The sequence below is a fragment of the Triticum urartu genome, chromosome 1 (genome assembly GCF_003073215.2).
Source record: "Triticum urartu cultivar G1812 chromosome 1, Tu2.1, whole genome shotgun sequence".
Classification (NCBI taxonomy): domain Eukaryota; kingdom Viridiplantae; phylum Streptophyta; class Magnoliopsida; order Poales; family Poaceae; genus Triticum; species Triticum urartu.
The window spans coordinates 80,959,584-81,031,672 of NC_053022.1; the positions used below are offsets into that span (position 1 = coordinate 80,959,584).

The window sequence follows — 72,089 nt, forward strand, 5'->3', positions numbered from 1 at the left end:
GAGGCGGTCGCCTCCGCCGCCGGCCACCGCGCGTCGCCGGCCCCGCCGCCGAGCCGCCTCCTCCTGCCGCGTGCGTCGCCGCCTTCGCCCGGCCGCCGCCCGGGATCTCCGCCGTCTGCGTTGTCGCGTGCTCCGCCGCCGAGTGCCGTCCCCGCCACCCAGCGCCGCCCGCGCCGCGCCGCTCCAGTCGCCGGCCACCGCCGCTCGCGCCGCGCCGCTCCAGTCGCCGGCCACCGCCGCCCTCACCGGAGCCCGCCGGCCGGATCCGGTGGATCGAGATGAGATCCACCGGGAGCTCAGCCAAACACGGCCCCGTCCAGATCCGAACCTCCTCGTCCCCGTATCCCTCCATCCCGATTTCCCGGAGAGGTCTATTTTTTCTTCTAAGTCCCAGATCTGCATATTTTTTCACATTTTTCATCGCATCATAACTCTGCATCCGTAGCTCGGATTCGTGCGTGTAGCATATCATAATGTTCGTCTCGACGAGTACATCATTTCATCTCATTGCATCATTTTCATTTGATCTCATCTTGTTGCCCGAAATGCTGTTGGAAGAGGGCTATGTGATGAATTTGTCAGATCTGTTTCAGCAAATGGCATTTTGTCATTTTTGCCATGTTTAATGTGTGCATGCTATGATCCTAAGCTCTACAAGAGTTTTGTTATATGCCATGCCATCTTTACAGAGGTGATTGCCATGTATTTTTGTGATATTTGTGGTGACTAGCACAAGCTTGCAAAGTAGCGTAATCGGTAATGCTGATTTCAGGGACTTAGAATTTCACCAAGTCCTTGTTCTGTTTTTGTTGTTATGCCATATGTTCATGTTGTTTCCTAGTGATCCATGCCTCTTTTGAGGATGATCATTAACGATGTTTTGTTAATATTGTGGTGCTCTATCCATCCATGTCTTTGTTTGCAATTATGGAGCACCTTAGCTTGAGTCAATCGAGCTCTACTTTTGCTATAAAATAATCCTGGCAGATTGTTGACATGTTTAGCGATTTTGCCGAGGATGTTGCTATTGATCCGTGCATGCTATGTTGTTGTTCTTGCCATGTCTAGCTTCTATGCCATGTATTATTGATGGGTGTATGCTTAGTTTGTCATGCCATGCTCTATAGTGAGTGCATCGAGCTCGTAAACATGCCTACTTGTCAAATCTGTTTGCATGCTCCAGTTTTTCACGAAGTCTGAATCTGTTTATGTTTTTGCCATGTTCACATGCTTGCAATTGTATTTTCTGATCCCTTTTGGCTCATGATCACTAAGGGACTTTTGTTAAGTGCTTTCAGTAGTTTCATGCCATGCCTTGCTTTGTCATGTTAAGTTCCTGTAGCATGTAGTTTTCATGCTTTAAAGTTTGCTTCCTGATGATAAATTCCAGACTTGTGTTAATTTCACTAAGTCTGAAACCTGTTATCATTTTCTCTTTTGCCATGCTTGTTTGAACCTGTTAATGGATGAATTAGCCGTAGCTCAGTGTTCAACTTTTGTCAAGCTTCATGAGTGGGTCCCTGCCATGTATCTTGTTGTCATGTTTGAGTGTTGTAGCATATTTATCTTGATGCATTTAGTTGGTCACTTGCTGATTATCGCAGACCGTTGCCATATTCGTTTTGATTGTCATTTCCAAACCGTGCATCCGATTCCGGTGATCTTTATATCGATTTCAACCGAAATCACCTCACCTTTCCAGTGGCACTCTTGGATTTCCAAGTTGAGGCCAGGTTCAATCATTCCTTGTCAAATCTTGCATATGCATCACATACCGCATCCCGCATATCATACCATGTTTGCATCATGTTGTTTGAGCATTGCACGTGGTTGATTGCGTTCCTTTTTGCTTGTTGTTCTTGTTTGGGTAGAGACGGGAGACGAGTTCTTGAACGAGGAGCCCGTTGAGTTCGCTTACGAGGATCAAGTCAACTCTGAGAATTTTGCAGGCAAGATGACCATACCCTCGAAATCACTTCTATCTTTGCTTGCTAGATGCTCGCTCTTTTGCTATGCCTATGCTGCGATACCTACCACTTGCTTATCATGCCTCTCATATTGTTAAGCCAAGCCTCTAACCCCCCTTGTCCTAGCAAACCGTTGTTTGGCTATGTTACCGCTTTGCTCAGCCCCTCTTATAGCGTTGTTAGTTGCAGGTGAAGTTTGGAGCTTGTTCCATGTTTGATACATGGATATTATTGTTGGGATATCACAATATCTCTTATTTAATTAATGCATCTATATACTTGGTAAAGGGTGGAAGGCTCGGCCTTTTGCCTGGTGTTTTGTTCCACTCTTGCCGCCCTAGTTTCCGTCATATCGGTGTTATGTTCCCGGATTTTGCGTTCCTTACACGGTTGGGTTATAATGGGAACCACTTGACAGTTCGCCTTGAATAAAACTCCTCCAGCAAGGCCCAACATTGGTTTTACCATTCGCCACCTAGCCTCTTTTTCCCTTGGGTTAGGCCAGCCCAAGGGTCATCTTTATTTTAACCCCCTCCCCCCCGGGACAGTGCTTGTCTAAGTGTTGGTCCAACCCAGAGCACCGTGCGGGTCTGTCCCTTGGCAACTTGGGTTACGTTGGCTCCCATACGCTTAGCTTATCCGGTGTGCCCTGAGAACGAGATATGTGCAGCTCCTATCGGGATTTGTCGGCACAGCGGGTGGTCTTGCTGGACTTGTTTTACCATTGTCGAGGATGTCTTATAACCGGGATGCCGAGCCTGATCGGATTGTCTTGGGAGAAGGAATATCCTTCGTTGACCGTGAGAGCTTGTGATGGGCTAAGTTGGGACACCCCTGCGGGGATTTGAACTTTCGAAAGCCGTGCCCACAGTTATGGGCAGATGGGAATTTGTTAATGTCCGGTTGTAGAAAACATGAAGTTGATCTTAATTAAAATACATCAACCGCGTGTGTAACCGTGATGGTCTCTTCTCGGCTGAGTCCGGGAAGTGAACACGGTGTTGGAGTAATGCTTGACGTAGGTTGTTCTAGGATCACTTCTTGATCATAGTTGTTCGACCGCGCTTGTGCCTTCTCTTCTCGCTCTCATTTGCGTATGTTAGCCACCATATATGCTAGTCGCTTGCTGCAGCTCCACCTCATACCTTTTACCCTACCTATAAGCTTAAATAGTCTTGATCGCGAGGGTGTGAGATTGCTGAGTCCCCGTGACTCACAAATACTTCCAAAACCAGCTTGCAGGTGCCGATGATATCGTGCAGGTGACGCAACCAAGATCAAGGAGGAGTTCGATGAAGATCTTGTCCTTTGTGTTGTCTCGTTCTAGTTGATCAGTAGTGGAGCCCAGTTGGGGTCGATCAGGGATCTATGTAGCATTTGGGGTAGTCTTCTTTCATTTTGGTTCCGTAGTCGGACCTTGATTGTATCTGGATGATGTAATGCTTTATTCATGTATTGTGTGAAGTGGCGATTGTAAGCCAACTATGTATCTCTTTCCCTTATGTATTACATGGGTTGTGTGAAGATTACCTCACTTACGACATTGCTTTCAATGCGGTTATGCCTCTAAGTCGTGCTTCAACACGTGGGAGATATAGCCGCATCGAGGGCGTTACAAGTTGGTATCAGAGCCTTCCCCGACCTTAGGAGCCCCCTACTTGATCGAATCGCTGGCGTTGTTGAGTCTAGAAAAATGTTTTGAGTCTTTTAGGATTATATATATCAGAGAGTTAGGAATTCTTTTTACTCCTCAGTCCCTTCGTCGCTCTGGTGAGGCATCTTGACGTAGAGTTTTGACTCTTCTCTTCTCAGATTTCACTAAAAAAATTTAGGATCACGCGGGTATCTTGGAATCGTTCCGATGGTTTTGTGACGAGAACATTGTTCTTGGTGCCTCCTGACATTTAGGGGTTGTGGCAGTGTCCCGGGGAGTTGAGCTCCGAGGTGTTGTCATCACAATTTTATCGTTGCAGTTCTGGAATACCTGAGTTTAGTTTCGCCGACATCGAAAATCTCTTTTATGCGGTTGTTGGTGAGATAACCTCGACGCCACCCAGTACTGGGGCGGGAGTTCGGGAGTATTGCCATAACTTGTATAACGGATGCTTTTCGAAGGTTGAGGTAAACGATTTTCGAAGGTTTCTTGGTTATGTGATGAAGGATGGATACAGCTGGATGTAGGATTTGCTAGTTTGGGTGAGATATTATGCTTCCCCTGTATCCCCAACACCTGATTGCATAACCGGAAAATTTCGGGAGTTTATAAGTGGGAATTCAAGTAGCTCCTAGGATTTCTTTCCGATAGATGTATGATTTGAAATTGGGGTTCGACGTCTAGTGGTCCGCCTATCCACGGTTGGTTTTACAGTGGTCTCGTTGTGTCTTAAAGAGTCCTTTGCTATGCTGACTCGGGGACGCTTCGTATGTCATGTGCACTGCCTTGTACATGATGGTGCTGTACGATCGAGCCCGTGTAGGCCCCATCACGAAATCTCTATCATATGTTTGTTCCGGCTTATTCTGCAAGCCAATCCTTTGTTTTGTTTCAGTTGTGGTATTCGAGTTGCTTTGAAGTCAAATGTTGATTACATACCTTTCCTAAATGGTGTTCTCATATTCCTATGTGAATACTAATCCTTCTTGATCATCGAGGTTGTCATGTTAATTCTTTTTCAACCAGCGTGTTTCTCCTCAAGCGGATCCGATCACTTCAACATTTGCAAGATCAAGTATCAGTTCTCCTCAACGGTGTTTGTTTCATCCGTCTCCAAGTTGCCTTTGTTTTTCCCCCCCCCCCCCCCCTTTTTTTTTCAAGGACTCAGATTTCTTGATCAAGTGTCCATCTTATTCATGTGAAGTCTCTTCTTTCTTTTCTTTCAATGTTCTTACCCGGTGTTTCTCATGAAGATTCTAACGGAGCCTCAAGTTCATCATTATTCGTTCTCTTTCTTCTTCGGTGGTTTCAAGTCAAACTTTGTTGATCATATCCTTTTCCTTGTTTCAAATGTTTTCTCGTGCCGGTGCACCTCTTAATCATCCACTTCTCGCTATTCAATTGTTCCAGAGTGCTCTAGATATCTCAGAGATTCATGTTTTCACTCTGCTTTCGTTCAAACTCTTTCGAGTATGTTACCTCATTCAAGTCATTTAACTGAACCGGCGCAATCTATCTTTTAAATCTTTTCAACGGTGTTTCTTTTGAGTGGGCCCTAACCCATAGGTCTTTTCCCAGGATCTTACCTGACTCTTCTTATTTTTACCGGAGCTATCTCAAATTCTTCAAAGTTTGACGTAAGAATGAGTTATCATAAGTCAATTGCCTTCTCCAAGATCTTTCAAATTCTTTTCATCATTGGTTCAACCTTTATAATTTTATTCTGGAGTATCTCAACAATTCATGGTGGTGTTTCTCATCGTCATCCTCGACATTTGAAGACCGAAGAAGAATTTTCCTCCATATCTTGCTCCATTCTCTTCAAGATTCTAAGTTCTAGCTTGATGACATCCTCTCATAATTGTTTTGGTTGCGAGAATTCTTTTCACCTATCCGGAGCATTTCATGAGATGTTTCCATTTCTTTACTCCAAAGCCCATCATCTCAGATTTATTCATTCCAGCTTTCAGCTCTCATTCTCTAAATCTTACCGGTGCATCTTTCAAATATTCTCGTATCAGCTCAGAAAGTCTTCGTTCCCATGTATCTAATTTATCTCTAGTATTTGTTCATTCGTTCTCTAATTCTCCCTGGCGTTTCCTTATCTTTTCTTTGTTCATTTTCAATTCTTACGGTGGTTCTTCCAGGATTCTCTTCCTTAGTTACCGTATCAAGTCACTCGTTCTTTCCAATCATACCGGTGGTTCGTTGAAGACATTCTCAAGTTTATGTTATATCTCTCTTAATCTTTTCTACGAGAATAAGTAATATGTCAAATCTGTTGATTGTCATCAATTTAAATTTGTGAAAGGATACGCATAACGTAATTCTTATTCTTGCTTCATCCAAGTGATTAATTCCTTATTCCGGAGGCTCATCAAATTCTCGGTTTCAATTGTTTCATCTTCTTTTTTCCCGGAGTTCCAACCTCTCTCAATTATATCACCACGGAGATCCATCTAAATCATTACAAAGATTCACCTTGTGTTTTCAACTTCCCTTTCCTCTCGTTATCCTTTTGTTACCGGAGTTCTCACGAAGGTTCTACATGATGGTTCATCAAAGAAATAATTCCTTCTCCAAGTGTTCATTGAGATTCTTTTCAAAGGGGCTCAAGCTTTCTTCATCTTGCATTTTAAAGTGCAATTCTTTCAACCGTATCATCGGAGGTGGTATTATGTCATTCTTGATAATTTGAGTTCATGTTTCATGATTCACATGTTGTTAAGAATGAGGTATTTTAAATCCATCAACCTCTCCGTTGGAGTTGTCTGGGGTTATATTTCACCTAAAGCTTTCCCTAAGGATTAATGCTATTAATGGTGGTAATATATGATCCAAGTTCTTCATCTATCCTCCCGGTGAAATAGCTTTCTCGTCTCCTTGTTCATACCAATCAAATTCTTTTGCCGTTAGTGGCAGGTTGTCACCTCATAATTTGAGATGTATTCCATAAGACCATATCAAGCTTATCCTTTTTTGTTGTTGGTTTTCCAACAATTCCGTTCGACCTTTCTCTTCAAGATGCTTTTGCAATGTAAGGTAGAAGATGTTGTTTTCTTCTCCGTTCTTTTGTTCCAACGATCCAACTTCTATTCTTTCTCCCGGAGGTCTAGTGATGTTGCTCTTTTCACTCCTCATCTCGGTTTGTCAAGACCATATTCTTTCCTTTGCTAATCCTTTTTCCAACCGGAGTGTCGTGTTTTCATTCATGTATCTTCTCATCTTATCAAGTTCTTATTCAATTCCTTTTCTTTTCAACCGAAGTGTTACCCGAATCGGTTCTTTCTTTTCCTCTTTTCTAACGGAGTGTTTTCAACTTCGTTCATCTCCGTTGTATTCTTTTCTCGAAATGGCTTAACCTTTTCAAGGTTCGTGGTTTCACTCATTTGTCAAAGAAGCAACTTAGTTTTACCGCTTATCTTCCTCCTCCGTTTTCCCTCTGGTGCCATTCTAGATCTCGGGACGAGATCCTCCCGTAGTGGTGGACTGTTGTAACGCCCCGAGACCGTTGTGCCAGGTGTCTTCTAGTTATTCGTTGTTGTTGCCTTGTCATTGCTTGCGTTTCATGCATCTCATATCATGTCATCATGTGCATTGCATTTGCATACGTGTTCGTCTCATGCATCCGAGCATTTTCCCCGTTGTCCGTTTTGCAATCCGGCGCTCCTATGTCACCCGGTGCCCCTTTCTACCTCTTTTCGTGTGCGGGTGTTAAACGTTTTCAGATTGGACCGAGACTTTCCATGCGGCCTTGGTTTACTACCGGTAGACCGCCTGTCAAGTTTCGTGCCATTTGGACTTCGTTTGATACTCCAACGGTTAACCGAGGGACGGAAAAGGCCTCGTGTGTGTTGCAGCCCAACACCCCTCCAAAGTGGCCCAAAACCTACCTAAACCTCCTCCATCATCTCGGTCGTTCGATCACGATCGCGTGGCCGAAAACCGCACCTCATTTGGACTCTCCTAGCTCCTTCTACCTATAAATATATGATCCCCTCCAAAATTTTCGCGCAGATCAAACCCTACCCTAACTCCCTCAGCGCCGCCGGACATGTCCGTCTCGCCGGCGGACGCGTCCACCGGCCACCTCACTCTGGCCAATAGGAATCCGCCACGTCACCACGCCGCCGCTCTCCACCAACCAGGCCACGCCACCTCGCCGCGCTTCTCTCTCCTCCCCGCCGCGGACCCATGGAAGCCCAGATCTGGCCCGCCCGGGCCCGGATCCCCCGCCGCCTATGCCCGTGAGCCCCGAGTGCGCCGCCCGCGCCTGGCCACGCCCGAGGCGGTCGCCTCCGCCGCCGGCCGCCGCATGTCACCGGCACCGCCGCCGAGCCGCCTCCTCCTGCCGCGTGCGTCGCCGCCTTCGCCCGGCCGCCGCCCGGGATCTCCGCCACCTGCGCCGCCGCGTGCTCCGCCGCCGAGCACCGTCGCCGCCACCCAGCGTTGCCCGCGCCGCGCCGCTCCGGTCGCCGGCCACCGCCGCCCTTGCCGTAGCCCGCCGGCCGGATCCGGTGGATCGGGATGAGATCCACCGAGAGCTCAGCCAAACACGGCTCCGTCCAGATCCGGACCTCCTCGTCCCCGTATCCCTCCGTCCCGATTTCCCGGAGAGGTCTATTTTTTCTTCTAAGTCCCAGATCTGCATATTTTTTCACATTTTTCATCGCATCATAACTCTGCATCCGTAGCTCGGATTCGTGCGTGTAGCATATCAAAATGTTCGTTTCGACGAGTACATCATTTCATCTCATTGCATCATTTTCATTTGAGCTCATCTTGTTGCCCGAAATGCTGTTGGAAGAGGGCTATGTGATGAATTTGTCAGATCTGTTTCAGCAAATGGTATTTTGTCATTTTTGCCATGTTTAATGTGTGCATGCTATGATCCTGAGCTCTACAAGTGTTTTGTTATATGACATGCCATCTTTACAGAGGTGCTTGCCATGTATTTTTGCGATATTTTTGGTGACTAGCACAAGCTTGCAAAGTAGCGTAATCGGTAATGCTGATTTCAGGGACTTAGAATTTCACTAAGTCCTTGTTCTGTTTTTGTTGTTATGCCATATGTTCATGTTGTTTCCTAGTGATCCGTGCCTCTTTTGAGGATGATCATTAAGGATGTTTTGTTAATATTGTGATGCTCTATCCATCCATGTCTTTGTTTGCAATTATGGAGCACCCTAGCTTGAGTCAATCGAGCTCTACTTTTGCTATAAAATAATCCTGGCAGATTGTTGACATGTTTAGCGATTTTGCCGAGGATGTTGCTATTGATCCGTGCATGCTATGTTGTTGTTCTTGCCATGTCTAGTTTCTATGACATGTATTCTTGATGGGTGTATGCTTAGTTTGTCATGCCATGTTCTGTAGTGAGTGCATCGAGCTCGTAAACATGCCTACTTTTCAAATCTGTTTGCATGCTCCAGTTTTTCACCAAGTCTGAATCTGTTTATGTTTTTGCCATGTTCACATGCTTGCAATTGTATTTTCTATTCCCTTTTGGCTCATGGTCACTAAGGAACTTTTGTTAAGTGCTTTGAGTAGCTTCATGACATGCCTTGCTTTGCCATGTTAAGTTCCTGTAGCATGTAGTTTTCATGCTCTAAAGTTTGCTTCATGATGATAAATTCCAGACTTGTGTTAATTTCACTAAGTCTGAAACCTGTTTTCATTTTCTCTTTTGCGATGCTTGTTTGTAATACGACTCACTATAGGGCGAATTCGAGCTCGGTACCCGGGGATCCTCTAGAGTCGACCTGCAGGCATGCAAGCTTCATGAGTGGGTCCCTGCCATGTATCTTGTTGTCATGTTTGAGTGTTGTAGCATATTTATCTTGATGCATTTAGTTGGTCACTTGCTGATTATCGTAGACCGCTGCCATATTCGTTTTGATTGTCATTCCCAAACCGTGCATCCGATTCCGGTGATCTTTATATCGATTTCAACCGAAATCACCTCACCTTTCCAGTGGCACTCTTGGATTTCCAAGTTGAGGCCAGGTTCAATCATTCCTTGTCAAATCTTGCATATGCATCACATACCGCATCCCGCATATCATACCATGTTTGCATCATGTTGTTTGAGCATTGCACGTGGTTGATTGCGTTCCTTTTTGTTTGTTGTTCTTGTTTGGGTAGAGATGGGAGATGAGTTCGTGAACGAGGAGCCCGTTGAGTTCGCTTATGAGGATCAAGTCAACTCTGAGAATTTTGCAGGCAAGATGACCATACCCTCGAAATCACTTCTATCTTTGCTTGCTAGATGCTCGCTCTTTTGCTATGCCTATGCTGCGATACCTACCATTTGCTTATCATGCCTCCCATATTGTTAAGCCAAGCCTCTAACCCCCCTTGTCCTAGCAAACCGTTGTTTGGCTATGTTACCGCTTTGCTCAGCCCCTCTTATAGTGTTGTTAGTTGCAGGTGAAGTTTGGAGCTTGTTCCATGTTTGGTACATGGATATTATTGTTTGGATATCACAATATCTCTTATTTAATTAATGCATCTATATACTTGGTAAAGGGTGGAAGGCTCGGCCTTATGCCTGGTGTTTTGTTCCACTCTTGCCGCCCTAGTTTCCGTCATATCGGTGTTATGTTCCCGGATTTTGCGTTCCTTACACGGTTGGGTTATAATGGGAACCACTTGACAGTTCGCCTTGAATAAAACTCCTCCAGCAAGGCCCAACATTGGTTTTACCATTCGCCACCTAGCCTCTTTTTCCCTTGGGTTAGGCCAGCCCAAGGGTCATCTTTATTTTAACCCCCTCCCCCCCGGGACAGTGCTTGTCTAAGTGTTGGTCCAACCCAGAGCACCGTGCGGGTCTGTCCCTTGGCAACTTGGGTTACGTTGGCTCCCATACGCTTAGCTTATCCGGTGTGCCCTGAGAACGAGATATGTGCAGCTCCTATCGGGATTTGTCGGCACAGCGGGTGGTCTTGCTGGACTTGTTTTACCATTTTCGAGGATGTCTTGTAACCGGGATGCCGAGCCTGATTGGATTGTCTTAGGAGAAGGAATATCCTTCGTTGACCGTGAGAGCTTGTGATGGGCTAAGTTGGGACACCCCTGCAGGGATTTGAACTTTCAAAAGTCGTGCCCGCGGTTATGGGCAGATGGGAATTTGTTAATGTCCGGTTGTAGAAAACCTGAAGTTGATCTTAATTAAAATACATCAACCGCGTGTGTAACCATGATGGTCTCTTCTCGGCGGAGTCCGGGAAGTGAACACGGTGTTGTAGTAATGCTTGATGTAGGTTGTTCTAGGATCACTTCTTGATCATAGTTGTTCGACCGCGCTTTTGCCTTCTATTCTCGCTCTCATTTGCGTGTGTTAGCCACCATATATGCTAGTCGTTTGCTGCAGCTCCACCTCATACCTTTTACCCTACCTATAAGCTTAAATAGTCTTGATCGCGAGGGTGTGAGATTGCTGAGTCCCTGTGACTCACAGATACTTCCAAAACTAGCTTGCAGGTGCCGATGATATCGTGCAGGTGACGCAACCAAGCTCAAGGAGGAGCTCAATAAAGATCTTGTCCTTTATGTTGTCTCGTTCTAGTTGATCAGTGGTGGAGCCCAGTTGGGGTCGATCGGGGATCTGTGTGGCATTTGGGGTAGTCTTCTTTCATTTTGGTTCCGTAGTCGGACCTTGATTGTATCTGGATGATGTAATGCTTTATTCATGTATTGTGTGAAGTGGCGATTGTAAGCCAACTATGTATCTCTTTCCCTTATGTATTACATGGGTTCTGTGAAGATTACCTCACTTGCGACATTGCTTTCAATGCGGTTATGCCTCTAAGTCGTGCTTCGACACGTGAGAGATATAGCCGCATCGAGGGCATTACACCTAGGGCAGGCCACGCGCCCCTTCCCCTCTGGTCCGAATTGGACTAGGAGAGGGGGGGCACCCCCCCTTTCCTTCTCCCTTTCCCCTCCTAGTAGGAGTAGGAACGAGGGGAGTCCTACTCATACTAGGAGGAGGACTCCTCCTCCTGGCGCGCCATAGAGGGCCGGCCGGCCACCCCCTTGCTCCTTTATATACGGGGGCAGGGGGCACCTCTAGACACACAAGTTGATCATTGATCCCTTAGCCGTGTGCGGTGCCCCCCTCCACCATAATCCACCTCAATCATATCGTAGCGGTGCTTAGGCGAAGCCCTGCGTCTGTAGCATCATCATCACCGTCATCATGCTGTCGTGCTGACGGAACTCTCCCTCGAAGCTCTGCTGGATCAGAGTTCGTGGGACGTCATCGAGCTGAACGTGTGCTGAACTCGGAGGTGCTGTGCGTTTGGTACTTGAATCGGTCGGATCGTGAAGACGTACGACTACATCAATCGCGTTGTGCTAACGCTTCTGCTTTCGATCTACGAGGGTACGTGGACACACTCTCCCCTCTCGTTGCTATGCATCACCATGATCCTGCGTGTGCGTAGGAAATTTTTTGAAATTACTACGTTCCCCAACAGCAAGACCCGGCCAAAGGCCGGCTCGTGGAGAGGCCTTCTGGGCCGGCTTGTGGAGACGACCCAAATGGAGGATTCCCAAACTTGGGAGGCAAGACAAGTAAGAGTTAGAGTAGGATATGGTTGACAGTTCAACCCGGAATCATCTGTAAACCTAGGGGACTCGACCTATTATATAAAGGGAGCCCCTAGGACGAAAGACTAAGTTGTAATATCTCGAGAGCTAGTTAGTAAATCTGCATCCTTGTAATCGAGATCATCGTCAATATCAATCAAGCAGGAAGTAGGTCTTTACCTCCATCGTGACTCCGTGAGGGGCCGAACATGGATAAACTTGTGTCCATCATTTTCAATCAACCATGTTCAAGCGACCACCTAGTTGCGATGGCCTCCATACTTAGTCCTTTCCCGAGGACATCTGCTGTTGTAAAACCGCGACACTGCCCAAGTTCAAATTTGGACATTTAAGCCGATTGGCATCCCGCAACCCTAGCCACATCCACCTCCTCCCTCTCCGCCCCGCAGCCCGATCCCATCCACCTCTCTCCCGCTCCGTCGCTCTTCCTACGCCCTCTGGCTTCGCCATGGTTCGGCAAAATATAACGACATATGCTATGCTCACGCCGGAGCGCTGGCTCTAGATTGAACAGGAGATCCAGGCGTGGCATGCCGCGCGCGCCACCCGCATCACTGTCGTCCTGCCTCCGGATTTTCCGAAGTCGAAATTGGAGTCGAAGGAGGAGGAGCAGGTGGATGAGGAGGAGGAAGAGGAGCAGCAGCCGGCTCCGATGGAGGTGACGAAACCGGAGGAGGATGAGGCGGAGAAGCCGAAGGAGGGTCTGGCGCCGGCTCCGGGCTTCAATATGGAGAACGCGAAGGCGGAGTTCACGGTCGCCCAAGCAGCCGAGATGGAGGAGCAGCAGGCCTTCCTGGAGTCCATCCAGGATAAGGCCTATGTGGAGGCCAACCGACAGCGCATCCGGCAAGAACTAGCGGTGACTGACGCGCTCTTCGACGTGGTGGAAGCGGAGGCCGACACGGAGCAGATGGAGGAGCCGCATGAGCCAGAGTTGCGGCTGCCGTCCATGTACCCGAAGCCAGGCACCGAGATAGTGGACATCTCCGACGAGGATTAGGATAGTTGATCAACGTATTATGCAGGGAGGAAGCTAGAAAAAATGGGCAGTGATGTCAATCACTGCCCACGGTAAGCCTATTATAGTGGTGCAACAACATAGACAATGGTCGAGAGCAATATAAAGAGCAAACATATGCAATGAGCTCGTGATATTATTATTACATAAAAAAAACCATACCGAGTATTTGGCCGAGCGAAGTCATAGAACAACACTTGTTTACATATTCCATAAATAATAAGCAAAACGATGACTTTGGAATGTTTCATTTGCAACTTTCTGAAAAAGATAAACAAAAGAATATATATTAATTCACAACAATGGTAAGAAAGAAATAATGTAGACAATAAGTATCATTAAGCAAAAAAACTAAAGTGATATGAGACTCACATTTTATAACTTCCCTTCTTGATCTTTCATCTTCTTAAATAGATCAATAACATAATCATTCGTTATATTGTAGAAAATATATCTTTCTCCACATAGCAAATCAGGATCACTCATGAACTCGTCACCCATTTTGTTTCGCAAAATACTCTTGACGATATTCATTGCTGAAAAGCATCTCTTCACTGACGATGTAGCAACTCGCAAAATTAGCACCAACTTGAGAAGTTGATACACCAAAGGAAAAGCAAGATGCTTTTTAGTTTCCACCAACACTTTAGCAAGATTAGCAATGCCATCCAAATTGTCAAATCTCTGGCCCGCTCGGACATTGTCAAGAAAATACGAAGTTCATGACCGAGATCCATCAATTATGTTGAATTGAAATCATCAGGATAAAACTCAGCTAGCTTACCTGGGATGGGAAGAACTTGTAGAGTTCTACGATCTAGAGAGCGAGAGAGACACAGTGCAGATTACCTGGGATGGGGAGAACTTATAAATTAAAGATTATGCAGTGGCGGATCGGTCGGCCGATGTCAACATTCATCAGATGAACCAGCGTCGAGTTCTCCGTGTTCGCTATCGATTCGCTTTGTAGCTAAACATGCATAGAATCCAAACAAAAGCATGTAGAGGATAAAATCCACGTAATACCAAGGACGGAGCTCCCATGTAGCTATTGAAATTAAGTTTTGTAGTATGAGGTATCTAAATGCAGATAAGCAAATTTGAGACGTGATCAATCAATCATTGTCCACGGACCTTTGAAGGGTCAATCGTAGATGCTCTTACTGTGGATATGGCACGCGAGGACAAAAGGGCATTCGATGAAAATGGAAACGTGACCGCTACACGTCATAGGAGTATCGTTTTCACAGTGCAAGGCCGCGAAGTGAAAAGAATTAGGGTGAGGCGCGGGCCCCACCGCCAAGGAGGCAACCGAGCACATGCCGCCTTCGTTTCCTCCCCAAGCCGCAAAGCCCAGTTCGCGGGGCACGCACGCTCTCCTCCCACTCATTGTCGCCGCTCACCAGGCGCGCCCTCTCCCGGGACGCAGCCCCGCGGGAGCACGGCGCCGTCCGCCCGCGCGCGCCACCTCCCCGGCATTGCGAGGGAACCGCCCAGGTGCGAGCAGATCGTCCTCTCCCCGGTCGCGTCAGCCGCTCTCTCCTTCCCTCGCCCGCTTCTCACGCCCCTCCCTTGTCCCCGCAGGAGCACGCACGCCGCGGCCCCGTCTCGGTCCGCCCCGCCCCCTTGGTCCCTGCTTCAGCGCCGGTTGGACCCCGCGAGCAAGCCGCGAGTGCCAGGGTTAGTTCATCTGTCTCCACGCTCGCCTCGTCCCGTTTGGGTTCACTTTTTGCTCCGCGAGCAGCATTTGGATTTGCTCCTCATGTGCGGCGCGTCGATTTGCCGATGCATTTAGCGGGTTTCCTGCTGTGGGGTTTAAGATAAAATTGAATCTCGATTCTGAGTTCGCGACTTCATGGGGGGACGAGGAGATATCTGGACGCGTGCACGTAGATAGGATCACGGGAGCGAAGTACAGTGAGTGATTGACAAAAAACTACCAGTTTGGGGGTTTGCGTCTCACAGAACTACCACTTTTTTAAAAGTGGCCGAAAACTATCAAAAAAACGTAAAAACGTGACTAAAAACTACCAGGTTGACTGAATGGTGGTTTTGACCGTTTTAACCACGATTCTGACATGAGTGGCCCACGTGCCAGGCTAGCGGCCCGCCTAACGGCTAACGGCGCGCACGCGGGGCCGTTAGAGCCGCTCGTCGGTCGCACCTGATCGGGACCAGGTCATAACCTGGCCGACCGGGCCGCTCGTCCCCACCAGCTCTCTCACTCTCCCCCGAGCTCACTCAACTCCTCTCTGCTCTCCTCTGCTTCTGTTTCTTCTTCTCGTGCTCCGGCGACGCCGTGACCATGCCGTCGTGGCCGAATAGCAACAAGACGTCGGATGACGATGACGAGTACATGACCGAGTTCAGCAGCATGCAGATGGAGTACTTTGTAAGTCATCTCAGTCTATCCTCTCCCTCTCCTGTCTGTTCTGTTCTAGGGTTAGGGTAGGGTTAGGGTTTGAAGATATTTGAGATTTTTCCATTTAAGTTGATATATGTGAGTTGTTCTTGATATAGATATGCTTTTGCTTTTGCAGCAAACTCCTGACACTGTGATAGACCCTAGTTTCTGTGGGCTTGTGACTGAATCTGACAGAAGGTGCATCCTGCACAGGCAGAGGGCGGGCACGTTTGTGGCATTTGAAGGCACTGACACTGGCAGGAGATTCATAGGATGTGCTACTGAGGTAATGAACCAAGTTGGTGTGGATTTGATTAGTTTGAATTTCTGCTGTGTAGTGGAAACAGAGTGTTTAGTTGTTGTTATTCTGAATTTTCCTTAAGTCTGAAAACATTGGTATGTCTGAATACTTTACTTGTAGTAAAGAGCACTGGAAACATGTCTGAATACTGTACTTGTAGTATAGAACTAACTAGCTAGTGTAGCTTATATCATTATTGTTTATGATTTGTTATTCTGAATTTGCTTGTTCACTGTAAAATTAAATTGATTTTCAGGATGGTGTGAACTGTGGTGTTCTGGAGTGGGTAGATGCCCCCTGGCCTGTAATTCTGCAAAGGCGCTTAAGCAAGCTCTGGGATATGTATCATGAGCAGAACCTTGGTAGAGCCCAGGATAATGAGGCTCATGGGATAGAGGTTGCAAAACTGCAGAAGGAGCTTGATTCTCTGGCCAATCAGTATAGCCAGCTGGTGGATGATGTGTCCAAGTTGTTTGATTATCAGGATGGAATCAAATCTCATGACATGGATTGCACAAGCCAGGCAATCAATGAACTGGAGGAGAAGAAGAAGCAACTTGAGGAGCAGGCAAAGATTGAGCTTCAAATGGAGAAGCTTAAGCTCAAGAAAGAACAAAGGTGCATCCTTCAGAGTCAAGCTGATATAATCCAAAACACAAGGAAGGCCATGAAGGAGCTAGAGGTGGAGAAAGATCTCCTTAAAGAAGAGAAGAAGAAGCTGGAGAATGTCATTGCTGAGCTCCTTAAGGTTGGTCATGGGTGCAAGGAAAAGCTGGACAAGATAAAGGAAGTTGTGATGGAGGAGTGAAGTGGCAACTCTCTGGATGGTAAGTATATATGAGGCCTATATATATAATTGGCCTAGGAATGATCAGTCTGATGCAAATATGCCCTGATCTACTTATGAACTACCTTTGAACTACCTAAGAACTGTAATGGGTTCAGATCATTTTGGTTGGTGTGGGGGTGGTGTTTGCCCTGATCTGTACTGCCCAAATATTATCCTGATGCTGAGAACTGGTGCTAAGTTAAGTTAAGAACTAAATTATCTAAGTCTGATGTAGTTTATTTGTGTGTGTTGTATCATAAGTTCTTGCTGAGATATGTTTACTTCATAAATTGCTTCATCACAGGTTCAGACAAATTCAGAGAAGTTTGGAAGACATCTAGTCTTCCATAGATAGCATTTAGTCTTACATAGATAGGACATGGACACTGAAATTGTTCAAAGACACTTAAACTGACAGAACTGAATCTCACTGAGATTGCAAACACCCTGATAAACTGACAGAACTAAACTGACATAACTGAATCTCACATAGATCTGGCGATAACTGAATCTGAAACTTACTGTTTCAGATTGTTAGGCCCCTGCCCTGCTATGCGACCTGACCGTCGCACCTCTTGCTTGACTTGAGTGGTAGGTGGCAGCTCTGGCACCTCCTCTTCGTCTCCATCGATGACGATGATGGGAGGAGGACGTCGGCGAGCCAGCAGTGCTGGTGGGGCGATGATCTGCAGGTCTTCGTCGGCATTGCCCATAGTAGTTGGAGTTGCAGCTTGTGCTGGAGGGATATAGCGGTGGGCTGCCCACCGTTCCCTCTGCCCAGCATCGCCGGAGTCCGCCTCCTTCATTGCCCACAGCAACATTTCGATGGGCATGATACCCTTACCTGGGGTTGCATAGCGCTGGTCCATGCACTGCTTCTCCTCAGTCATCGCCTTCTTCCTCACCTCTTCTGATGCATCCACGAGCCCCTTTGCGCTGCTGTATCTCATGGCAATCTTCATGTAGTCGAGGAAGAGTTCTTCGTCGCCGTGAGCCGACCCAAAAAGCATGGCAACCCAGCCCTTGCCGGTGGGGAAGGGGTTCAGCCATGGGTCTGGCGTAGAGGAAGAACCAGCCATGGATGTAGGTGGAGTGAGGTTTCCGAGAGAGAGGTAGAGTGAGCAGAGATAGAGTGAGCTATTGGGCTACTTAAATGTTGGAGTGGAGGAAGTGCGGTGGAGTGTGACAGTGGGGAAGTGGTAGATTGAGTGATGAGAAATGGTGGTAGTTGTGTTGCAATTAAAGTCTTTGTTGAAACCCAGCAACTTGGAACTTGTGTGCTCAAACAGTGGAGTAGTTGATGGTCAAACAGTGGAGTATTTCAAAAATTAGAGTGACCAAAAAATCACATTTCAGCAAAGCCCAAGTATAGAAACATTCAGATAAATGCAGATAGATGGATTCAGGCATAAGTTCAGACTTAAAAATATTGTGCCATGGATACATTTCTTAGAAAATAAGCATAGTCTTTATCATAGATTTTCCAACAACCCAAACATAGATAGTTCAGAAAATAAGCATAGTCTTTAACATGAGTACTCTCTTTAACATAGATTCAGGCAGCCACATTGCATCGTCTTCATCAAGGTTGGTGCATCTCCTGAACTGCATCCTTCACTGCAATCATGAAGTTCAGAAAGTTCAGAAGAAGACAAGATTCAAAGCAAGACTAAGAACAAGATTCAGGGCAATATTGAGCACACGACAAGCAGATTCAGAAACACCACAATTTAGTCAGAAACTACCGCGTAGAACTAATCCCAATCCTGTCTTCCTTCTGCTGCAGCCAGGATCTGAGTCCATCTCTTCCTTGTTGCTTGGAATCGATGGAAAGAAGCCCTGTCTCTGGCCCACCAGATGATTAGTTCATCTGTGATGTTGGTTCCTTCTGGGAACACCTCCTTGAACTGCTTCACGTCATTCTGGTTGCGTTCCGCCATAATCATGGCAGCAATCCTCTGGCGTCGCTCCTGTGCCTGTGCTCGACGGTTGGCCCTCCTTTTAGCCCTCCTTTCAGCCCTCCTTTCAGCCCTAGCAACCTCGTCTTGTTCATCAACTACCTCTCCTAACTGTGGATCCATCAGTGGCGGCTAGGTTTTGGTCAAGGGGAATGAGGCGCAAGGATCCAGTGGTTTCTGGTGGCCTCTCTTATGTACATAGTGTGGCAGGCTTGGTGGGTTAGTTAGGTCCAACACGGAAGCCCACCATCAGGCCCATGGTACACCACAAATTTGATACAAGTATAGTGAGGTTTGGTCAGGTTCACCCAAATTCAGACATACTCATGCAGAAAAGTATAGACGGTTCAAAACAAAGAAAAACAGGTTCTAAACTAATTCAAACAGGTTCAAAGAGAGAAGTTCTACCTTTTTATAGTGTCAGTTACCACTGGCATAGAAATAACCCCTCAATTTGCTGCTTGCAAACCTCTTCCTTTTGTTACCAGCCAAAACCTCTGAAGTTGCAGCAACAGATCTTGGTGCACTGAATTCCTTGCCTCTTCCTCCACCTGTAGGCCTACCCCTTTTTGCAGCAGGAGCTGGTGCTGATGCAGCAGCAGCTGGTGCTCTTGCACTAGGGGCTGGTGCTCTTGGAGTTTGTATTGGAGCAGATGGAGCAGGTGCATAGACTGCCCTGTTTTCCTACATTAAAGGTCCAACTTAACTTAGATTAGACTATGTAAAAGGAAACATTGCTCTGATGCTTGATAATTACCTGGTGTTTGTTTTTCCTCATTTGCAGTTTAGGCCTAAGAGTCTTATTGCAACTTGTATACTTGTGTCCTTCCAACCCACAATTTCCACAGGTAATTGTTCCCATCCTACTGGTGTCTCTTGGGGCAGGAACTTCAAACTCTCCTTTCCTCCTTGCAGTCTGTTTTCTGCCTGCCTTTTCTTTGAACACAGGAGGTTCAATGTCTGGAGTGTTTGTGTGAGGCCAGAAATCTGGACCAGGAACATGGTATATAATTTCTTTGTATGTCTCCAAATAAAGTGGCTTCTTGAAAAAGTCATTGACATAGTCCTCAGGATGCAGCTTTTGCTTTGTCAGTACAGATATGCCATGACTGCAAGGTACACCAGTCATGCTCCATCTCTTGCAGTCACATGTATACCCTTCCATGTCCACACAATACTGTTTTTCTTTGCTAGTAACTTGCCAAATTGTTGGACCTGCTCTGTCAGCCTGACAATACTTGGCATACTGCTTGTTCTCTTCTAAAATCTCTGAGTAGGTTGGTGTGATTGTCCACCTGCTAATCTGTAACTTCTTCCTAATTTGTTGCCTCTTGATCATTTGCTTGGTCCTAATCCCTTCAAACATTGTCCTTATTGGTTTGGCCCTAACATCCAGTATCATCTTGTTGAAGACTTCACTTAGATTGTTCACAACTAAATCTGTTTTGCAAGTATGATCCATAGCAAACCTAGCCCAAGTAGAGACCTCAATTTTTTTGAGCCATTTCCAAGCATCCTCAGACTGTGCTTTCAGCTCTGCCATGCCTAGTTCATGCCCATGTTTAGTGTAGGAGTAGCTAGCCTTGTCAATACACTTCTTTAGTTCCTGGCCTCTAAATCCAGCAGATTGAAAATTTGCATATATGTGCCTAAGGCAATACCTTTGAGGTGAATCAGGGAATACCTCATTTATTGCCTTAAGCAAGCCCTGCACATTCACAAATTATTAATACAACTGAAAAAAGTAATAACATAAATTGCTCAATGAAATTCTTCCCAACCTTTTGCCTATCAGACATGATAGTGTATGTTCCAAATTTGTTGCCACTGCCAATGCAACATCTCAATTGAGTTAAAAACCAATTCCAATTTTCACCATCTTCCTTGTCAACCACACCAAAAGCTATAGGATAAATATTGTTGTTTCCATCCCTTCCTGTGTCTGCAAGAATTTGTTGTCCAGTGATTAACTTGATGAAGCATCCATCAAGACCTATAAATGGTCTACAGCCATTAAGGAAACCTTCCTTTGAAGCTGCTAAACAATAGAACATATACTTGAATCTAGGAGTAGGTGCTGGGTTCTCTAGATCTTCAAATGTTGTTACTATACACCTGCTACCTGGGTTTGTGTCAAGAACTGCTTGAAGATAATCCCTGAGCCTCAAGTACTGCTTCTTCTGGTCACCTTGAACTACATCAACAGCCTTCCTCCTTGCCCTATATGCCACACTTCTTGATACATCCACTGAAAACTTAGTCTTGGTCTTCTTAATTAATGCATCCACATGAGATCTAATGTCTTCTCTCAATGCTGCCTCCACTGACCTTGACATCCACTTAGTAGTAACCTTCATGGACTCTGCACATGCTCCACAAGTGTGCAACATATCACACTTCTTGATGCATAATGTTTTTTCATGAGCTAACTTAGAGGCACATATATAAAAATCACATCCCTGGGTGGCTCTCTCTGAGCACCAAACAATAATCCTATCTGGGGCATTTTTGTGGTATTGAAAATTTCTCAAAGTCCTAATGTGAAAATCCCTAAGTGCATCTCTGAACTCATACACAGTGGTGAAGCACAAGCCCTTACAAAACTGTTCTACTGGTCCTTGAAGTTTGTGATCATACCATATCCTGTCTTTCAACTTCTTATTCCTTCTCTTCCTACCACTTGGTAGTTTATAGGATCCTTCAGGCTCATCTTCTTCATCACTGATGCCATAGTCACCAGGGAAACATTTTTCATCTGCTTCAGGGAACCAATCTGCTTTCTCCATTTTCTCAATCTCATGGTGGGATCTACTAGTTGGACCAGGTTTTCTCACTACCTTCAGTTTCTGTACCACTGCTGTATCTTGTTTTGCAGCTTCATCTTAAAAGGAATACTCTGACTGAAAATCCACATTGTTCCCATCTGAACTTGAATTTGCAGCTTCATCATCAGAAACAAATTCAGACACATCAGTATCACCTTCAAAATGGTTAAGGTTAGCCTCTCTCTGCACCATGCTTTTCTTCAGCTCTTTCTTTCTGTCCATGCTTATATCCACCACCTTAGTGCAACTTTGTTGAGTGTTAATGCAATGTTCAGCAAAATAACTATCTCTGTTCTCGTCTGCATTACATTCCTCAAGAGCTCCCACTACTCTTATGTTCAGAAACTTTTCATTATGAGAGTGTGCCAACATCTGCTGCACATCATCTTCACAACATATTTTATCTAAACCTTCTAATCCTTTCTCCTCATCAAATACATAGTGCATATAATCATCAGCCACAAAGCCCTCACTCCCAATAAGAGAAAGCATTGTCAAATATGATATGTCTAACTGGTATAAATTTTGAACCACAGATTCTCTGGCATTGAAATGGAACCAAATTGACCACTTTGGGTCATCAATTCTGAAAATTATAAAATGAAATACCTTTATTAACTGAATACAGGATTACTGAACCTAAGTAGGCACAATATTGAGTTTCTGTCAAACTGCTTTTTTCAGTTTCTTACACAACAAAGTATGCGCAATACTAACAATTTCCAAGATGACCATAACTGAATCTAACCATGCAAAAAACTAGCTTAAATTACCGATTCTCTGAATCTCTGAATCTCACAACCATGCAAAAAACTAGGCCGTACCTGCCGCCGCCAGCAGAACGAGGAAGCTTCCGCTGACCTTGAGCTCTGCTTCTTGTCGTCGACGGTGGTCGCGCCAGCGCCGACCAATCCAACCTCTGCTGCACGCCGGCAGCGGAAGGATTAGATTCGGACTGAGAAGGCTGCTGTGCCGCGCTGCCGCCTGGAGGTATGCCTGAATCGCCGCCGGAGTTTGCATCCACAGCCGCCATGGCTGCCAACGGCTAGAACTAGGAGCTCGGGGGAGAGTGAGAGAGCTGGTGGGGACGAGCGGCCCGGTCGGCCAGGTTATGACCTGGTCCCGACCAGGTGCGGCCGACGAGCGGCTCTAACGGCCCCCCGCGCGCGCCGTTAGCCGTTAGGCGGGCCGCCAGCCTGGCACGTGGGCCACTCACGTCAGAATCGCGGTTAAAATGGTCTAAACCACCATTCAGTCAACCTGGTAGTTTTTAGTCACGTTTTTACGTTTTTTTGGTAGTTTTCGGTCACTTTTAAAAAAGTGGTAGTTCTGTGGGACGCGAACCCCTAAAGTGCTAGTTTTTTGTCAATCACTCAAGTACAGTAGATACTCTAGTTCTTCATATTTTGCTTAATTAGATCAGTAAGCGTGGTAAGAATCGAGCCAGAACAGAAACGCCAGCGATTTCTTTTGCAATTAGCCGCCTGAAGTCCGTATCCTTGGCAGAATTGGTCCACTCCAATCTCTGTTCTCCCAGGAACAGAGAGCCCGAACAGAGGCTTCAGAGATTCGTGTGATGGGGAACGTGATTTGATGGATTCTTGTCATTTATTCCGCAGCGGTGTAGGTACCACGACTATTTTTTGAGCTTGCTTATGTGTGGCCACTTGCTGAATCTTGTGGGGAAGGGAAGGGGATGGATGTGTGTGGGCGTGGTCTTTCTTGTGCCCTGGGGTCCGTTGCTTTTCCTCCTTCGTGCAGGAGGTGGCCTCCCTGATGAATCCCTGCCTGCATTTATGATTCTTCATGGTATTTTTTGTTTGTGTCATCTGATTTGATGTAAAGCTGCATTCCTAGCATGCAGCATTACAAGACTTCTTATCATATACGAAAACAGTGGGGTGACTTGTGAATTTTGTGATGGATGGATGTTTCATGGGCATCCTGTGTCCGACTCACCTGCTCTTCTTCGGCTTTAGGGAGGGGTTCCCGTAACTGCTGCTGCTGTTACTGCTTTCTCCTTTGGGTTTTCTGGGTTTGTTATGATAGTGTGTTGTTCCTTTTTGGAGACTACCGTAACACATCACAACTGGCATTATCCCGAGTCTCTTGGCTAGATGGTAGGGAGAATGCTTGTATGTCGAGCTTCTTCAGTTGTACTGTGTGATGTTGACTGAACCAGAATGGGCTTGCTAGCTTATTACTCATTCTTATACCTTGAGCTAAGAATTACCTACTTCAAGCTGACTGCTGTTTCTTCTTTTTCTTCAGGAGTTCAGGGTGTACTTCTGAGTGGAGCGTGTTACTTCTGATTGAGTTGAGTTTCGTCCGCTGTATTACTGCTGTAACTTCACAGCAGCAAAGAAACAGCGTCATGGTTGAGAAGGTATCCAGTTTAAGTCCCTGTTTGAGCAGTTTGCTTCTAGAACTTTTGATTGATCATTTACATGCAAGTATGATTAAACTTTATCAGGTTCTGTAATGACAAATTAACTTGTTACAGGGATATGTACTGAGTAATGACTATGCTTCAGTTCTTGGTCATATGTATTCTGCTTAGAAGGCTATCACTCGCAAGGTAAACATAGAGTTACTGTTTCTATCGTGTGCAAAATACATCCAGCTCCTATACTGTCATTCATTCCCTATGTGTGTTGACTGGCAAACTTTCTAGAGTCTCCGTATCTTTAAGTTTGGTCCTTATATTTAAAAGTTCTAAAATCAGAGAACTACAGAGATAAGCAAAAAGAAACTCCCCCAATAGGGATGATTGATAGTCATTACTGGTTCGTCCTCATGCTTTGTTGGAAGCACAGACAAGTTTTGAACATCTCTATTAATCAATCTTCGGATCTGTTGTACAGCATAAACAAGCCATTAGACTTGAAGCCTTGAACATCTAGTTACAATCTAATGTGAAAGATCTGTTTGTCACAAAACTGAATTTGCCCATTTGTGGAGTTAAAGTAGTGCATTGTAGGTTTGGGATATACTCCGTCCCAAAATAAGTGTCTCAACTTTAGTACAAAGTTGAGACATTTATTTTGGGACGGAGGGAGTAGCATTTTTGTTCAAATGCCTTTAAGGAATTAGATGTCAAATCATTATTTTAAGCCCTTAATTGTGAGTAAAGTTAAACACGGTTAGCTGGCTTGAGTGAGTGTTGAGTCTTTTTTTGTTTATTCTATCTATATGAAATCAAATAGAGTTTCATATTTTCTTATTTCTGCTTTAATATGGGCCGATTATAAACTGATATAGATGTCGTTCTTGATCAAACTCATGCTGCTGTGTAGTGTCTTTTCTTTTTAACTATGTTAAAAAAGAAGTATTCATTGTACTTCTGGCCTTAGCATTCATTTTGGGGGTTTTACTATTTATTCTCAGATGTTATGGCTTTTGTTTATGACTTTTTATTTACTGTCACGCTAAGCAAGGTTGCTGTTTGTTCCTACAGCTTCCTTTGATCTCATTACTTAGAATCACCACCTCCTCTTCTGTATCCCGACGCAGGGTTGACCGTGGGTGTCTAATACAAGGTAGTATGCTCCCTGGACTTCCTCACTTCTGTTCTTTTTGTTTGCATTGTACCAAACTGTAAACTGTACTTAAAAAATCCTTTTCTTTTTCTCATTGCTAGATGGCTGCTCCGCCAAATGCATTTTCGAGCGAGTTACAGAAGTGGATCTACAACCGTTCTGTAGGCTCTATATTTTTCATCACTATCGGACCAAAAGCATCTGCAATTAATGCACTTATAGCTCTTATGAACAAAGTAGAGACTGTTCCTGCAGAAAAAAGAGCTGCGGAGTTAGACCTCCGAGGACAAAATTGCACAGGCGTTGTAGTGGAGGAGGCAGATGATCATCTTAAGATCTTAACATGTGCCCATCTTATGCAACACGTATTCAAGAGTTCAGAACCCCTTTCGCTTAAAGATGCTTGTTCGCTTTTTTCTGTAAGAGTGTTGTGTGATCATTACGAGCAGAGCTTCCGCGGGCAAAGCAGGATAAGAGCAAGAGTTTATGCACCAGCTTCCATGATTGGCATCGATTGCGAGAAAGACCTGCTTCTTCTTCATGTATACCGACCAGATATTAAGAATTTGGGCAGAAGATGTACCAACAGTCATCAGGGCTTGATTCTTAGTCCAACTCCTCCAGAAGCTTTCGACAAGTGCGCAATGATTTCATGGCCTCCTGGCCTACCTCGAACAGCTGTTGAAGGATCAATTTCTCACCCTTCAAGAACAGTCCGTGACTTGGAACTTGTGAACACTGTTGGATACACAATGAACCTCACTCAAGTAGTAATAGCAAGTGAAAAAGGAAGCTCAGGTGCTCCGTTGTTAGATGGTAATGGGAGAATAATTGGATTGTTGCATGGCGGTTTTGGAGGGCAGTTTACATACTTTATCTCCCATGCTGATATCGGATGTTTTCTGAGGCGACATCACGTGGTACATGGTATGTTATCACATATGTTTTTTTACTTGTTTGTGTTGTTACTATTTGTAAATATGCCTTACGAAAGCATAAATAACATGCAGGGATATGAGGTGTTATTTGATCATCCTACAGCCCTTGTTCCCACCCGATCTCTTGTTGTTATCCCATCCACAATTGCTGCTCGAACTGCTGTTAAACAACAGAGTCAGGTTCATTAGTGCTGCTCTGTTACCGGTAAGGAACCAACCATAGCATGATGTTGCTAGAGTTTGTTTGTTCTTGATGTTAATATCTGGTGTGGAACAGTAAGAATGGATTGATTGTATGGTTTTCTGCTTCAGATTACTTTCTGTTATTGTAGTTGTGAAAACTGATAGTAATTCAAAATTTGCCTCAAAATGCCATTCAGAATACTGTGATTTATTCTGCGCAAAATGCCATTCATAATTTACTTCTGGTCCGGGGAAGGGGAACCTTGGCGCAGTGGTAAAGCTGCTGCCTTGTGACCATGAGGTCACAGGTTCAAGTCCTGAAAACAGCCTCTTACAGAAATGTAGGGAAAGGCTGCGTACAATAGACCCAAAGTGGTCAGACCCTTCCCCGGACCCTGCGCAAGCGGGAGCTACATGCACCGGGCTGCCCTTTTTTTTTACTTCCTGTCTATGCAAGCCTCAAAATGTGATATGGAATACCATAGTTTACTCTCTTGTCCCCTCACCTTAGAGTTTAGTTTCCTTTTCGTGGTCTGTGCTAGTAAATGGTGATTCCTATCCTGGTTAAAGTAATACGGAGTGCTCTGTGATCAGTTATTCTAACTAGATGCTGGGGCGCGTCCAGTTGTTTTTATGACCTAAGTTGATCTGTGTAAATAATAAATCTATGAACAGCAAAATCAGCTGCAACCACTTGTAAAATATAACGGGAGTATGGGATACAGCCAGAGTTATTCCTTTCCTTCTTTTAAGCTTCCTCCTGACCAGAGCAGCACAGAAACCCAACACACCATACAAGTGGCCCTAGATATGACCAAATTGCCTACGCGTGGTGACATAGCTCAGCGTACGCAACGTGGTGCCCAGTAGGTGCACAATCAACACCACTTGGACAGCCCAGTTAACGCCCTTGTTCGGTCCTTAATTGTTTTAATTTGCTCTTTTTGTACGTTGTGAGTTGGTGGACTTGTGAAGAACAATTTACAAGAATGTGGTAACCGTCTGAAGTATTGTACTGTACATCCTAAGGATGTGAATGATACCTTTTGTTGTGGACGAACTGTATGAACACTTGGCTGCAGATGGTTTATCCATTCACTTATTTAGTTAGAAATTTGATAGGAATGGGAAAACAGTGTAAGATACTAAGATCAAAGGTTAATTGTCAATTTTCTTTGTCCATCGACGTAATCTGCTGTTGATTTAAATTTCAGTTGAATTCCAGTCTGTCATTTAACCTTGTTTTATTGTAGTTTATGTGACAGCAATGTCGATTCAACTGCTGCGTTACGAAGTGCTGATTACAAATGGAGAGACTACGCGACAACTCTGTACTGAAATCGGCAAACACTTGTTGTTCCATCTCTTAGGCTTTATCACAGTTCCCCCGCCCAAAAGAAGTCTTCATCAGAGTTGAGAATTTTTGAGGTCTACCAGCTGAAAACAATCTGTGAGCATACACTATGTGATGTTGCTCTCTGGTCTAAAATGTAAACTCAGTACTGCCTCTCTGTTCCCAGCAAACTTGGGCATCAATGTTATTTCGCTTCAGATCTGATTTCCTGCAGAGTGCAGTTCTTTTTGCTGATTTTCATCCGAATAACATATGTGTTGGTACTGACTTGCTTCTTGGAATGAACTAGTATCTTCATAAGATTGTTGAGTTCGTTCGAAGATTGTTGCACACAAATTAGTGCCAGCAGCAGGGAGCTGATGCTGAATACCAAGTGTGCTGTTCAAGCTGATCCGCCACGTAGGCCATGTTCAACAAGAATGTATACCTGCAGCTTTCTGAACCATATTTTTTGGCAGAACACGTATATTGTTGTACGGAGTATCTTGAAAAACTGCAACCGCTGAGTGAGGCGTACTGGAGCTTGGGCTTCAGAGCTGTGTTTTCTTTATTTTATTTTTTCAAAATTCCCGTTTTGAAGTGTCAAAATATAAAATCCATATGTATATATGGATGTATTCTATGTGTGCATAGATTTATTTTCATGATGGAATGATTTAAGATGTGAGCTAAAAATAATTGTGTGGATTTTAGTCTCTATAAACAGTGATGTGCTGAAGTGACACGAATTTAATTTTTTAGCTTACATCTTAAATAATTTCATCTTAAAAATTATACACATGTAGAATACTTCCTCTGTTCCCAAATATAAGTCTTTTTAAATATTTCAAATGGAATACAACATACGGATGTATGTAGAATATTTTAGAGTGTAGATTCACTCATTTTGCTCCGTATATAGTCACTTGTTGGAATCTCTAAAAAGACTTGTACTATGTATTTGGAAACGGAGAGAGTACATTAGTATGTTGGTGCAACTGTCTTTGGGATTTTTAAAAATTAAAAAAATATCTTTTGTTTTTTTTTCCAAAAAACAAGTTCTATGGAGCCAGAGCTCCAAACAAACTTTTCAGCAATAGTGTCTTATACTCGCTCCGTTTCAAATTACTCGTTGCAGAAATGGATGTATCTAGAACTAAAATACATCTAGATACATCCATACATGCGACAAATAATTTAGAACGGAAGGAGTATTAGGGAAGCGCTAGGGATAGGAAGTGTTTCCCTTACCTACACGGCTACAATATCAGCAAGATGGTGAGAACAGACGAGGGGCTTCACAATGAGCGTAGACGTGCAGATGTATTCACATGCAAGGAGGGACGTTGCTGCATGGCATTCGGCTGTGCACCATAGTTTAATGATGGATTAGTCTAAGGCGTCGGATCATACAGGATATGGGTGGCGGCCAGTATAGCATCTCTGATGGAAATAATTACACAGTCGACAGTATATCTTTGTACATAGGCTGTTGAAGACTAGCCAGATTTGTTTGTACTCCCTCCGTTCCTAAATACTCTCTCTGTTCCTAAATATTTGTCTTTCTAAAGATTTCAACAAATGACTACATATGGAGCAAAATGAGTGAATCCACATTCTAAAATATGTTTATATACATCCGTATGTGATAGTCCATTTGAAATCTCTAAAAAAACAAATATTTAGGAACGGAGGGAGTATAAGTTTTTTAGAGATTCTAAGAAGTGACTACATGCGGAGTAAAATGAGTGAATCTACACTTTAAAATATGTCTACATACATCCGTATGTTGTTGTCCATTTAAAATGTCTAAAAAGACTTACATTTAGGAACGGAGGGAGTAGATGTGAGTGATGTATGCAGCAAAGGATAATTTCATCCAAATGTATCACAATTATATTTATTAATCCAAAATGGAATTAATTATAGTGCACATAAATCACTCTTCTTTTTTGTTTAAACATGTTATGGTCAGAACATCATGGATGATATTTTCGTCTTGACTCCAAAAGTCCAAACCACATTTATCGCGATCATCTTTAGTAATCCAAAATAACTAGTATTATGTTACACATAAATCATTTTCTTTACACTATCAAAACACGACACGCGCAGGCAACGGAGGAGGAACGCACATGTACCACTTCTCCTCTCAAGTTCCAATAGCATATGAAAGAGAAACCCTTATAAAGTTGTCTCAACTCTTCTCCATAGCTGGTATTGTATTAAATTTGCCACCGTGTCATGACACCTAGGCCCATATATAATTCAACAAAGGACACCGACCCCGCAAGTGGTGAAGGTAAGTGGGAAAATAGCAGAAAGGGGAGTAAGGGGATGAGATGCTGAGCATAAAGTGGAAGAAACATCTGGGCGGCGGCATGCGTAACATGCTCTAGAACCAATAGTGCATGCACGTTCATTAGATTTTGGAAAAACAATACTGGTAGATTTAGACCTGGTTGAAAACTAACCACATTTTGAACAGTTTGATTCTGGTAAATATGAAATATGAATCTGCCCTGCTATAGGAAATAATATAATTTGAAGAACATTGTTGTCTCCCAATCTCATTTGAATTCAGTTTGCAAGGGAAAAAATTCGAGACAGATGTAGGCACAAGTGATGCCAACGACTTGACCAACCGGGGAGGTGGACACTGTATCGAGCTGAAAAACCTTGTTCCTGGCAGGTTGGGACGAGAGTACGTCAATGGTGTATCATGTTTTTATACCTGCAATTGCGTGACTTTTAGGACCCCCCTGCACGTACCATTTTTCCCAAGTAGACCATGCATGTAATATAACTACTGAATATTTTAGGACGCCGACAAGTCCTGAACATTCGGGATTCAGCTGTGGCAAATTGAACGTTTTTCATGACAATTTATATACGTTAGGGATGACAAGTTTAGTTGGTAAGCATGGCAATTTCACCCTCGGTTTGTTTTTTGCCAAGTACTCCCTCCGTAAATTAATATAAGAACTTTTAGATTACTACTTTACTGATCTAAACGCTCTTATATTAGTTTACAAAGGGAGTAATTGCCATGTTCTCAACTAAATTTGTCATCCTCACGTCAGCTAAAGTTGCCAAAGAAAACGTTTGATTTGCCATGAGCAAATCCCAAACATTCCGGATTTATCATTTCCAAAATTTGAAGGGCACAAAGCTGGGAAATCTAGCCGCTATGCCCCTGAAACGTGACAAACATGATTGGCAATATTTCTCATTGCTTGGAAACAAAATGTTCCTGTAAATGTTTACATAAGCTAAATTTGAGTTAAGTGTGGCCTGCTATAGAGTTTTCAGTTAAATGCACCAAACTACTATCAGAGAGGGTTCCCGGAAGTTATGACATTTGCACCTTTTTTCCTTACGGATAAACAGAGAGCTTTATCACTCATTTGGCAAGTACAGTCAGCCGTTTGGCCTCTGCTCTAGTTCAGCTGGAGAGGACCATGTATCCAGTTCATCACTTCAGAAATGTGCATAGTCATGAGAGCTAGTTCCTGTTTTCATGCAAAGGAGGAACATTAGAGGCCACCTGCCTACACCAGTTCTCCCATACAAGTGTAGATATGAAATACATTTAGCAGAAACTTGCATGTTTCATTCACCAGGACCATGTCTGCCCTCAACTCCCTGACACCACATTTAGCAGTCACCCTATTGATTGTGATGTCTTCCTGGACTCGCTCGCTTGCTCAAGTCACACGGATCAAGTCTTTTCTCCAAAAGGATAGTAACCTGTGTAAGACATGTGTTAGACAAAATGTTTTGCATGCTTTTACTCACCAAAATAGTGATAATTTAAACACCTATGACATCGCTTTTTCTCACTTGACACATTTGCCATTAGTTCTCACCGTGCTCTGCTTTTGCCATTGCACACCTTCACGGCCAGACCCGGCTAAGTGCTTTTCTCTTCCAAAAGTACCCTCTCAGTCACTGGCTGGTGGGGCTTGAGTGCTTGACCCATGAAGTCACCACATTTTAGCCCCATGAGTCCCCCAACTCTCAATTCCACTCTCCAACTCTGCACCAAATCCTTCCAGATGATTTGAATCCATCAATTCCTCCAAATATTTCCTCCAAACCAACACCAAGTCAGCACCCCTTCACTCCTCCGCGCCGCAGTTGGGAGATGGATTGGTTGGTAGTCAGCTGATGGAATGTGGCGGCAACAATCCAGTATCGATTCCAGAAGGACATACAATGATGCTAGACGATTTGTTTTTTCTTCTTTTCCTATTTCATGCCATGGATGATGCTTTGTGGGTTGCCACATCATGATTGTAAAGTACTTACATTGTGATTCCACTGTAAAGCTTCACACTTCAAAATTAATAGATGTTGGTAGACGATGGTCTCCTTATCGTTTTCACTTACTGTTTAAGCCCCCCCCCCCCTCCCCACACCCGCACACACACACAAACCTCTACTATCATGTGCGACTGCTGTGGAGAAGCACACAGAGAGAAGTCATGATCTAGATTATGTGTCTGAGGGAAGTGGTTACAAATTTATTTATTTTATTTGTTTGAACAGTCACCGGGATAGCTGCAAACAGAAATGGAGTAGGCATCTTGATTAACAAGAGCCTTAAGTATGGAGTGGTAGACGTCAACAGGGGTGGCGACCGGATTATTCTGGTCAAGCTGGTAGATGGGGACTTAGTTCTCAATGTTATCAGCACATATGCCACAATAAGAACACCAAGAGGGAGTTCTGGGAAGGCCCGGAGGACATGGTTAGGAATGTACCTATTGGCGAGAAGCTCTTCATAGGAGACCTCAATGGCCACGTGGGTACATTTCACACAGGTTTTAAAGGGGTGCATGGGGGCTTTGTCTATGGCAGCAAGAATCAAGAAGGAGAAGATGTCTTAAGCTTTGCTCTAGCCTACGACATGATCGTAAGTAACACCCTCTTTAAAAAGAGAGAATCACATCTAGTGACTTTTAGTAGTGGTCAACACTAAGAGAAGACAGGCGTGTTTGACTGGATTGTAAGATGATGATACCTAGAGTGTTGTCCCGTAGCATAAGCTTGTGGTGGCTGACTTCCGCTTTCGGATCCGTGTCCAGCAGGATAAGCGCGTCAAAGTACCTACAACAAAGTGGTGGAAGCTAGGGGGGGGGGGACTCAGGCTTTCAAGGAGAGGGTCATTAAGGAGGGCCCTTGGGAGGAAGGAGGAGATACAGACAATATGTTGATGAAGATGGCGACTTGCATTCGTAAGGTGGCTTCAGAGGAGTTAGAAGTGTCCATGGGAAGTAGAAGCGAAGCTAAACATACCTAGTGGTGGAACTATGATGTCCAGAAGGCTATTAAGGAGAAGAAAGATTGTTTCAAACGACTACACCTGGATAGGAGTGCAGACAACATAGAGAAGTATAAGGTGGCAAAGAATGCCGCAAAGCAAGCTATGAGTGAAGCAAGGGGTCGGGCATATGAGGACCTCTACCAGCACTTAGACACGAAGGAAGGCGAAAGGGACATCTATAAGATGGCCAAGATTCGAGAGAGAAAGACGAGGGATGTCGTCCAAGTCAAATGCATCAAGGGTGGAGCAGATCAGCTCCTGGTGAAGGACGAGGAGATTAAGCTTAAATGGCGGGAGTACTTCGACAAGCTATTCAATGGAGAGAATGAGAGCTCTACCATTGAACTGGACGACTCCTTTGATGATACTAGCAGGCGTTTTGTGCGGCGAATCCAAGAGTCTGAGGTCAAGGAGGCTTTAAAAGGGATGAAAGGATGCAAGGCGATGGGCCCTGATTGTATCCCCATTGAGGTGTGGAGAGGCCTCAGAGACATAGCGATAGTATGGCTAACTAAGCTTTTCAATCTCATTTTTCGGGCAAACAAGATGCCAAAAGAATGGAGGCAGAGTATATTAGTACCAATCTTCAAAACAAGGGGAGTGTTCAAAGTTGTACTAATTACCGTGGAATTAAGCTAATGAGCCATACAATGAAGCTATGGAAGAGTCATTAAGCACCGCTTCAGAAGAACGAAAAGCGTGACCAAAAATCAATTTTATTTCATGCCTGGGAGAAAGACCATGGAAGCCATCTTCTTGGTACGACAACTTATGGAGAGATATAGGGAGCAAAAGAAGGACCTACATATGGTGTTCATTGACTTGGAGAAGACCTACAATAAGATACCACGGAATGACATGTGGTGGGCCAGAAACACAAAGTCCCAACAAAGTACATTACCCTCATCAAGGACATGTACGATAATGTTGTGGCAAGTGTTTGAACAAGATGACTTCCCAATTAAAATAGGACTGCACCAAGGGTCAGCCTTGAGCTGTTATCTTCTCGCTTTGGTGATGGATGAGCTCACAAGGGATATACAAGGAGATACCTCATGATGTATGCTCTTTGCGGACGATGTGGTGCTAGTCGATGATAGTTAGATGGGGGTCATTAGAAAGTTAGATCTATGAAGACAAACCTTGGACTCAAAAGGTTCTAGGCTTAGTAGAATTAAAACCGCATACATGAGGTGCGGTTTCAGTATTATTAGGCACGAGGAGGAGGTTAGCCTTGATAGGCAAGTGGTACCTCAAAAGGACACCTTTCGATATTTGGAGTCAATGCTGCAAAACGATGGTGATACCAATGAAGATGTGAGTTATGAATCAAAGCCGGATTGATGAAGTGGCGCCAAACTTCTGGCGTTCTCTGACAAGAGAGTACCACAAAAGCTATACGGCAGGTTCTATAGGACAGCGATTCGACCCGCAATGTTGTATTGTGCTGAGTGTTGCCGACTAAAAGGCGACATATTCAACTGTAGCGAAGATGTGCATGTTGAGATGGATGTGTAGCCACACAAGGATCGGGTCCAGAATAATGATATACAGGATAGAGTTGGGGTAGCACCGATTGAAGAGAAGCATGTCCAACATCGTCTGAGATGGTTTGGGCATATTCAGCCAGGCCTTCAGAAGGCCTTCAGAAGCTCTAGTGCATAGAGGACAGCTAAAGCGTGATAATGTCAAGAGAGGTCGGGGTAGACCAAACTTGACATGGGAGAAGTCCGTGAAGGTCTGACTGACTGGAATATCACCAAAGAACTAGCCATGGACAGGGGTGCATGGAAACTAACTATCCATATGCCAGAACTATGAGTTGGTTGCGAGATCTAATGGGTTCCAGCTCTACCTTACCCCAACTTGTTTGGAACTAATGGCTTTGTTGTTGTTTTTAGAACAGTCATCGTGGGAGAGCTCCCTACCTGAATTTGATCTCATTCAAAGAAAAAATCAATCCGGTTTATAAGGGCAACCGAATCAAAAACCTAAACAAGTTAACCCTGTTTATGAGGGAAACCGGACCAAAACCATACAAGACCAAAATTGAGGCTGTCGTACCCCCTCGTCTCGCTCCCGTACCCCCTCGTCTCATTCCCTCCAGGGCGAGCGGGGGGGGGGGGGGGCCCCCCCACCCCCCCCCCCCCCCCCCCCCCCCCCCCCCCCCCCCCCCCCCGGGGGGGGGGGGGGGGGGGGGGAGCCCCCCAACCGCCGCACCCTCCCTACCTCTCCTCCGCCTCGTCGTCCCCAGAGACGGGCGTCGGCTAGGCCCAGGCGCCGCCAGTGATGGTGACAGCGGGGATCTGGGCTACAACCCCGCGGTCTGGAGGGATTGCGACGCGAGATCGCCCTTCCGTCTTCGTCTTTCCCGGCGGTTCGGCGCTGCTCCAGCGGCTTCGTAGGGAGGGCGGATCCGGAGGGGATCTTCCCAATTGGCAGTGCTAAATCCCCGGAGCAATGATTCTGGTCATGGCGGCGCCGTCCCCTCTATCGGGATGACGAGCCAGGTGGTGGGTCCTTGTGGCAGCGTCGGTGGCGGCGGATCTTGGGATCCCGCTCCCGAGGACGTTGCGGGACGCGCGTGACGGCCGGAGCTTCCTCCGTCATCGACAGCGCTGGATGCGGGATCGCGGCGGCTATTGCCGTTGTATGGGCGACGACAACGGCTGACGCGACGGTGGGTGCTCCCTGTAGTGCTTGGAATCGGGGCGGCGGCTCCTCTTCATCGACGGCGACAGACTCCGGGGTTGTGTGGGCGATTCAAAGTCTGGATCTAGAGGTGGCGACGGCCTTTTCAAGGCTGTGGCGGTATGGGACGTCCCCTCCATCAACAGATCGGGTTCGATGCGGCTCGACAGGTGACACATGCGCCTCTTTCGGAGTTGTCGGGCAGTGCATGTCGCCGGCGCGTGAAGCCACCGGTGGATGCGCTACCGGCGGATGCTACGCACGACGTCTTATTCAGAGACGTCAAATCATGCCTACTACCGACAGGTGATGCACAGTGGCTTTGGCGGAGGTGTTATGTTTAGCCTGTTGCTGTTAGATCGAAGGTGGTGCGACAGTAGCGGGAGGCAGGCGGTATGGGACGTCTTTGTCTTCCGTTGTCTTCTCCAGAGGTATCCGAATATCGAGGCGTCGGTAGACGGATAAGGGCGGATGGTACAGACGGCTTCAACGATGAGTTTATGCACTCCGATGGAAGCACATGATCTCTGATCGGGCTATGTCGACGCGTGCCTGCGTTGTGTCCTTGTTGAAGGTGGTGGATTGAAGCTTGGCTTTGGGGATGAGAATCCGGAGTTCATCCTTGTGGTCGACTCGCCATCTTCGGCGTACGTGCTACAATTCCTTCTTGAAGGCGTAGCCTAGAAGTTGTGTATTTTTGTTTCTGATGTGTCTTGTAACATAGGGTTTGTGGTTATCTAGGGGAGTTACTGTCGCGAGGCATACGGCCTTAGGATTTGTTTTCTGCTTTATTCCTGGGTCAAGGTTGTTCGGGTGCTGGATTTTGCACTATTAATAATATATGGCTGCATACATCTTTCTGATGCAGAGGCCAGGGGTTATCCTCCTTTTCCAAAAAAAACAAGGGGAAAGGAAGAAGAGAAAAATGCACACCTAGGAGAAGGCACGACCTAGCTAGCAGACAAAAGGACCATCACGAGGGACACGAGTAGATGTGGGGAGCCGTCGAGGGATCACAATACCAAAACTTTGTAAACAGCCTAACGCACAGCACCGGCGTGCGTACCGAACCCCAGGGCGCAATAGAGGAGCCTCCACGATCAACGAATGCCATAGTTGAACAAGAACCTTGACTGCAAGCTCCGCCACATGAAGCCGGAACGATTAGCAAGTTGGGAAGGCATCATTGTGCCATCATTGAGCAAAGATGAATGGAGACCACCATGGGAGGGTTTTGAACATGCACAACAAGACGGCGCACCACATGAACACCACCAAAGACAGACAAACGAGGCAGAGATGGCAGCTCCACAGCACCAAGCGTGATGTTGCCAGACCCCAAGACACACCACTGTCAACCCCAAGTCGGTCGCACCACCACCACCGACATCCCCGTAGCAAGCAGCTACCCAACACAACAATCGAGCCGACTTCTAGATGATGCCTTCAAGACAGGTTGTGACGCAGATTGCGCCACCATCGGTTGTTCAGGGCAAACCTGGAACCAAGGTTTCCCCCTAAGTCGCAAAGAGGATGGCAAAAACAACATACAATGACGCCTTCAAGAAGGTTCGCGGTGCCCATGGGCGTCGTCGTCATTTGCTCCGGTCTGAGCTTTCACCAAGTTGAGCACACACATCCAGAGCATCGATTGAACTAGGTAGATTGCTCACTTGCACTATGACAAGCATTGGGTCACCACAGCCCCGTCGCCACATATTCCCGAGTCAAACAACCGCCGGCTAGATCCAGCCGACCAACGCCATGGTAGCCAGATCTGGCAAAAGTCCAGGCCCGAGCCACCATTGATGCCAGATCTAGGCGGCGGTTGGCCTAGAAGCCCTTCACCTCCGGTTGGCGAGCACAGGCCAACAACAGCCAAGCACCACAACCACCAAGTCACTAGGCAACCACCACCAACCTCCCATCGCTCCCGAGCACTATCCATTGTGTGCCAGACGATCGAAGACGTGCAGATCTGTCCCATCCCAGCCGCTGCCATCCACGCATCCATCCGGGCCGCTGGCACCCTCACCGCACTTGCATGAGGCGGGGATATGCAAGCCGCACGCGCTAACCACCATGCACTGAAACGCCACGATGGGGCTCGCAACAGCACCCCGCACGATGAGCACCTGAAGGTCGTTGCACGGGCACAACTCCATCATGCCAACATCGTTGTCCTCCCACCGTCCCCGGGCTCTAGTGACACGCGCGGAGGAGCGCGCCGCCGCCTGCTGTTGTGCGAGCCCCCGGTCGACGACTAGCCTCCCTGGGACTTCAGAGCCCCTCTGTCGTCGGATTCGTGCGGGCTTTGCCCGGCGGAGGCCATGGGGTAGCAGCGAGGGGAGTTGAAGCAAGTGATGGGGGTCTAGCGCGGGTGGGGATGTGCTGTCACCCGTGTCGCCCTAGGGAGGACGACGCATGGGGCCGTCGTCGAGTCCGAGAAAAGTCCAAGGTCCATTCCAAGTGGGTTGCGAATTTATGATGCAAATGATGAGTCAGAGGACATAGAAATGGATTGCCCGGATGACTTTGGTTTGGTGGTAGTTCAAGGTTGTAATATGGACTTCTCTCAAGATAGTTTTACTTTTCAGGTATAATATTTCATAGTTGGGTCTTCATGTTTAACATCTGAATCATATCTGGTAATAATTCAGTTGTCTCGTTATTTGCAGGTTTAGGTGAACCCCAGACTCACATTAGCCCTAGTGCTCAAAGAAGTGAAAGGCTGAGGCTAGCTACAACAAAATGGATTGCTGATGCAATTTTGGACTGGTCAAAAAATGATTCTTCTCTTGGAGGTACAGCTTTGCAGAAGAAACTCGAAGAGAAGTACCATATCAAAGTTCCAGATCACAGAGTGTTCTATTGCAAGGAGATGGAACTGGATGGGATATATGGGGAGTGGAAAGATAGTTTCCACTTGCTATACACACTTGAGAGTGAGATCAGTGCTTGATATGGTTCATTTCAGTGCTCTTTCTCTTGGTATGGTTCACCACATGCCTATGATCGTTCTCTCCCAATATAGGTTTTGTATCGGTATAGCTGAAGTCTGTCACTTAACTGAAGTTGCAGAGTGGTAGGTGGGCGTGCAGTCTATGCATTTCATATCAGTGGCATTAGTTCCTTTTCATTCTATAGATAGATAGATGGGCGGAACACTTCTTTTAGATTCTATTCTAGAACAAACTCTTCTGTTAGCTTTGCACTCTAGTCTTTTTGAGCAAGGAATCGGGCTCACGAATCAAAAGGAGGTTGCTCAGAAGAGATAGATGCATCCAACCTCTATTGTTTTTGCGTGGAAACTTTTTTGTTACGACAGTGACTATGAATTCCCAATCTTCTCCAACAGAACTCCCTCACTGAGTAAGCAGTCAGCATTCCTAGTATGATCCACTCATTCTACACCAAGAGATTGTTTGTGTCAACGAAACCATGTTGGAACAATCTCTTAAGAGGGTTTAGACCACAGATTTCTGTAGAATCAACTGCTCAAACAGGTAAATTTGGAAGACAATTTCGCGGCTGCTTGTGGTATTGATGGCCAAAATTGGTTGTACCCAGTAGCCTATGGTGTTACGGATGCAGAATTCACTGAGACCTGGACTTCGTTCATAGAGATACTACAACAAGTCACTGGTCGTCCAGCTGATCTAGTCATTCACACATATGGATGCAAGAGGCTGAAGAGTGCATCCAATAGCGTCTTTGTCGGAGTGCAGCACAAAGAGTGCATGAGGCACCTCTCTACTTATGTTTTGAAGAAGTCCAAAGGGCCTTTGTTTGATGATAACTTATGAGACAAATTAGTGGCCATACTTAACTTCCTATGATACATGCTTGATTTTGCAGTGCACATACTTAACTCCCTATAAAGCATATTGGCTACATTGAGAAAATCTGTGCAAAACCTAAAGTGAAGAAATACTTAGATGAACACCACTCAAAATTATGGCAGAAGGTCAATACATTCTAGGAGAGTTCTTCAACAGTAAGGTCAGGGAATTAGAAGGCCTGCCCATTCTTGATTTTTTGGATGCCACTAGGCAGCAATTAATGGAGAAAATTGACCGCATGCAAGGATTGCAACCAAGAAATTTGAAGATCATACAATTCTCCCATCGGTTTAGAAGGACCTTAATCAAAAGAAGTACAAGTCTAAAGCTAAAGATTGGTCAGAAGCAAAAGTTTGGAGGCAGAAGCATATGCAATATATACTATTGCCATGTAAAAATGTTGGTTCCAGATGTGTAACTGCGAGCATGTAGTTGTAATGTTCTTTTAAACTTATAATGACAATTATGCAGTTCTGATGCTTTTGGAACACTTGCAATGTCAATTATGCAGTTCTGATGCTTTTGGAACACTTGCAATGTCAATTATGCAGTCCTCATATGATGCTTTGGAAAAAATTGTAATGACAGTTACAGAGTCCTGATGCTTTTGAAAGTAGAGACTTGTGAGACCTGATGCTTGAAATGGCAAGTGCTCTTACCTGCATCTTCGACGTGAGGTGTGTGCACTGAGATGGTTTTTGTGTGCTACGTCTGCCTAAGGGTATTTTTCGTCTTTACACAACGCCCAACTACATGATGATGTCAAAGAGAGGTCGGGGTAGACCGAACTTGACATGGGAGGAGTCCGTAAAGAGAGATCTGAAGGACTGGAGTATCACCAAAGAACTAGCCATGGACACGGATGCGTGGAAGCTTGCTATCCATGTGCCACAACCATGAGTTGGTTGTGAGATCTTATGGGTTTCAGCTCTAGCCTACCCCAACTTGTTTGGGACTATATAAACATAAAAAGAAAAAGGTTTTGTTGTTGTTGTTGACACAACGCCCAACTACATCAAATTAGGGCTGACCGAACAGTGACGGCATGTGGTGCCAAAAGTAGGGCACATGGCGGGAGTAACTGATGGCAAATGTATATTCCAAGAAAATGGCATAATGCATGTCTTGAGCGGAGATTAGTGGCACAAATGTGAATTTCCCACTACAAAACGAAGGAACTTGGTTGGCGAAGGATGCATACCTCCTCTCACAATGACTTCTGCGTCATCAAATACTTTTACAGTTAATGTTTTACTTCTCCAAAGACTTCTGCGAATATGAAATACCCGAACCTATACAGTAAAAAAATTCATATTCTTAGTGCTAACATACGCCACAAACAGAACAGATCAAACAAAAAAACATAATTGAGACATACAGGTAAACTCACCTCAATATCCACCTCAGAATTAAGACCACTTGATCCTTCCACATACTTACTCAGCAACATGTTCTCTAGCTAACAACGCCAACAATAAATAGCAAAAATTAACAAATTAACAGAATGTAACACAAATCTAATTTATTTCTATTTTAATTTACTTGAAGCCTAATAAATCAATAGCGCACCCACCTCAACTGTGGTAGAGACGTGTTCTCCATTTAAGTATTCAATGACATCACCCACTCGAAATCCAAGTTTCTCAGCGGGAGATCCTTCTGACACCTAGATTCAGTTATCAACAATAACCACTCAATACGCATGAGAAGATAAAAATCCTCAGAAGTGGCGCAAACATTTATATATACCTCTTGAACAATAAGACCACTATCAATGCTACACTTGACCAATATTTGCTCGATAAGAGGAGGATCTAAAAGCTTGATTGCAGAAAACTTCAATCCAAGGTGGGGTCGAGACATGCACCTACAAACAACCATTTAGTGAAAGAAACAATACCATAAGATGTAACCCTTTTAAATGAGTCATTTCAGTTAGGAACCGAATTATGGCTATCATATCATAAGATTGACAATACTACCACAAATTTTTGACATCATGAAGTTCAAAAATACTCCGAAAGGATGTGTAAACAGAATTTGACATATACAATAGAACCAAAACAGAACGACATATTACAATATAACCAAAACAATATCGAGTTTTTATTACATCAAATATGTCCAAACAGAACGGCATATTACAATAGAACCAAAACCTATCAATTTTTTTATGAACAATGCACTGATGAACATCTTCAAATTTATATCAATAGAAGATATTATTTCCTTTCAAAGAGGAATCAGTATGCATAACAGGGTATCAAGGTTAAGATAAAAACATAACTTCTCACCAAATTTTACATCCGCACAGTTGCCATAAAATAATATTGATAACACATAGAAGTCCATAAAGTAACAATTGATTTTCCCATAAAGTTCTCATAAGGAACCATTTGCCAAACTTGATCAGTGTGGTTCTATTCCTGCTTCTATCCATGTAGGCCACATGACGGTCCATCACCTGACCTCACTTGTACATATATTTTGCTAAATAATCTCTTGTGCAATCTATTTAAATATACTCACTACAAACATAAAACACGACAACAAACGCATTACTGAACAAATAATTTTTTTATGGTCATTATTGCATGAGCCAAGAGAAAGATAAAAACAGGACAGACCAAACTTAACAATATCCTTTCCACATCATGATAGTTTAGATATGTATAAGTCATACATGATAAAGAGAATGACATGGCGATTATTTTGTAGTTCTACTTCCTTTGGCAGGCGTTTGCAAGCCGAAGCAAAATGTAGGAGCGCCACGTGAATGACTGCTGCTGGTGAGCATTGATCGACACCTGACTACATCCAACTTTATTATGCCTTTGTCTACCCATCCCTGTTTTCGAGTCGAACGACTAGTAGCGACTAGTCGTCGACTAGTCGATGAGTCATAACTGGAAGTCGACTCAAACACCTCGACTACTTGAGACTGGTCGAGACTAGTCGATCGCCACGGCACGACTCGTCAAGAGTCGCTACCCCAGACCGACTTGTCGACTCGAAAACCTTGCTACCCATGCATGGTAACGAGTTAGACATCATGCATATGTTTCACCCTTCGTGTCTATATGATGTGTTTTTTACCCCATGCATGGTGCGTACACAGCATGCATATGCTTCAATCATGTTTAATTCTGGCCAGGGAAAATAAACAAGAGAGAATTCTTTATTTGACACTCCCTTAAAATCATGTTCCTTATTTGACACTAAAAAAATTTTCTTCCCTATATGACCTATAGTCTTAATTTCTTTCCCTATATGACGCTCTAGTTCATTTTGTACACGTGAAAAGACCTTTTTGCCCCTGTACATAATGTGACCAGAAATATGTAGCATTGAGCCTAATTAGGGAAAATTCGTTTATGAGAGTGAGCACAGCTGAACATGTTATCTCCTCCGTTGGTCTTTTTTGGGATGTGTGTATTCTGTATACCTGAGTGCATGCATCCAATGTATTTAGAACGTATTCAGCTGTGGGTCTAGTTTCATGCGGTATGGTTTGTGAGTGCGACTGTTTGGCGTACTTTTGTACGTGTGCTTTAACACTAAAATGCATTCTTAAAAATGAATGGATTTTTTTAAGCACTTTTGTGTATGCTTCGGTGATCACCTACGTGCATGTCATTAGTGCATGTGCACGTATTTGCATGGCCCATGCAGGACCTATAGCTGTATGGAAGGAAGCTGCGTGCTAGCACGAACGTATGCCCGATTCGGTGCAGCCAACATGCGTATGTATATGAACCGGGTCATACGAAGCTAGAATACATGTATTCGCTTGATCGTTAGGGTGCGCGTACGTATTTAAATATCTACGCTCCGGCAGGTAAGCTGGCCGCGTATATGTACACAAATACGTATAGACAACTAGCCAGACCGGTCAATTAGCACATGAACCATCGAAGGCCTCGGTCATGATTTCTTGTATCGGCTGGAGATTTCCAAAGAGTGAGAGACAAAGGCTCTGTTTGCTTCAATTTTCTTTTTGAATTTCGTTTGCTTCAATTTGTATCGATGGATTCCGCTGCCGCACAGGGCCAAAGATTTAAACAACCTTCAAGGGGTTGAGGTAGGGACGCGTTTATCTTAAACAACGTTACATCCATATCGCTTCATAAAAATCGGAACGGCAATGGCCAGCGCCGGACCTTCTCCAGCTGCCTATAAATACCGAGGCACAACGCACGCACAAAAGGAGGCAACGCACGGCGCACCCACAGGGAGCCACCAAGAGATCCATCCATCATCCATCCATAGCACGCCTCAAGCATCACGCATCAGCCAGGAGATCGACGCGAGCTCGGCTGTCTTCTGGAGTAGATGGCCGGGAGGGAGGTAGCATAGCCGGCTCCGGCCGTGTTGCGGTTGCTGTCCAGCCGGCTGACTCTGTCCGCCCACCCCGCCGCTTATCCAGAGGAAAATTCCTAAACGTAGTAGACTTGACCTGATTTTTACCGGCCGGCCTAATTCAACAGACTTTTTGAAAGCATATTTGTGGTCACATTATACATATGGGTAAAATGGTCTTTTCACGTGAACAAAATGCACTAGAGTGTCATATAGGGAAAAAAATTAAGACTAGAGATCATATAGGGAAAAAAAATTCTTCAGTGTCAAATAAGAAACACAATTTTAAGAGTGTCAAATAAGGAATTCTCTCAATAAACAAGCAACAAACATCATGTTTGTGCTGGCCCATTCCTATCCTTCTTAAGCCAGGAAAGGTATGGAAGCCTGCCTATAAAATTGTATGTTTGTAACTATGGGATCCAGTTTCAATAAAACACGCGATATAAACTGCCATTCAGGTTTTCTTGCAAATCAACACGCATCGATTTACTACAACTTGGGATAAACAGAGAAATTATGTACTTTTCACATACTAACCATACACCTGGTCCCAACAGTGTAATGAAGACACGTGTAATGAGCACAAACAGCCAAAAGTTTGAGATACTCATTCTCGTGAGTAAATCTAATAAGTAGACTGCAATAAGACAAGCTTACAGTATTTGCTTGTTCTCAGTACCTCTTTTGCGCAATCCACAATGTATGCTCATGCATGCATGCAAAAGCGACACATACATGTATAGCTTTAAATATGGCACATAAATCCAAGCAACATGTTCACCATTGATGTTGGTGTGACATGATAATTCAAGTAATAAGTATGGTACGCAATGTCAGGTGTAAGTAGCACTCATTTGTATGTTTGTGCAACTTTATCATCAGATGCTAATTGGGTTTTAGATTACTACCAAGTTGAGGACACATATCCCAAGGCAACGCGTCCAATGGCAACAAGCCTGGGGACAGCTATCCCCCGTGGCAGCAAACTATATTTGAAAGAAATACAACAAATAACTTGACAAGACAAATCGAAGTGGAACAACTCAACGTAAGAGTAAGAACCATGGGAGAGGCGTTTAACTCTTAACAGTAAAAAAAATAGTAAAGAAGATTATTTTAATAACACTAAGACAGAACTAAAAGAAAAGACAATACCCAAATTTCTTCCACAAATGCAAGCACTTGAGCAAAATGGATGAAGGGATAATGGACCCTCTCGTGCTGTTGCTGACCATTCCCACAATCTTGCCATCAAAGTCAATAACTGGCCCTCCATTGTCATACTGGAACATATGTATTAGCAACATTAAATTTTGATACCAACATTTTGCAAAATAAAACAACAGATGACATTATCCAAATAACGAAACAATGTAGACAATAATCTCAGAATAGATTACAATCTGTACCTTAGGATGCTCATCTGCGCCATGAACATACAGATAGTGATGCCGTTCAAGCAGGTTGGGATTCAGATATTGCACCATACCATGACCTATCGTTAGAAATGAACTTTCATCTCTTCCGAGTTCAAACACTTCTTCAGCACTTTTCACGTCATCATTGAAGGAGAGCAACTGGACAGGTTCTTCTACTCTAACCTCAAGCATAGCAAGATTGTAGTGCTTCTCGTAGTACAGCATGGTGGCCTTCTGAGTAGTGGCATCCCGCAAGTGAACAAAAACCTGAAACAGAAGTTGTGAAATATGATGTTTTAGATATTTTTATTTGTTCGAAAACCAATGATGTCTTAGAAGTTAGAAAAGAAAAAATATGATGACATTTATAGTTATACCCATGTCTTCTTAAATTGGTCAACATCTCCCACAAAGCCACATGTGGATGCAATGCAAATTACTCTTTTAGCTCCATTGAATTCACCATTTGTATAAAATAGATAGTGACTAATTGAATTGATTCATTATGTATGCATGGTTTACCAAAAAATTATATCGTTATTTCGGTGCTAGCTAATTGTATCATTGTGTCAGCCAACATACTTCACTTTAACACCTCCCTAGTTCTAGTGTCAGAAGATAGAATATGCAGGTGTAACTGCGGATGGAGTTATGTTAAATGTGGACAGGACTAGCTATCTTACGCCACAAATAAAATGAGTTAAGTAAGGTTGAACTAGTATGAGACTACATGCACAAAAAATAAGTGAATACAAACTGCCATTTTCCTATCCTTAACAACTCACCTTGGCCTTGGGAGCATACTCATCTTTACCTAGCCAGTCATTTGAGGATGGGGACTTCGTGCGAATCACATGTGCAGTAGTCAAAACAGTACCTTTTTTGTTTTCCTCATCCCAATCAACCCAAAATCCAGAGCATCGTGTTAGCGAATGACGACCTGCAAACGCATGCATGTATGAACAAGGAACAACCTATTCTCGCAGCGCTCCTAACAAATAGACATGACATAGTTGTCATACCAACAGAGGATGAAAGTCCAATAACTGATGGAGCAGCAGCAAGCACTGTCTTTGTTGTGGATTCACGGACACGAAGAAGCTTAGGATTAGTACTCAAGCATGTGGGCGGTTTACACGTGTGCAGATAAAGAGTCGGCAGTTCCATTTGGCGGCCTGCAAGAAGATCAGCAATCAGAAGTTAACACTAATATGCTAAACTGTCATTTGATTTCAGCAGCATTCAGAGGATATGTCGCTTCGCTAAGTTGAACTTCACAATAGGCGGCACATGTCTCGATTTCAAGATAATCTGCAAATGTCTCATGTTCTTGTCTCTCACAGGCATACTAGATAGTATACATGATAATGACAGGACGTGAAACATTAAAAGGAATGGAGGGTACTTGAACAACAAACCTAATTTTTCATCGTATGCATCGTGTACATCTTGAATGGCCTTGAGCATATCCAGATCTTCGTATAACGCATCCGGAATCTGCGGCGCGCGAATTGGGGAGCTGCCTGCAGATGAGACCCCATCCTCCTCCTCCTCCTCATCCCTGGTCCTTGTCCGTTCCTTCGATTTCTGGTTGGCAGCCGCCCCCCTCTTTCTCTTCCTTGTCGGGGACCGCACGGGTGGTTCCTGTGGCGATTGGGAGCCCGGGGGCTTCCGCCGCGCACGCACCAGGGCCATCGACCGGGTGGTCGTCGTGGGCGTTGCTGAGACGGTGGAGCTCCGGCCGCGGCGGAGCGCGAGGGTTGGTCCGGACCCCGACGCCTCTCCCTCTTGGGTGGCGGCTTGCGGCATTGCTGACCGCGTCGGGCCGCCGCGGTCAGCAAGAGAGGACGGAACTGCACGGGCCTTTACGATCGCCGGCGGAACTCCGGGTTGGGGAATTGATTTTTACTTTACGGTTTTGCTACAGCATATTTAGATGTGCCAGGCTAGTCATAGTGAGAGTAACTTAAACAATAACATAACGCACTTTGAGATATTTTTGTTTATGTAGTAAGTAGTTAATAAGAAATGGCAACATAATATGTTACTGTAACATAGTGTTTTTCAAGACAACATGAGTATACAAGCTATTAAATGAAGCCACATATGATACTATTACTATATTACTTTGCACTATGAAGATGATAACTTAAAGTAGTATCATATGTATGACACTAGTATAAGTTTCTTCTATGACCAATCTAAAAGCATTGCTGGCCGTTGGCACCACCAGGAGGCTTAAAAATCGCCTCTCGCAGCCAGCGCTAAAATCGACGCGGGGGTGATTGGGTTCCCAGCCGCCGCCCCAGGTCGCTCCCAGGTGTCGATATCGGCCCATTTTTGATACAAATGTGTCTGTTTTTCGGCCCATTTTCAACGAAAAATCAGCTCGATATCGGGGCAAATGGGCCCATATTCGCCCTGGTTCAGCGCAAATTCAACAAGGGTAATTTTTTATCACATAGTTCATCACAGAAAATCAATAGAAATCAAATAGTTCAATACAAATTCTATAGTTCAACAAATAAAAACTCATATTTCATCACACGTCGAGCTAGTTGCCCTTGAGCCTCCATAGGTGCTCCACCAGATCCTGTTGCAGTTGTTGATGCACCTGTGGGTCTCGGATCTGCTGACGCATATTGAGGAAGGCAGTCCAGGTTGTCGGTAGCTGGTGATCAACTTGCGCAAGAGGACCCTGCCTGTAATATGGTTCAGTGTCAAACACTGGCTCTTCCTGCTCGCTCTTAATGATCATGTTGTGCAAGATGACACAACAAGTCATGATCTCCTACATTTGATCTTTCGACCAGGTCTGAGCGGGGTACCGGACAACAGCAAATCAAGATTGGAGCACACCGAATGCCCGCTCAACATCCTTCCTGCAAGCCTCCTGAATCTTCGCAAAGTGGAAGTTCTTGCCTCCTGGCACAGGGTTTGAGATAGTCTTCATAAATGTAGACCATCTCGGATAGATGCCATCAGCTAGGTAGTACCCCTTGTTGTAGTGCTGCACATTGACCTCGAAGTTCACTGGAGGAGAATGACCTTCAACAAACTTGGCAAAGACAAGGGAGCATTGTAGCACGTTGATGTCATTGTGAGTTTCTGGCATATCAAAGAAGGAGTGCCAAATCCAGAGGTCCTGTGTGGCCACTGCCTCAAATACCACACTGCAACCATCTTTGGCGCCTTTGTACATCCTCTGCCAAACAAATGGACAGTTCTTCCATTTCCAATGCATGCAACCATAGACGTCGAGTGAATCACCGGGAGCTCCGTATGCAAGCATCCTCATAGTCGGTTCTCTGCTTTCAGCTGCCCCGGCGCCGAGCCACCTCGCCGTGGCTTTTTATTGCTCGCGAGCAGGTCGGCGGGGGTGGCGAGGACAATGAGATGCTCCTCGTCCTGGACTTAGGCATCGGCTTCCTCCTCCAGCAATGCCGTGAGCGCCTCCTCCTCGTTCGAGTCCATCGCCGAGCAGGCAAATCGCCGAACACCTGGCAGGCGCGGTGGGCGCAGAGCCGCCGGTATGCCTCCCTGCGCGGCCGGAGCGCCGGAAAACTCGCCCGGAAGGTGGTGGAGAGGTTGCCATGGCCGAACCTTCTCTCTTTTCCGGTGGGGAATGGCCTATCTAGCGGTGTTGGGCGGTTGGCGGTGATAACCCACAAGTATAGGGGATCGCAACAGCTTTCGAGGGTAGAGTATTCAACCCAAATTTATTGATTCGACACAAGGGGAGCCAAAGAATATTCTTAAGTATTAGCAGCTGAGTTGTCAATTCAACCACACCTGGAAACTTAGTATCTGCAGCAAAGTGTTTAGTAGCAAAGTAATATGATAGTGGTGGTAGCGGCAACAAAAGTAAAGACAGCAAAAGTAATGTTTTTGGTATTTTGTAGTGATTGTAACAGTAGCAGCGGGAAAGTAAATAAGCATAAACCAGTATATGGAAAACTCGTAGGCACCGGATCAGTGATGGATAATTATGTCGGATGCGATTCATCATGTAACAGTCATAACATAGGGCGACACAGAACTAGCTCCAATTCATCAATATAATGTAGGCATGTATTCCGTATATAGTCATACGTGCTTATGGAAAAGAACTTGCATGACATCTTTTGTCCTACCCTCCCATGGCAGCGGGGTCCTATTGGAAACTAAGGGATATTAAGGCCTCCTTTTAATAGAGAACCGGAACAAAGCATTAGCACATAGTGAATACATGAACTCCTCAAACTATGGTCATCACTGGGAGTGGTCCCGATTATTGTCACTTCGGGGTTGCCGGATCATAACACATAGTAGGTGACTATAGACTTGCAAGATAGGATCAAGAACTCACATATATTCATGAAAACATAATAGGTTCAGATCTGAAATCATGGCACTCGGGCCCTAGTGACAAGCATTAAGCATAGCAAAGTCATAGCAACATCAATCTTAGAACATAATGGATACTAGGGATCAAACCCTAACAAAACTAACTCGATTACATGATAAATCTCATCCAACCCATCACCGTATAGCAAGCCTACGATGGAATTACTCACACACGGCGGTGAGCATCATGAAATTGGTGATGGAGGATGGTTGATGATGACGACGGCGACGAATCCCCCTCTCCGGAGCCCCGAACAGACTCCAGATCAGCCCTCCCGAGAGGTTTTAGGGCTTGGCGGCGGCTCCATATCGTAAAACGCGATGGTTTCTTCTCTCTTATTTTTTTCTCTCTGAAAGCAAATATATAGAGTTGGAGTTGGCGTCGGAGGGCATCCAGGGGGCCCACGAGGTAGGGGGCGCGCCCTAGGGGGCGCCCCCACCCTCGTGAACAGGGTGTGGGCCCCCTGGTCTTCATCTTTGGCGAGGATTTTTTATTATTTTTTCTAAGATGTTCCGTGGAGTTTCAAGTCATTCCGAAAATATTTGTTTTCTGCACATAAAACACCACCATGGAATTCTGCTGAAAACAGCGTCAGTCCGGGTTAGTTCTATTCAAATCATACAAGTTAGAATCCAAAACAAGGGCAAAAGTGTTTGGAAAAGTAGATACGACGGAGATGTATCAGGCGGCGCTGGGATCGGCGGGGTGGTGGTCGAGTGCGCGGGGGTGGGGGCGAATCTGGACGATTGCCATGAATTTTCGCCTGATGATAACCCACAAGTATAGGGGATCAATTGTAGTAAGCAGTATGACTTATATCGCCCACAACTCACTTGTGTTCTACTCGTGCATAACATCAACGCATAAAACCTAGGCTCTGATGCCACTGTTGGGGAACGTAGTAATTTCAAAAATTTCCTACACACACGCAAGATCATGGTGATGCATAGCAACGAGAGGGGAGAGTGTTGTCTACGTACCCTCGTAGACCGGAAGCGGAAGCGTTAGCACAACGCGGTTGATATAGTCGTACGTCTTCACGGCCCGACCGATCAAGCACCGAAACTACGGCATCTCCGAGTTCTAGCACACGTTCAACTCGATGACGATCCCCGGACTCCGATCCAGCAAAGTGTCGGGGAAGAGTTGCGTCAGCACGACGGCGTGGTGACGATCTTGATGTTCTACCGTCGCAGGGCTTCGCCTAAGCACCGCTACAATATTATCAAGGATTATGGTGGAGGGGGGCACCGCACACGGCTAAGAGAACGATCACGAAGATCAACTTGTGTGTCTAGAGGTGCCCCTCGACCCCCGTATATAAAGGAGCAAGGGGGGAGGAGGCCGGCCCTAGGAGGGGCGCTCCAGGGGAGTAGGATTCCTACTCCTAGTTGGAGTAGGTTTCCTCCTTTCCTAGTCCAACTAGGAGAAGGGGGGAAAGGGGAAGGAAGGGAGAGAGGGGCCGCGCCCCAAACCCCTTGTCCAATTCGGACTGGGTTTGGGAGGGGCGCGCGCCACCTCCTGGTCCTTCCCACTAAGGCCCATTAAGGCCCATTGCTTCTTCCTCGTAATCCCGTAACTCCCCGGTACCTCCGAAAATACCTGAATCACTCGGAACCTTTCCGATGTCCGAATATAGTCGTCCAATATATCGATCTTTACGTCTCGACCATTTCGAGACTCCTCGTCATGTCCCCGATCTCATCCGGGACTCCAAACTCCTTCGGTACATCAAAACTTATAAACTCATAATATAACTATCATCGAAACCTTAAGCGTGCGGACCCTACAGGTTCGAGAACAATGTAGACATGACCGAGACACGTCTCCGGTCAATAACCAATAGCGGAACCTGGATGCTCATATTGGCTCCCACATATTCTACGAAGATCTTTATCGGTCAGACCGCATAACAACATACGGCGTTCCCTTTGTCATCGGTATTTTACTTGCCCGAGATTCGATTGTCGGTATCTTAATACCTAATTCAATCTTGTTAATGGCAAGTCTCTTTACTCGTTCCGTAATACATCATCTCACAACTAACTCATTAGTTGCAATGCTTGCAAGGCTTATGTGATGTGCATTACCGAGAGGGCCCAGAGATACCTCTCCGACAATCGGAGTGACAAATCCTAATCTCGAAATACGCCAACCCAACATGTACCTTTGGAGACACCTGTAGAGCTCCTTTATAATCACCCAGTTACGTTGTGATGTTTGGTAGCACACAAAGTGTTCCTACGGCAAATGGGAGTTGCATAATCTCATAGTCATAGGAACATGTATAAGTCATGAAGAAAGCAATAGCAACATACTAAACGATCGGGTGCTAAGCTAATGGAATGGGTCATGTCAATCACATCATTCTTCTAATGATGTGATCCCGTTAATCAAATAACAACTCTTTTGTTTATGGTTAGGAAACATAACCATCTTCGATTAACGAGCTAGTCAAGTAGAGGCATACTAGTGACACTCTGTTTGTCTATGTATTCACACATGTATTATGTTTCCGGTTAATACAATTCTAGCATGAATAATAAACATTTATCATGATATAAGGAAATAAATAATAGCTTTATTATTGCCTCTAGGGCATATTTCCTTTAGTCTCCCACTTGCACTAGAGTCAATAATCTAGATTATACAGTAATGATTCTAACACCCATGGAGCCTTGGTGCTGATCATGTTTTGCTCGTGGAAGAGGCTTAGTCAACGGGTCTGCTACATTCAGATCCGTATGTATCTTGCAAATTTCTATGTCTCCCACCTGGACTAGATCCCGGATGGAATTGAAGTGTCTCTTGATGTGCTTGGTTCTCTTGTGAAATCTGGATTCCTTTGCCAAGGCAATTGCACCAGTATTGTCAAAAAAGATTTTCATTGGACCCGATGCACTAGGTATGACACCTAGATCGGATATGAACTCCTTCATCCAGACTCCTTCATTTGCTACTTCCGAAGCAGCTATGTATTCTGCTTCACACGTAGATCCCGCCACGACGCTTTGTTTAGAACTGCACCAATTCACAGCTCCACCGTTTAATGTAAATACGTATCCAGTTTGCGATTTAGAATCGTCCGGATCAGTGTCAAAGCTCGCATCGACGTAACCATTTACGATTAGCTCTTTGTCACCTCCATAAACGAGAAACATATCCTTAGTCCTTTTCAGGTATTTCAGGATGTTCTTGACCGCTGTCCAGTGATCCACTCCTGGATTACTTTGGTACCTCCCTGCTAGACTTATAGCAAGGCACACATCAGGTCTGGTACACAGCATTGCATACATGATAGAGCCTATGGCTGAAGCATAGGGAACATCTTTCATTTTCTCTCTATCTTCTGCAGTGGTCGGGCATTGAGTCTGACTCAACTTCACACCTTGTAACACAGGCAAGAACCCTTTTTTTGCTTGATCCATTTTGAACTTCTTCAAAACTTTGTCAAGGTATGTGCTTTGTGAAAGTCCAATTAAGCGTCTTGATCTATCTCTATAGATCTTAATGCCTAATATGTAAGCAGCTTCACCGAGGTCTTTCATTGAAAAACTCTTATTCAAGTATCCCTTTATGCTATCCAGAAATTCTATATCGTTTCCAATTAGTAATATGTCATCCACATATAATATCAGAAATGCTATAGAGCTCCCACTCACTTTCTTGTAAATACAGGCTTCTCCAAAAGTCTGTATAAAACCAAATGCTTTGATCACACTATCAAAGCGTTTATTCCAACTCCGAGAGGCTTGCACCAGTCCATAAATGGATCGCTGGAGCTTGCACACTTTGTTAGCTCCCTTTGGATCGACAAAACCTTCTGGTTGCATCATATACAACTCTTCTTCCAGAAATCCATTCAGGAATGCAGTTTTGACATCCATCTGCCAAATTTCATAATCATAAAATGCGACAATTGCTAACATGATTCGGACAGACTTAAGCATCGCTACGGGTGAGAAGGTCTCATCGTAGTCAATCCCTTGAACTTGTCGAAAACCTTTTGCGACAAGTCGAGCTTTGTAGACAGTAATATTACCGTCAGCGTCCGTCTTCTTCTTGAAGATCCATTTATTCTCTATTGCTTGCCGATCATTGGGCAAGTCAACCAAAGTCCATACTTTGTTCTCATACATGGATCCCATCTCAGATTTCATGGCTTCAAGCCATTTTGCGGAATCTGGGCTCACCATCGCTTCTTCATAGTTCGTAGGTTCATCATGATCTAGTAGCATGACTTCCAGAACAGGATTACCGTACCACTCTGGCGCGGATCTCACTCTGGTTGATCTACGAGGTTCAATAGTATCTTGTTCTGAAGTTTCATGATTATTATCATTAGCTTCCTCACTAATTGGTGTAGGTGTCACAGAAACAGATTTCTATGATGTACTACTTTCCAATAAGGGGGTAGGTACAGTTACCTCGTCAAGTTCTACTTTCCTCCCACTCACTTCTTTCAAGAGAAACTCCTTCTCCAGAAAGTTTCCGAATTTAGCAACAAAAGTCTTGCCTTCGGATCGGTGATAGAAGGTGTATCCAATAGTTTCCTTTGGATATCCTATGAAGACACATTTTTCTGATTTGGGTTCGAGCTTATCAGGTTGAAGCTTTTTCACATAAGCATAGCATCCCCAAACTTTCAGAAACGACAACTTTGGTTTCTTGCCAAACCACAGTTCATAAGGCGTCGTCTCAACGGATTTTGATGGTGCCCTATTTAACGTGAATGCGGCCGTCTCTAGAGCGTATCCCCAAAACAATAGCGGTAAATCAGTAAGAGACATCATAGATCGTACCATATCTAGTAAAGTACGATTACGACGTTCGGACACACCATTACGCTGTGGTGTTCCGGGTGGCGTGAGTTGCGAAACTATTCCACATTGTTTCAAATGTACACCAAACTCGTAACTCAAATATTCTCCTCCACGATCAGATCGAAGGAATTTTATTTTCTTGTTACGATGATTTTCAACTTCACTCTGAAATTCTTTGAACTTTTCAAACGTTTCAGACTTGTGTTTCATTAAGTAGATATACCCATATCTACTTAAGTCATCTGTGAAGGTGAGAAAATAACGATATCCGCCACGAGCGTCAACATTCATCGGACCACATACATCTGTATGTATGATTTCTAACAAATCTGTTGCTCTCTCCATAGTACCGGAGAACGGTGTTTTTGTCATCTTACCCATAAGGCATGGTTCGCAAGTACCAAGTGATTCATAATCAAGTGGTTCCAAAAGCCCATCAGTATGGAGTTTCTTCATGCGCTTTATACCGATATGACCTAAACGGCAGTGCCACAAATAAGTTGCACTATCATTATCAACTCTGCATCTTTTGGTTTCAACACTATGAATATGTGTGTCACTACTATCGAGATTTAATAAGAATAGACCACTCTTTAAGGGTGCATGACCATAAAAGATATTACTCATGTAAATAGAACAACCATTATTCTCTGATTTAAATGAATAACCGTCTCGCATCAAACAAGATCCAGATATAATGTTCATGCTTAACGCTGGCACCAAATAACAATTATTTAGGTCTAATATTAATCCCGAAGGTAGATGTAGAGGTAGCGTGTCGACTGCGATCACATCGACTTTGGAACCATTTCCCACGCGCATCGTCACCTCGTCCTTAGCCAATCTTCGCTTAATCCGTAGTCCCTCTTTCGAGTTGCAAATATTAGAAACAGAACCAGTATCAAATACCCAGGTGCTACTGCGAGCATTAGTAAGGTACACATCAATAACATGTATATCACATATACCTTTGTTCACCTTGCCATCCTTCTTATCCGCCAAATACTTGAGGCAGTTCCGCTTCCAGTGACCAGTCTGCTTGCAGTAGAAGCACTCAGTTTCAGGCTTAGGTCCAGGTTTGGGTTTCTTCTCTTGAGCAGCAACTTGCTTGCTGTTCTTTTTGAAGTTCCCCTTCTTCTTCCCTTTGCCCTTTTTCTTGAAACTAGTGGTCTTGTTGACCATCAACACTTGATGCTCCTTCTTGATTTCTACCTCCGCAGCTTTCAGCATTGCGAAGAGCTCGGGAATAGTCTTATTCATCCCTTGCATATTATAGTTCATCACGAAGCTCTTGTAGCTTGGTGGCAGTGATTGGAGAATTCTGTCAATGACGCAATCATCTGGAAGATTAACTCCCAATTGAATCAAGTGATTATTATACCCAGACATTTTGAGTACATGCTCACTGACAGAACTGTTCTCCTCCATCTTGCAGCTATAGAACTTATTGGAGACTTCATATCTCTCATTCCGGGCATTTGCTTGAAATATTAACTTCAACTCCTGGAACATCTCATATGCTCCATGACGTACAAAACGTCGTTGAAGTTCCGATTCTAAGCCGTAAAGCATGGTACACTGAACTATCGAGTAGTCATCAGCTTTGCTCTGCCAGACGTTCATAACATCTGGTGTTGCTCCAATAGCAGGCCTGGCACCCAGCGGTGCTTCCAGGACGTAATTCTTCTGTGCAGCAATGAGGATAATCCTCAAGTTACGGACCCAGTCCGTGTAATTGCTACCATCATCTTTCAACTTTGCTTTCTCAAGGAACGCATTAAAATTCAACGGAACAACAGCACGGGCCATCTATCTACAATCAAACATGAATACGCAAGATACTATCAAGTACTAAGTTCATGATAAATTTAGGTTCAATTAATCATATTACTTAAAGAACTCCCACTTAGATAGACATCCCTCTAATCCTCTAAGTAATTACGTGATCCAAATCATCTAAACCATGTCCGATCATCACGTGAGATGGAGTAGCTTCATTGGTGAACATCACTATGTTGACCATATCTACTATATGATTCACGCTCGACCTTTCGGTCTCCGTGTTCCGAGGCCATATCTGTTATATGCTAGGCTCGTCAAGTTTAACCTGAGTATTCCGCGTGTGCAACTGTTTTGCACCCGTTGTATTTGAACGTAGATCCTATCACACCCGATCATCACGTGGTATCTCAGCAAGAAGAACTTTCGCAACGGTGCATACTCAGGGAGAACACTTGTACCTTGATAATTAGTGAGAGATCATCTTATAAAGCTACCGTCAATCAAAGCAAGATAAGATGTATAAAAGATAAACATCACATGCAATCAAAATATGTGACATGATATGGCCATCATCATCTTGTGCCTTTGATCTCCATCTCCAAAGTATCATCATGATTTCCATCATCACCGGCATGACACCATGATCTCCATCATCTTGACCTATATCAATGTGTCATCACATGGTTGTCTCGCCAACAATTGCTCTTGTAACTATTGCTATCGCATAGCGATAAAGTAAAGCAATTATTTGGTGCTTGCATCTTATGCAATAGAGAGATAACCATAAGGCTTTTGCCTGTTGCCAGTAACTTCAACAAAACATGATCATCTCATACAAAAACTTATATCTCATCACGTCTAGACCATATCACAACATGCCCTGCAAAAACAAGTTAGACGTCCTCTACTTTGTTGTTGCAAGTTTTACGTGGCTGCTACGGGCTGAGCAAGAACCGTTCTTACCTATGCATCAAAACCACAACAATAGTTTGTCAAGTTGATGATGTTTTAACCTTCGCAAGGACCGGGCGTAGCCACACTCGGTTCAACTAAAGTTGGAGAAACTGACACCCGCCAGCCACCTATGTGCAAAGCACGTCGGTAGAACCAGTCTCGCGTAAGCGTACGCGTAATGTCGGTCTGGGCCGCTTCATCCAACAATACCGCCGAACCAAAGTGTGACATGCTGGTAAGCAGTATGACTTATATCGCCCACAACTCACTTGTGTTCTACTCGTGCATAACATCAATGCATAAAACCTAGGCTATGATGCCACTGTTGGGGAACATAGTAATTTCAAAAATTTCCTACGCACACGCAAGATCATGGTGATGCATAGCAACGAGAGGGGAGAGTGTTGTCTATGTACCCTCGTAGACCGGAAGCGCAAGCGTTAGCACAACACGGTTGATGTAGTCGTACGTCTTCACGGCCCGACCGATCAAGCACCGAAACTACGGCACCTCCGAGTTCTAGCACATGTTCAGCTCGATGAAGATCCCCGAACTCCGATCCAGCAAAGTGTCGGGGAAGAGTTCCGTCAGCACGACGGCGTGGTGACGATCTTGATGTTCTACCGTCGCAGGGATTCGCCTAAGCACCGCTACAATATTATCGAGGATTATGGTGGAGGGGGCACCGCACACGGCTAAGAGAACGATCACGAAGATCAACTTGTGTGTCTAGAGGTGCCCCCTACCCCCGTATATAAAGGAGCAAGGGGGGAGGTGTTGGGGAACGTAGTAATTTCAAAAAAAATCCTACGCACACGCAAGATCATGGTGATGCATAGCAACAAGAGGGGAGAGTGTTGTCTACGTACCCTCGTAGACCGAAGCGGAAGCGTTGACGCAACATAGAGGAAGTAGTCGTACGTCTTCCCGGTCCAACCGATCCAAGCACCGTTACTCCGGCACCTCCGAGTTCTTGGCACACGTTCAGCTCGATGACGCTCCCTGGGCTCCGATCCAGCAAAGCTTCGGGGAGGAGTTCCGTCAGCACGACGGCGTGGTGACGATCTTGATGTTCAACCGTCGCAGGGCTTCGCCTAAGCACCGCTACAATATGACCGAGGTGGAATATGGTGGAGGGGGGCACCGCACACGGCTAAGGAACGATCACGAAGATCAACTTGTGTGTTCTAGGGTGCCCCCCTGCCCCCGTATATAAAGGAGCCAAGGGGAGGGGGCGGCCGGCCAAGGAGGGCGCGCCAAGGGGGAGTCCTACTCCCACCGGGAGTAGGACTCCCTTCTTTCCTAGTTGGAGAAGGAGAAGTGGGAAAGAGGAGGAAGAGGGAAAGGAAAGGGGGGGCGCCGCCCCCCTCTCCTTGTCCTATTCGGACTAGGTAGGGGAGGGGCGCGCGGACACCTCTTGCCTCCTTTCCTCTTCTCCCTTAGGGCCCATGTAGGCCCAATAACCCCCCCCCCCGGGGGGGGGGGGTTCCGGTAACCCCCCGGTACTCCGGTAAAATCCTGATTTCACTCGGAACGATTCCGATATCCAAATATAGGCTTCCAATATATCGATCTTTATGTCTCGACCATTTCGAGACTCCTCGTCATGGCCATGATCACATCCGGAACTCCGAACAACCTTCGGTACATCAAAATACATAAACTCATAATGAAACTGTCATCGTAACGTTAAGCGTGCGGACCCTACGGTTCGAGAACAATGTAGACATGACCGAGACACGTCTCCGGTCAATAACCAATAGCGGAACCTGGATGCTCATATTGGTTCCTACATATTCTACGAAGATCTTTATCGGTCAGACCGCATAACAACATACGTTGTTCCCTTTGTCATCGGTATGTTATTTGCCCGAGATTCGATCGTCGGTATCTCAATACCTAGTTCAATCTCGTTACCGGCAAGTCTCTTTACTCGTTCCGTAATACATCATCTCACAACTAAGTCATTAGTTGCAATGCTTGCAAGGCTTATGTGATGTGCATTACCGAGAGGGCCCAGAGATACCTCTCCGACAATCGGAGTGACAAATCCTAATCTCGAAATACGCCAACCCAACATGTACCTTTGGAGACACCTGTAGAGCTCCTTTATAATCACCTAGTTATGTTGTGACGTTTGGTAGCACACAAAGTGTTCCTCCGGCAAACGGGAGTTGCATAATCTCATAGTCATAGGAACATGTATAAGTCATGAAGAAAGCAATAGCAACATACTAAACGATCGGGTGCTAAGCTAATGGAATGGGTCATGTCAATCACATCATTCTCCTAATGATGTGATCCCGTTAATCAAATGACAACACATGTCTATGGTTAGGAAACATAACCATCTTTGATTAACGAGCTAGTCAAGTAGAGGCATACTAGTGACACTTTGTTTGTCTATGTATTCACACATGTATTATGTTTCTGGTTAATATAATTCTAGCATGAATAATAAACATTTATCATGATATAAGGTAATAAATAATAACTTTATTATTGCCTCTAGGGCATATTTCCTTCAGTCTCCCACTTGCACTAGAGTCAATAATCTAGATTACACAGAAATGATTCTAACACCCATAGTTCACATCGTCATGTGACCAACACCCAAAGGGTTTACTAGAGTCAATAATCTAGTTCACATTGCTATGTGATTAACACCCAAAGAGTACTAAGGTGTGATCATGTTTTGCCTATGAGAGAAGTTTAGTCAACGGGTCTAGCATATTCAGATCCGTATGTATTTTGCAAATTTCTATGTCAACAATGCTCTGCACGGAGCTACTCTAGCTAATTGCTCCCACTTTCAATATGCATCCAGATTGAGACTTAGAATCATCTAGATCAGTGTCAAAGTTTGTATCGACGTAACCCTTTACGACAAGCCTTTTGTCACCTCCATAATCGAGAAACATATCCTTATTCCAGTAAGGATAATTTTGACCGTTGTCCAGTGATCTACTCCTAGATCACTATTGTACTCCCTTGCCAACATCAGTGTAGGGTATACAATAGATCTGGTACACAGCATGACATACTTTATAGAACCTATGGCTGAGGCATAGGGAATGACTTTCATTCTCTTTCTATCTTCTGCCATGATCGGGCTTTGAGTCTTACTCAATTTCACACCTTGTAACACAGGCAAGAACTCTTTCTTTGACAGTTCTATTTTGAACTACTTCAAAACCTTGTCAAGGTATGTACTCATTGAAAAAAAACTTATCAAGCGTCTTGATCTATCTCTATAGATCTTGATGCTTAATATGTAAGAAGCTTCGCCGAGGTCTTTCTTTGAAAAACCTCTTTCAAACACTCCTTTATGCTTTGCAGAATAATTCTACATTATTTCCGATCAATAATATGTCATTCGCATATACTTGTCAGAAATGCTGTAGTGCTCCCACTCACTTTCTTGTAAATACAGGCTTCACCACAAGTCTGTCTAAAACTATATACTTTGATCATCTCATCAAAGCGCATATTCCAACTCCGAGATGCTTGCACCAGTCCATAGATGGATCGCTGGAGCTTGCATATTTTGTTAGCACCTTTAGGATTGACAAAACCTTCTGGTTGCATCATATACAACTCTTCTTTAAATCCATTAAGGAATGTAGTTTTGTTTATCCATTTGCCAGATTTCATAAAAATGCGGCAATTGCTAACATGATTTCGACAGACTTAAGCATCGCTACGAGTGAGAAAATTTCATCGTAGTCAACACCTTGAACTTTGTCAAAAAAACCTTTTTCGACAAGTCTAGCTTTGTAGATAGTAACACTACTATCAGCGTTTGTCTTCCTCTTGAAGATCCATTTATTCTCAATTGCTTGCCGATCCTCGGGCAAGTCAACCAAAGTCCACACTTTGTTCTCATACATGGATCCCATCTCAGATTTCATGGCTTCAAGCCATTTCGCGGAATCTGGGCTCACCATCGCTTCTTCATAGTTCGTAGGTTCATCATGATCTAGTACCATGACTTCCAGAACAGGATTACCGTACCACTCTGGTGCGGATCTTACTCTGTTTGATCTACGAGGTTCAGCAGTAACTTGATCTGAAGTTCTATGATCATCATCATTAACTTCCTCACTAATTGGTTTAGGTGTCACAGAAACCGGTTTCTGTGATGTACTACTTTCCAATAAGGGAACAGGTACAGTTACCTCATCAAGTTCTACTTTCCTCCCACTCACTTCTTTCGAGAGAAACTCCTTCTCTAGAAAGGATCCATTTTTAGCAACGAATGTCTTGCCTTCGGATCTGTGATAGAAGGTGTACCCAACAGTCTCCTTCGGGTATCCTATGAAGACACATTTCTCCGATTTGGGTTCGAGCTTATCAGGTTGAAGCTTTTTCACATAAGCATCACAGCCCCAAACTTTAAGAAATGACAACTTCGGTTTCTTGCCAAACCATAGTTCATACGGTGTCGTCTCAACGGATTTAGATGGTGCCCTATTTAACGTGAATGCAGCTGTCTCTAATGCATAACCCCAAAACGATAGTGGTAGATCGGTAAGAGACATTATAGATCGCACCATATCTAATAAAGTACGGTTATGACGTTCGGACACACCATTACATTGTGGTGTTCCAGGTGGCGTGAGTAGTGAAACTATTTCACATTGTTTTAATTGAAGACCAAACTCGTAACTCAAATATTTGTCTCCGTGATCAGATCGTAGAAACCTTATTTTCTTGTCACAATGATTTTCCACTTCACCCTGAAATTATTTGAACTTTTCAAATGTTTCAGACTTATGTTTCATCAAGTAGATATACTCATATCTGCTCAAATCATCTGTGAAGGTTAGAAAATAACGATACCCGCCGCGAGCCTCAACACTCATTGGACTGCATACATCAGTATGTATTATTTCCAATCAAGTTTGTTGCTCGCTCCATTGTTCCGGAGAACGGAGTCTTAGTCATCTTGCCCATGAGGCATGGTTCGCAAGTACCAAGTGATTCATAATCAAGTGGTTCCAAAAGTCCATCAGTATGGAGTTTCTTCATGCGCTTTACACCGATATGACCTAAACGGCAGTGCCACAAATAAGTTGTACTATCATTATTAACTTTGCATCTTTTGGTTTCAATATTATGAATATGTGTAACACTACGATCGAGATCCAACGAACTATTTTCATTGGGTGTATGACCATCGAAGGTTTTATTCATGTAAACAGAACAACAATTATTCTCTGACTTTAATGAATAACCGTATTGCAATAAACATGATCAAATCATATTCATGCTCAACGCAAACACCAAATAACACTTATTTAGTTTCAACACTAATCCCGAAAGTATAGGGAGTGCGCGATGATGATCATATCAATCTTGGAACTACTTCCAACACACATTGTCACCTCACCCTTTACTAGTTTCTGTTTATTCTGCAACTCCCGTTTTGAGTTACTACTCTTAGCAACTGAACCGATATCAAATGCTGAGGGGTTGCTATAAACACTAGTAAAGTACACATCAATAACACGTATATCCCATATACCTTTGTTTACCTTGCCATCCTTCTTATCCGCCAAATACTTGGGGCAGTTCCACTTCCAGTGACCAGTCCGTTTGCAGTAGAAGCACTTAGTCTCAGGCTTAGGATCAGACTTGGGCTTCTTCACTTGAGCAGCAACTTGCTTGCCGTTCTTCTTGAAGTTCCCATTCTTCCCTTTGCCCCTTTTCTTGAAACTAGTGGTCTTGTCAACCATCAACACTTGATGTTTTTCTTGATTTCTACCTTCGTTGATTTCAGCATCACGAAGAGCTTGGGAGTTGTTTCCGTTATCCCTTGCATATTATAGTTCATCACGAAGTTTTACTAACTTGGTGATGCTGACTAGAGAATTCTGTTAATCACTATCTTATCTGGAAGATTAACTCCCACTTGATTCAAGCGATTGTAGTACCCAGACAATCTGAGCACATGCTCACTAGTTGAGAGATTCTCCTCCATCTTTTAGCTATAGAACTTGTTGGATACTTCATATCTCTCAACTCGGGTATTTGCTTGAAATATTAACTTCAACTCCTGGAACATCTCATATGGTCCATGACGTTCAAAACATCTTTGAAGTCCCGATTCTAAGCCGTTAAGCATGGTGCACTAAACTATCAAGTAGTCATCATATTTAGCTAGCCAAACGTTCATAACGTCTGCATCTGCTCCTGCAATAGGTCTGTCACCTAGCGGTGCATCCAGGACATAATTCTTCTGTGCAGCAATGAGGATAAACCTCAGATCACGGATCCAATCCGCATCATTGCTACTAACATCTTTCAACACAATTTTCTCTAGGAACATATCAAAAATAAAGGGAAGCAACAACGCGAGCTATTGATCTACAACATAGATATGCTAATACTACCAGGACTAAGTTCATGATAAATTAAAGTTCAATTAATCATATTACTTAAGAACTCCCACTTAGATAGACATCCCTCTAATCATCTAAGTGATCACGTGATCCAAATCAACTAAACCATAACTGATCATCACGTGAAATGGAGTAGTTTTCAATGGTGAACATCGCTTGTTGATCATATCTACTATATGATTCACGCTCGACCTTTCGGTCTCAGTGTTCCGAGGCCATATCTGCATATGCTAGGCTCGTCAAGTTTAACCTGAGTATTCTGCGTGTGCAAAACTGGCTTGCACCCGTTGTAGATGGACGTAGAGCTTATCACACCCGTGTTGGGGAACATTGCAGAAAACAAAAAATTTCCTATGGTTTCGCCAAGATCCATCTAGGAGTTCATCTAGCAACGAGTGATTAGATGCATCTACGTACCTTGTAGATCGCGAGCGGAAACGTTCAAAGAACGGGGATGAGGGAGTCGTACTCGACGTGATTCGAATCACCGAAGATCCTAGCACCGAACGGACGGCACCTCCGCGTTCAACACACGTACGGAACAGCCACGTCTCCTCCTTCTTGATCCAGCAAGGGGGAAGGAGAGGTTGAGGGAGATGGCTCCAGCAGCAGCACGACGGCGTGGTGGTGATGGAGCTGCCTGCAGTACTCCGGCAGGGCTTCGCCAAGCACTATGAGGAGGAGGAGGTGTTGGAGAGGGAGAGGGAGGCACCAAAGACCAAGGTAAGAAGTCCTCCATCTCCCCACTATATATAGGAGGGCCAGGGGGGCACCGGCCCTAGGAGATCTAATCTCCTGGGGGGGTGCGGCCAAGGGGAGGAATCCCTCCTCCCCAAGCCAAGGCACCTAGGAGGTGCCTTCCCCTCCTAGGACTCTTCCCTCCTTGAAACCCTAGGCGCATGGGCCTCTTGGGGCTGGTGCCCTTGGCCCATGTAGGCCAAGGCGCACCCCCTACAGCCCATGTGGCCCCCCGGGATAGGTGGCCCCACCCGGTGGACCCCCGGGACCCTTCCGGTGGTCCCGGTACAATACCGGTGACCCCGAAACTTGTCCCGATGCCCGAAATAGCACTTCCTATATATAATTCTTTACCTCCGGACCATTCCGAAACTCCTCGTGACGTCTGGGATCTCATCCGGGACTCCGAACAACATTCGGGTTACTGCATATACATATCCCTACAACCCTAGCGTCACCGAACCTTAAGTGTGTAGACACTACGGGTTCGGGAGACATGTAGACATGACCGAGATCGCTCTCCGGTCAATAACCAACAACAGGATCTAGATACCCATGTTGGCTCCCACATGCTCCTCGATGATCTCATCGGATGAACCACGATGTCGAGGATTCAAGCAATCCCGTATATAATTCCCTTTGTCAATCGGTATGTTACTTGCCCGAGATCTGATCGTCGGTATCCCAATACCTCGTTCAATCTCGTTACCGGCAAGTCACTTTACTTGTATCGTAATGCATGATCCCGTGACCAGAAACTTGGTCACTTTGAGCTCATTATGATGATGCATTACCGAGTGGGCCCAGTGATACCTCTCCGTCATACGGAGTGACAAATCCCAGTCTTGATCCGTGTCAACCCAACAGACACTTTCGGAGATACCCGTAGTATACCTTTATAGTCACCCAGTTACGTTGTGACGTTTGGTACACCCAAAGCACTCCTACGGTATCTGGGAGTTACACGATCTCATGGTCTAAGGAAAAGATACTTGACATTGGAAAACTCTAGCAAACGAACTATACGATCTTATGCTATGTTTAGGATTGGGTCTTGTCCATCACATCATTCTCCTAATGATGTGATCCCGTTATCAATGACATCCAATGTCCATAGTCAGGAAACCATGACTATCTGTTGATCAACGAGCTAGTCAACTAGAGGCTTACTAGGGACATGTTGGTGTCTATTATTCACACATGTATTACGATTTCCGGATAACACAATTATAGCATGAATAAAGACAATTATCATGAACAAGGAAATATAATAATAATGCTTTTATTATTGCCTCTAGGGCATATTTCCAACAGTGTCCCACTTGCACTAGAGTCAATAATCTAGTTACATTGTGATGAATCGAACACCCATGGAATTCTGGTGTTGATCATGTTTTGCTCTAGGGAGAGGTTTAGTCAATGGATCTGCTACATTCAGGTCCGTATGTACTTTACAAATTTCTATGTCTCCATCTTGAACATTTTCACAAATGGAGTTGAAGCGACGCTTGATGTGCCTGGTCTTCTTGTGAAACCTGGGCTCCTTGGCAAGTGCAATAGCTCCAGTGTTGTCACAGAAGAGTTTGATTGGCCCCGACGCATTGGGTATGACTCCTAGGTCGGTGATGAACTCCTTCACCCAAATTGCTTCATGTGCTGCCTCCGAGGCTGCCATGTACTCCGCTTCACATGTAGATCCCGCCACGACGCTCTGCTTGCAACTGCACCAGCTTACTGCCCCACCATTCAAAATATACACGTATCCGGTTTGTGACTTTGAGTCATCCAGATCTGTGTCGAAGCTAGCGTCGACGTAACCCTTTACGACAAGCTCTTCGTCACCTCCATAAACGAGAAACATTTCCTTAGTCCTTTTCAGGTACTTCAGGATATTCTTGACCGCTGTCCAGTGTTCCTTGCCAGGATTACTTTGGTACCTTCCTACCAAACTTACGGCAAGGTTTACATCAGGTCTGGTACACAGCATGGCATACATAATAGAACCTATGGCTGAGGCATAGGGGATGACACTCATCTCTTCTATATCTTCTGCCGTGGTCGGACATTAAGCTGAGCTCAATTTCACACCTTGCAACACAAGCAAGAACCCCTTCTTAGACTGATCCATATTGAACTTCTTCAATATCTTATCAAGGTATGTGCTTTGTGAAAGACCTATGAGGCATCTTGATCTATCTCTGTAGATCTTGATGCCTAATATATAAGCAGCTTCTCCAAGGTCCTTCATTGAAAAACTTTTATTCAAGTAGGCCTTAATGCTGTCCAAGAGTTCTATATCATTTCCCATCAAAAGTATGTCATCTACATATAATATGAGAAATGCTACAGAGCTCCCACTCACTTTCTTGTAAACGCAGGCTTCTCCATAAGTCTGCGTAAACGCAAACGCTTTGATCATCTCATCAAAGCAAATGTTCCAACTCCGAGATGCTTGCACCAGCCCATAAATCGAGCGTTGGAGCTTGCACACCTTGTCAGCATTCTTAGGATCGACAAAACCTTCCGGCTGCATCATTTACAATTCTTCCTTAAGGAAACCATTAAGGAATGCCGTTTTGACGTCCATCTGCCATATTTCATAATCATAAAATGCGGCAATTGCTAACATGATTCGGACGGACTTCAGCTTCGCTACCGGTGAGAAAGTCTCATTGTAGTCAACCCCTTGAACTTGTCGATAACCCTTAGCGACAAGGCGAGTTTTATAGATGGTCACATTACCATCCGCGTCTGTCTTCTTCTTAAAGATCCATTTATTTTCTATGGCTCGCCGCTCAACGGGCAAGTCAGTCAAAGTCCATACTTCATTTTCATACATGGATCCTATCTCGGATTTCATGGCTTCTAGCCATTTGTCGGAATCCGGGCCCGCCATCGCTTCTTCATAGTTCGAAGGTTCACTGTTGTCTAACAACATGATTTCCAAGACAGGGTTGCCGTACCACTCTGGTGCGGAACGTGTCCTTGTGGACCTTCGAATTTCAGTAGGAGCTTGATTAGAAGTATCTTGATCATTATCATTAACTTCCTCTCTAGTCGGTGCAGGAACCTCAGGAACATTTTCTTGAGTTGCGCCATTTTCCGGTTCAAGAGGTAATACTTCATCAAGGTCTACTTTCCTCCCACTTACTTCTTTCGAGAGAAACTCTTTCTCTAGAAAGGACCCATTCTTGGCAACAAAGATCTTGCCTTCGGATCTGAGGTAGAAGGTATACCCAATAGTTTCTTTAGGGTATCCTATGAAGACGCATTTTTCCGACTTGGGTTCGAGCTTTTCAGGTTGAAGTTTCCTGACATAAGCATCGCATCCCCAAACTTTTAGAAACGACAGCTTAGGTTTCTTCCCAAGCCATAATTCAAACGGTGTCGTCTCAACGGATTTCGACGGTGCCCTATTTAAAGTGAATGCGGCAGTCTCTAAAGCATAGCCCCAAAAACATAGTGGTAAATCGGCAAGAGACATCATAGATCGCACCATATCTAATAGAGTGCGATTACGACGTTCGGACACACCAATACACTGAGGTGTTCCAGGCGGCGTGAGCTGTGAAACTATTCCACATTTTCTTAAGTGTGTGCCAAACTCATGACTCAAGTATTCTCCTCCACGATCTGATCGTAGGAACTTGATTTTTCTGTCACGTTGATTCTCAACCTCACTCTGAAATTCTTTGAACTTTTCAAAGGTCTCAGACTTGTGTTTCATTAAGTAGACATACCCATATCTACTCAAGTCATCAGTGAGGGTGAGAACATAACGATAGCCACCGCGAGCCTCAACACTCATTGGACCGCACACATCAGTATGTATGATTGCCAATAAGTTGGTTGCTCACTCCATTGTTCTTGAGAACGGAGTCTTGGTCATTTTACCCATGAGGCATGGTTCGCACGTGTCAAATGATTCGTAATCAAGAGACTCTAAAAGTTCATCAGCATGGAGCTTCTTCATGCGTTTGACACCTATGTGACCAAGGCGGCAGTGCCACAAGTATGTGGGACTATCATTATCAATCTTACATCTTTTGGTACTCACACTATGAATATGTGTAGCATTACGCTCGAGATTCATTAAGAATAAACCATTCACCATCGGAGCATGACCATAAAACATATCTCTCATATAAATAGAACAACCATTATTCTCGAATTTAAATGAGTAGCCATCTCGAATTAAACGAGATCCTGATACAATGTTCATGCTCAAACTTGGCACTAAATAACAATTATTGAGGTTTAAAACTAATCCCGTAGGTAAATGAAGAGGCAGCGTGCCGACGGCGATCACATCGACCTTGGAACCATTCCCGACACGCATCATCACCTCGTCCTTCGCCAGTCTCCTTTTATTCCACAGCTCCTGCTTTGAGTTACAAATGTGAGCAACTGCACCGGTATCAAATACCCAGGAGCTACTACGAGTACTGGTAAGGTACACATCAATTACATGTATATCACATATACCTTTTGTTTTGCCGGCCTTCTTGTCTGCTAAGTATTTGGGGCAGTTCCGCTTCCAGTGACCACTTTCCTTGCAATAAAAGCACTCAGTCTCGGGCTTGGGTCCATTCTTTGGCTTCTTCCCGGCAGCTTGCTTGCCGGGCGCGGCAACTCCCTTGCCGTCCTTCTTGAAGGTTTTCTTACCCTTGCCTTTCTTGGACTTAGTGGTTTTATTGACCATCAACACTTGATGTTCCTTCTTCACTTCTACCTCTGCTGATTTCAGCATAGCAAATACTTCAGGAATGGTCTTTTCCATCCCCTGCATATTGAAGTTCATCACAAAGCTCTTGTAGCTCGGTGGAAGCGACTGAAGGATTCTGTCAATGACCGCGTCATCCGGGAGATTAACTCCCAGCTGAGTCAAGCGGTTATGTAACCCAGACATAGTGAGTATGTGCTCACTGACAGAACTATTTTCCTCCATCTTACAGCTGAAGAATTTGTCGGGGACTTCATATCTCTCGACCCGGGCATGAGCTTGGAAAACCATTTTCAGCTCTTCGAACATCTCATATGCTCCGTGTCTCTCAAAACGCTTTTGGAGCCCCGGCTCTAAGCTGTAAAGCATGCCGCACTGAACGAGGGAGTAGTCATCGGTACGTGCCTGCCAAGCGTTCATAACGTCTTGTTCTGCAGGGAGAATAGGTGCGTCACCTAGCGGTGCTTGTAGGACATAATCTTTCTTGGCAGCTATGAGGATGATCCTCAGGTTCTGGACCCAGTCCGTATAGTTGCTGCCATCGTCTTTCAGCTTGGTTTTCTCTAGGAACGCGTTGAAGTTGAGGACTACGTTGGCCATTTGATCTATAAGACATATTGTAAAATATTTAGACTAAGTTCATGATAATTAAGTTCATCTAATCAAATTATTCAATGAACTCCCACTTAGATAGACATCCCTCTTCTAGTCATCTAAGTATAACATGATCCGAGTTAACTAGGCCGTGTCCGATCATCACGTGAGACGGACTAGTCAACATCGGTGAACATCTTCATGTTGATCGTATCTTCTATACGACTCATGCTCGACCTTTCGGTCTTCTGTGTTCCGAGGCCATGTCTGTACACATGCTAGGCTCGTCAAGTCAACCTAAGTGTTTGCATGTGTAAATCTGTCTTACACCCTTTGTATGTGAATGTTAGAATCTATCACACCCGATCATCACGTGGTGCTTCGAAACAACGAACTGTCGCAACGGTGCACAGTTAGGGGGAACACTTTCTTGAAATTATTATGAGGGATCATCTTATTTACTACCGTCGTTCTAAGTAAACAAGATGCAAAAACATGATAAACATCACATGCAATCAAATAACAATAGTGACATGATATGGCCAATATCACATAGCTCCTTTGATCTCCATCTTGGGGCTCCATGATCATCTTGTCACCGGCATGACACCATGATCTCCATCATTGTGTCTCCATGAAGTTGCTCGCCAACTATTACTTCTACTACTATGGCTAACGCGTTTAGCAATAAAGTAAAGTAATTTACATGGCGTTTCTCAATGACAAGCAGGTCATACAAAAATAAAGACAACTCCTATGGCTCCTGCCGGTTGTCATACTCATCGACATGCAAGTCATGATTCCTATTACAATAGCATGAACATCTCATACATTACATATAGATCATTCATCATTCATCACAACTTTGGCCATATCATATCACAAAGCACTTGCTGCAAAAACAAGTTAGACGTCCTCTAATTGTTGTTGCAAGTTTTACGTGGCTGAAGTAGGGTTCTAGCAAGAACGTTTTCTTACCTACGTGAAAGCCACAACGTGATTTGTCAACTTCTATTTACCCTTCATAAGGACCCTTTTCATCGAATCCGCTCCAACTAAAGTAGGAGAGACAGACACCCGCCAGCCACCTTATGCAACTTGTGCATGTTAGTCGGTGGAACCGGTCTCACGTAAGCGTACGTGTAAGGTTGGTCCGGGCCGCTTCATCCCACAATACCGTTGAAGCAAGATAAGACTAGTAGCGGCAAGAAAGTTGACAACATCTACGCCCACAACAAATTGTGTTCTACTCGCGCAAGAAGAACTACGCATAGACCTAGCTCATGATGCCACTGTTTGGGGAACGTTGCAGAAAACAAAAATTTTCCTACGGTTTCACCAAGATCCATCTAGGAGTTCATCTAGCAACGAGTGATTAGATGCATCTACGTACCTTGTAGATCACGAGCGGAAACGTTCAAAGAACGGGGATGAGGGAGTTGTACTCGACGTGATTCGAATCACCGAAGATCCTAGCACCGAACGGACGGCACCTCCGCGTTCAACACACGTATGGAACAGCCACGTCTCCTCCTTCTTGATCCAGCAAGGGGGAAGGAGAGGTTGAGGGAGATGGCTCCAGCAGCAGCACGACGGCGTGGTGGTGATGGAGCTGCAGTACTCCGGCAGGGCTTCGCCAAGCACTATGGAGGAGGAGGAGGTGTTGGAGAGGGAGAGGGAGGCACCAAAGATCAAGGTAAGAAGTCCTCCATATCCCCACTATATATAGGAGGGCCAAGGGGGGGGGCGCCGGCCCTAGGAGATCTAATCTCCTAGGGGGGTGCGGCCAAGGGGAGGAATCCCTCCTCCCCAAGGCACCTAGGAGGTGCCTTCCCCTCCTAGGACTCTTCCCTCCTTGAAACCCTAGGCACATGGGCCTCTTGGGGATGGTGCCCTTGGCCCATGTAGGCCAAGGCGCCCCCCCTACAGCCCATGTGCCCCCCCGGGATAGGTGGCCCCACCCGGTGGACCCCCGGGACCCTTCCGGTGGTCCCGGTACAATACCGGTGACCCCGAAACTTGTCCCGATGGCCGAAATAGCACTTCCTATATATAATTCTTTACCTCCGGACCATTCCGGAACTCCTCGTGACGTCCGGGATCTCATCCGGGACTCCGAACAACATTCGGGTTACTGCATATACATATCCCTACAACCCTAGCGTCACCGAACCTTAAGTGTGTAGACCCTACGGGTTCGGGAGACATGTAGACATGACCGCGATCGCTCTCCGGTCAATAACCAACAGCGGGATCTGGATACCCATGTTGGCTCCCACATGCTCCTCGATGATCTCATCGGATGAACCACGATGTCAAGGATTCAAGCAATCCCATATACAATTCCCTTTGTCAATCAGTATGTTACTTGCCCGAGATCTGATCGTCGGTATCCCAATACCTCGTTCAATCTCGTTACGGCAAGTCACTTTACTCGTACTGTAATGCATGATCCCGTGACCAGACACTTGGTCACTTTG

At 44.8% G+C, this 72,089-nt stretch overlaps 2 protein-coding genes across 2 annotated transcripts; one reads left to right on the forward strand and one right to left on the reverse strand.

Annotated features, from left to right (window-relative positions):
- The first annotated feature begins 14,423 nt into the window (after positions 1–14,423).
- Positions 14,424–27,787, forward strand: LOC125532727. Its single transcript, XM_048696672.1, has 11 exons — positions 14,424–14,465; positions 14,531–14,749; positions 14,837–14,932; positions 15,793–15,942; positions 16,214–16,784; positions 23,841–23,955; positions 24,073–24,147; positions 25,027–25,108; positions 25,210–26,035; positions 26,119–26,251; positions 27,483–27,787. Exons 1-5 carry the CDS (start codon positions 14,424–14,426, stop codon positions 16,763–16,765), a joined length of 1,059 nt encoding a protein of 352 aa, XP_048552629.1. The 3' UTR covers positions 16,766–16,784; positions 23,841–23,955; positions 24,073–24,147; positions 25,027–25,108; positions 25,210–26,035; positions 26,119–26,251; positions 27,483–27,787.
- Positions 27,788–30,775: 2,988 nt separating this feature from the next.
- LOC125549265 (putative protease Do-like 14) lies at positions 30,776–47,140 on the reverse strand. Its single transcript, XM_048712718.1, has 10 exons — positions 46,623–47,140; positions 46,227–46,379; positions 45,990–46,144; positions 45,196–45,471; positions 44,942–45,069; positions 41,174–41,291; positions 40,998–41,090; positions 40,815–40,883; positions 40,626–40,716; positions 30,776–31,312 (listed from the first exon to the last, which is right to left on the reverse strand). Exons 1-10 carry the CDS (start codon positions 47,011–47,013, stop codon positions 31,284–31,286), a joined length of 1,503 nt encoding a protein of 500 aa, XP_048568675.1. The 5' UTR covers positions 47,014–47,140; the 3' UTR covers positions 30,776–31,283.
- Positions 47,141–72,089: the final 24,949 nt, after the last annotated feature.

Bases quoted from the DNA above. Each gene is read 5' to 3' on its own strand.
- LOC125532727 (XM_048696672.1), top strand. From the start codon at position 14,424: ATGGCACGCGAGGACAAAAGGGCATTCGATGAAAATGGAAAC. The intron at 14,933-15,792 runs GTTAGTTCATCT...TTGCTTTTGCAG, and splicing joins AGCAAGCCGCGAGTGCCAGG to CAAACTCCTGACACTGTGAT. The intron at 15,943-16,213 runs GTAATGAACCAA...ATTGATTTTCAG, and splicing joins TCATAGGATGTGCTACTGAG to GATGGTGTGAACTGTGGTGT.
- LOC125549265 (XM_048712718.1), bottom strand. From the start codon at position 47,013: ATGCCGCAAGCCGCCACCCAAGAGGGAGAGGCGTCGGGGTCCGGACCA. The intron at 45,070-45,195 runs GTACAGATTGTA...CATATGTTCCAG, and splicing joins GCGCAGATGAGCATCCTAAG to TATGACAATGGAGGGCCAGT. The intron at 41,292-44,941 runs GTATTGTCTTTT...GGTTGTTTGTAG, and splicing joins CATTTGTGGAAGAAATTTGG to GTGCATGTCTCGACCCCACC.